Source organism: Ursus americanus, chromosome X (assembly GCF_024610735.1).
Source record: "Ursus americanus isolate L20-20 chromosome X, mUrsAme1.1.p, whole genome shotgun sequence".
Taxonomy (NCBI): Eukaryota; Metazoa; Chordata; class Mammalia; order Carnivora; family Ursidae; genus Ursus; species Ursus americanus.
Window position 1 is genome coordinate 29,756,930 of NC_142164.1, and position 71,410 is coordinate 29,828,339.

The 71,410-nt window shown below is 45.2% G+C and overlaps 2 protein-coding genes and 1 pseudogene across 2 annotated transcripts; 2 read left to right on the plus strand and 1 right to left on the minus strand.

The window, feature by feature from the left end:
- The first annotated feature begins 10,637 nt into the window (after positions 1-10,637).
- On the plus strand, positions 10,638-21,070 carry LOC123785103 (A-kinase anchor protein 17B-like). The gene is made up of 4 exons (XM_045786789.2): positions 10,638-11,601; positions 13,039-13,166; positions 14,666-14,933; positions 16,524-21,070. The coding sequence occupies exons 1-4, from the start codon at positions 10,759-10,761 to the stop codon at positions 18,165-18,167; spliced, it is 2,883 nt and encodes a 960-aa protein (XP_045642745.2). The 5' UTR covers positions 10,638-10,758; the 3' UTR covers positions 18,168-21,070.
- A 3,217-nt stretch (positions 21,071-24,287) lies between these two features.
- PGRMC1 (progesterone receptor membrane component 1) lies at positions 24,288-31,451 on the minus strand. Its single transcript, XM_045786777.2, has 3 exons — positions 31,032-31,451; positions 27,462-27,617; positions 24,288-24,483 (listed from the first exon to the last, which is right to left on the minus strand). The coding sequence occupies exons 1-3, from the start codon at positions 31,357-31,359 to the stop codon at positions 24,380-24,382; spliced, it is 588 nt and encodes a 195-aa protein (XP_045642733.1). The 5' UTR covers positions 31,360-31,451; the 3' UTR covers positions 24,288-24,379.
- Positions 31,452-37,262: 5,811 nt separating this feature from the next.
- Positions 37,263-37,619, plus strand: LOC123793470 (nuclear cap-binding protein subunit 2 pseudogene; annotated as a pseudogene).
- Positions 37,620-71,410: the final 33,791 nt, after the last annotated feature.

Consider the following 71,410-nt stretch of genomic DNA (forward strand, 5'->3'; position numbering starts at 1 on the left):
AAATGCTTTTAAGGTTGTAAAGTTATACTTCTGATCTAAAAGCCCCGAGACATAGCAGAGGACTCTCTCTAAGTATCTTCTGAAATGAAAGAAGGTATCGGAGAGGCTTTTGATGCAGACCTGGCAGAATTTCTGGAATTTTCACTGCTGGTCAAAAGAGCCGTTTTACACTTGTGAGAACATCTCAAGACTGGTTTGTTTTCTCTGTTCTCTTATCCCACTGCTATTTGGTCAGCTTCGCCACGATGTATAGAGACAAGGAAGGTAAGGCGGACAGAAGACTAGAGAAAGCAGTCTTTTTCTCTGCGAATCTGCTAGAAACGTTCTGGCTTTGGGAGCAGGCTGAGTGAAATGCCTGTGTACACAAGAGACCGCTGGAATGCACGCTTGTAAACATTATTGAATGACTATCATTTCTGAAGGTTGGAGGCGCTCTCGTTTGCCTCTACAAAGGTGTTCAGAATAAATTTTCTCAGAAGTGTTGCTTTTAATCACAAGACTAGAAGAAAGATGTGGGCATATGGGGGGGGCGCCTGGGGAGGTCATGGTGGAACATAAGAGAACATGAGAAGAGTTAAAATTTTTATTAAAATTCAGCTTTTTATAATTTATGGAAGCATAATTATGGCATTCCTTGCCATCCGGGCCTGGTTGAGGTGAGGATCTCAAACCTTTGTCGAGTAAGGTGATCTGTGCCGCTGACAGTGATGGGTGAAAATGACGGGAAAATTGTCAGTGAATTCTACCACCACTGTCAATTGAAGCACAGATATAAGAAAAGGGAATTCAAAGGGCAAATTAGGTTGTGCTGGAGAATCAATTTCGTCATGGCCTAATAACTTGATCTCAGTGATGCCGTCTATTTCAGTGTAGTTTTATTCCTATGTGTAAATATGCATAAAGTATATAACTGTATCTACTAAATAATATATCATTTAGAACAGATTGTTTTTTGAATGTTAGGTTGGTTTAAACAGGGGTAAAAACAGGGATTATATGGGGGAAAGCATAAACCTTTTTGGATCTCGTTTTCAAGAGCAAAGTAGGGCCCTAGAGAGCTTTTTAAAAGATTTTTAAATTTAAATTCAATTTAGTTAACGTATAGTGTATTATTAGTTTCAGGGCTAGAATTTAGTGATTCGTCAGTTGCATATCACACCCAGTGCTCATCCCATCACGTGCCCTCCTTAATACCCATCACCCAGTCACCCCATCCCCCCACCACCCACGGGCCCTATACAGCTTTAACTAGAGTCAAGGATTGGCACATTTAAACTTGGAGTTGAGAAACTATCCTGACTTAGAAGAAAGCACCTGTTAGTTGAGTACTAGAGGTAACTATGAGTATTTTCCAGAAACATCTGTGTGCTTTTGCTATAGAATAAATCAGTTGTAACTTACACGTTCTGCGGGCAGATGAGTGGTTGCTGGGGGCGGGGCAAGGATTACGAAGGGGCACGAGGGAACTTTCAGGGACGGTGAGCATTTTCACTGTCTTGATTGTGGTGATGGTTTCGTAGGTTTGTGTCCGAAAGTCAAAAGTCATCAAAATGTTTTGATACACGTGTAGTTTGCTATGTTATGAAATGTGGCTGAGGGCTTCCTCATTATCTGAAGTTCTCATCTCTCAGGCTTCGGTCATGACCCACACAGACTTCGGTTATGGGTGCGGGTAGATGCCTGAGGGCCTTTCCAGGGAGGGCGGACAGAGGGGTGTCTCTGACTGGGGAAGGGAGGTGCTAGTCTATGACTGTTTTGATCCTTTCTGGGCAACTTTAGATCAGCAGTTGTGAACTGCTTCCTTTTAATCGTTTATCACCATGCGAATTTCCTCTTTTTCATAAACAATTTTAATACAGGGGTGCCTGGCTGGCTCATTCCGTAAAATGTGTGACTCTTAATCTCAGGGTCGTGAGTTCAAGCCCCACGTGGGATGGGGAGCCTACTTAAAATAAAAAACTAAAAACAAAACACAAAACAATTTAAATACAAAATTAACACATACTTATTGTAAATATTCCAAAATCAAAGCTATAAGAGTACAAAGTAAAAAGGGCAAGCCCGTTCCTCTCTTATACTTTCAGTTGATTTCCCAGGGGAAATGGTGTTCACAATTTGATGTTCATCTTTGCAGACGTTATATGTAGAGGGGCATGTGTGTGCACGTGCGTACCCATGTATGTGTACTTATATTTTATTACTTTATTATATTACTTTTACAAAAACAAGATCACATTGTACATTATTATCCTGCAACTTGGGCTTTTTAAAAAAACGATTTTATTTATTTATTTGAGAGAAACTGAGCACGAGCAGGGGAAGGGGCAGAGGCAGAGGGAGAAGCAGGCTCCCCTCTGAGCAGGGAGCCCGATGTGGGACTTGATCCCAGGACCCCAGGATCATGAACTGAGCCAAAGGCAGACGCTTCGCCGACTGAGCCACCCAGGTGCCCAGTCTTGTAACTTGCTTTTCATTTTTCCCTATAATAAATATCACCGGCGTCCTTCCACCCTCCCTCCCTTTTTTCCTTTCTTCTTTCTTGCCTCTTCCTCTCTCTTCTCCTCCTTCCTCCTCTCTCTGTCCCTGCTACCTGTCTTCATGGTAGTAATCCTCCTCTTCTCCCTTTGTTTTTTGTTAGTGGCTGAGGTCTCCTTAAGGAAAAAGCATCACAACAGGAATTACTGTACACCTATAAGCCAGGCACTATCTCTAGTTAATTTTTAGTGATCTGGCAGAACTTGCCAGTGACATTGCTGTAGCATTGAAGCCATGACGTACGTAAAAAGCCTACTTCTTGGTACAGACTAAGTCCTATATATAAATATAAATATAAATATTTTAGAGAGGGAGGGTGGTGCAGAGGGAGAGGGAGAGAGAGAATCTCAAGCAGACACCACACCCAGCGTGTATCCCAATACGGGGCTCAATACGGGGCTCGATCTCACGACCCTGAAATCATGACCTGAGCACTGAAATCAAGAGTCGGACACTTAACTGACTGTGCCACCTGGGCACACACCCCCATATATATTATACAAGTCTTTAATTGAAGTGTAATTAACAGACAGTGCTATATTAGCTCAGGGTATACAACATACTGATTTACCAATTCTATACGTTACTCAGTGCTCACCACAATAAGTGTTGTCACCAAAGAACACTATTACCATCTTATTGACCATATTCCCTGTGCTTCAGTATTTTTATTTTAGTATTTTTTATCCTTTTTTATGGAAGCATAATTAACATAGAGTGTTATATTAGTTTCAGGTATACAATATAATGATTCAACAATTCTTTTTTTTTTTAAGATTTTATTTATTTATTTGACAGAGATAGAGACAGCCAGTGAGAGAGGGAACACAAGCAGGGGGAGTGGGAGAGGAAGAAGCAGGCTCACAGCGGAGGAGCCCGATGTGGGGCTCGATGTGGGGCTCGATCCCACAACGCCGGGATCACGCCCTGAGCCGAAGGCAGACGCTTAACCGCTGTGCCACCCAGGCGCCCCTGATTCAACAATTCTATACATGACTCAGCGCTCATCACCGTGGGGATACTCTCAGTCCCCTTCATCTATTTCACCACCCCCCCCAGCAACCACCAGTTTGTTCTCTGAATTTGAGTCTGTTTTTTGTGTTTGTCTCCTTTTTCCTTTATTTGCTTTGTTCCTTAAATTCCACGTATTTCCATCCTGAAATGTTATCCTAGGGCAATAGTTCAACAGAAGTTTGACTCTAGATTCACAAAGATACATATTAATGATAATAATAGCCCATATTTATTACGTGCTTACCATGTGCCAGGCACCAGTTTAAGCACGTTAGAATTATTTACTCATTTAGTCTTTGCATCAGTTAAATTACATGCTGTGATGACATTTACACTAAAATGAGCAAACCAAAGTATAGAGGACTTACACAGTTTGCCCAAAATTACAGAGCTAGTAAGTGATAAGAGTCGGGATTTAAACCCAGGCAGTGCGGTTCTGGAACCCACAATCTTATCCCTATACTGTATACTGTCTCTACGATAAAGGCATCATCCACAATAGAAACAAAGTGAAAATAACCCAGACCCTCCACTAGAGGAATGGTTCTATAAATTATGGTAAGAGGCTTCATAAACAAAGCATTTCTAAAACAATCCAGCATGAGTTTAAGGTTATTCAAATTCTTGGCATCATCCCCCGAAATTCTGATTTTGGCCTAAGATGAGACCTTGGAATATGTATTTAAGACAAGCCCATCCGGATGTAGGTGATTCACACGACTATACTTTGAGAAACACAGCAACAGACCGTAAAGTGCTCGAGGTCAGGGAATCCAGACATACCTTCTTAGAATGCCAGCACCGAAGGACAGCACATAGAGCAGAAGAAGTGCTCACCTGTCTCTTGAGCTGAACACCTCTCAGAGTCTCTTCTTCCTCTACTCTCTAAATGAGGGTGTTCCCCAGGGTTGTGTCCTTAGCCATCTTCTTTCTGGATTTCTCTTTACACATATGTAGCAAGTTATAATTTCCAAATCACTTACTCATACATTATATCCCTTGATCCTTAAAACCTCAACTGACCCTATAACATGCTCCTTATATTTCCCCCTTTCTCTCTTTCTTTTTTTTCTTTTTCTTTTCTTTTCTTTTTTTTTTTAGTGAGCTCTATGCCCAATGTGGGGCTCGAACTCACAACTTCGAGACCAAGAGTCCCATGCTCTACTGACTGAGCCAGCCAGGCACCCCTGCTCATTTCTTAAAATCATAATCCACACAGTATCTCTGCTTCTCTACTTATTTTTAACTCTTCAACTTACTATAATTTGGGTTTTGCCCTCAACATCTTCTATGCTGCAAAATTCAGTGGATACTTCTTGGGGTGCCTGGCTGGCTCAGTTGGGAGAGCATGTGGCTCTTGATCTCAGGGTTGTGAGTTTGAGCCCCATGTTGGGTGTAGGGATTACTTAAAAATAAAATCTAAAAAAAAATTGGTGGCTGTTTTTCTATTCTCATCTTACTTGACCCCTTAGGAATAGTCAATATCACTGACTAACCCTCTTTCTTCACTCCTACATGCCTGGCTGCTCCTTCTGTCTTGCTGAGCTCTCCTCCTCTAGGTGACTGCCAAATGTTGACTTTCCATGGGGATTGGTTCTTTGTTTTCTCATCCCAAGAAGAGCTCATCTACACCTGTCATTTTAAACATGATTTATTTGCTGAAGACATATTACATATAGGAAAAAAAACCCAAAGGCACAACCAAAGTTAAGAGAAAACCAAAGGCAAAAACCAAGGCACAACAAATAGTTGAGGGAAAGGTAGATGAACAGGAACCCACAAAGAAGACGAGGAGGATCAACTGGAAAAGTGAGAGGAAGGCCAGAAGAGTGTGTTGGCCTGGAAGCCAAGGGGAAAGCAAGCTTCAGAAAGGAACAAGTGTCAGCTCCTATCTGTATTCACTGATGCACAGCAGGAAGACTGTAAAGAGCCGCTGAAACTTTATAAAGAAGGAAGTCATTGGCTAGTCAAAGAGATATGCAGTATAGTGGATCAATAATACAAAGAGAAACAGAGATGAGAAATCATATGGTCCCTGAGACCGATGAAAAAGTAGCAGCTTCAGTCCCTTAGCAGCTTTAAGAAGAAAAGTGAACTTGGCAACAGTACAAAAAACTCCAGTGCCTTGGTGGACCATAAGTTCATTATGAACTGACATGTGTCTCAATATTTTTTAAAAATAAGATTGGAAAATTAGCTCGTTATTCTGGAAGAGTATTTTAAGATAAAATATTCATAAACATTTAATTTTAAAGCCTGTGAACAACAGGGGAAGAAATGAGAACAACTGTTTCATTTGTTGTTGTTATTGTTTTGGGGAAACAGGAATTTGCATTGGGGATTTTACTTTATTTTTTTTAAATGTATGTATGTATGTATATAATCTCTACACCCAACCTGGGGCTTGAACCTATCACCCCAAGATCAAGAGTTGCATGTTCCTCTGCCTTGAGCCAGCCAGGCTCCCCTGTGTTGGGGATTTTAATGGAGGCCGGGTTTTTGATTTTTAAGAACAATCGGGTCCTCTTGGGAAAGTCAGAAAATAACTCAGATGCTTCCTAATCCAGGTATAGAATCCTACCCCTGGAGAAACAGCTGAGAAGAGATCCTCTAGAGCAGAGAGGTCAAGGACTGGCAAGCCAGTGAGTCACGCAGATATGTTTATTTGCACTCTGCAGTGCTTTTAAGTTGTTTAAATTGATTGCCAACATCTGAAAATCAGATTTCACATAAGGACCTAGACTTTTGGTCTGTTTGGAGTAATAGGCGTATCTGGCCGTCCCAGGCCCTTCTTCCGTCATTGCAGCGGGAGCTGAGGAGTGACTGCCCCTTTAGATCATCCGGTTCCTCGGTCTCTGCTCAGTATTCTTTGCTCACTGAGACCATCTTGCAGTTTGCTGTAGTTATCTGAGTTTTGTCCTCGGCTATAGAATTTACTGCCTATTTTTGCTTCACTGTGAGATGGAAGTGATAGGCAGTTTTTTGAAAACTGTAAAAATTCAGTACATCAAGCACCATAAAATAGTATTTGACTCATTTCTCTCCAAATTTGGTAAGAGCCTTTTTGACACTTCAGGAAAATGGAGAGATCTGGCTAAAATATAGACACTCGTTTTCTTATGTAGAAATCACCCTTGTGAGAGATATGGGGCATATAGTGAATCTCAAAAAGTTGATGATTTTTAGTAGTCTTTGTGAATTTAATTTTAAGTAGAAGAAATTTTGAAATAAGATCCATTTATAATTTTAAACGAGTGACTAAAAATGCATCTATCGAAAGTTTGATTAAATTAGTAGTAACATTTTTATTAAGACTACTTTACAAAAAGTTATAACTCAATTTCTGGACTTTATTCCTGTGCATACATGGCTTGGACACAACTGTATCCAAATGACACTGTAAAAAAGCAGCTTTGAGCATTTTTTTAAAAAAGTAGGCTCCATGCCCAACGTGGGGCTTGAACTCACAACCCTGAGATCAAGAGTCATACACACTACCTAGTAAGCCAGCCAGGCGCCCTATATTTTTTCTTCTTTTTGATTATTTCTTTAGGATAAGTTTCTAGAGAAGGTTACTTGATCAAAGGAGATGAGCCTTTTTATGATTCTTGCTTTGGTTTGCTAAATTATTCTAGAAAAAAATGATGTACATTATTTCTGGGAAGATATGAAGGTACCTGTGTTTTTTCTTCCCAAAACTCTCCCAGGAATTGGTTTTTATCATTTTTATTCTTTTGTGTAAAAACTATTAAATGGAATTGTAGATCTTGAAACTAATTAAGAGCTAGAAGTTTGTATCAGTTAGCTATCGTCATGTAACAAACCATCCCCAACCTTAGTGGCTTAAACAACGGCAGTTTATTTTTTCTCTCAAGTCTGTAGGTTGGCAGGACTGTTGTGCTTGCTCACAGGTCCGGGGCCAGTTGGTGGGTTAGCCGGGGACTGGCTGGTTTAGGATGGCTCACCTACCACAAGGGGGCTCTTTTTCATGTGGTCTGGCAGCCTCCAGCACGCTAACTCGGGCGTGTCCTCATGGCACGGTTCCAGGAGAGTAAAGGCCATTGAGACCTAGGCCTAGAACTGGCACTCTGTCACTTTTGCCACACTCTAGTGGCTGGCCGGGAAAAAAGGCCAGTTCACATTCAAAAATGGGGGGGAAACAGACTGTATCTCTTGAGAGCGATGACTCAAAGTCACATTGCAGAGTGTGGCTATGGCGCTGGGTGGAGACCTGGGATTATTTTTGCAGCTGTTGTACCATGGCATTCAAATGAATGTTGTCCTTCAAAGTTGTCATCTTTCAAAGCTCTATACTCATTCCCACGATGTACAAACAAATGAAAAAAGAAAGAATTAGAGCTCTTATTGGAATCTCCTTTTAAGGAGGAGGTGGTTATAAGCCAATTAAGAAAATCAGTTTTTTAAAGATTTTATTTATTTATTTGAGAGAGAGTGAGAGAAAGCACAAGAGGGGGAAGGTCAGAGGGAGAAGGAGACTTCCTGCTAAGCGGGGAGCCTGATGCTAGACTTGATCCTGAGACCCCAGGATCATAACCTGAGCTCAAGGCAGACGCTTAACCGACTGAGCCACCCAGGCGCCCAAGAAAATCAGTTTGTTTTTCATAGTCACCCATTTTATGCAACATTCTTGATTCTAGGTAATTTTTGATAATTTCTAAATATCAAATCCATGAGAAAAGAATTTCAAAACTGACCTCCATCGAGACTACTTTAAAGAATGTAACCCAGACTTTGAAATCAATCCAAAAGGAAGTATTCTAAAATGTTTAACACAAAGGCAGTATCACTGGAATAAGTGGGAAGAGCATGACAAACTTGATTACTTTGAAGTGATTACTTTGTGTGTATTTCTTTCTGGAATGTTTTTTAAGAGCTGTTGCTTTAAGAGCACCTGGGTGGCTCAATCGGTTAAGCGGTTAAGCGTCTGCCTTGGGCTCAGATCATGATCCCGGGGTCCCAGGATCAAGTCCTCCAGCAGGAAGTCGGCTTCTCCCTCTGACCCTCCCCCATCTTGTGCTCTCTCTCTCTCAAATAAATAAATAAAATCTTTTGAAATAAAGAGCTGTTGCTTTAAATTAGGTTGTATAAACAAATGCCTACTGCCTGTAGATAAATTTTGGAGTTCACTGTATCTTAGTTGAATATCAAATTAATTTTTCTCCTAAAGGAGCTTAGTGTTGACTCTTACTTAGGTTGCAAATTGCAGCAAACGAACTGGATTTTCTTCTTCATTTTGCTATTTAGATACTGTTTTTGGAGAAAGAGAACATGCTTGTTTTCATAACATCCCAGTTCAGTGTTGCTATTAGAAGAATTCTTAGTACCTTAGCCTCTTAGATATAGCCTTTGGAGGCCTTTTAAAAAAACAGCTTATGCAAACTCAAGGAAATTGATTTAGATTGTCCTTTATGGACAGTTATTTTGTAAATGGGTATTATATGCAACTGATGAATCACTAAATTCTACCCCTGAAACTAATAATGCACTATATATCAACTAAATTGAGTTTCGATAAAAAATAAAGAATTATGTACCTATAAAGTTAACCAAGATTTAATAGTAAATTTTGTGTTAGAATTTCCATCAGCTAGCTATATATGTTTGAGTCTAAACCTTCCTGAAGTTGACATTAGTGAGAAACTCAGGTTATGTGGACTCTGAATATATACACTTCAGAAAGAACTCCTTTATTGGGAAGTGCTCTTTGAAGTCAGCAAATAGGAGCAGAAATCCTTCATTCCCAGTATTAGCGATCTTATTCACCTTGGGGCAGCTTAAAAGAATTTGTTACTATGAAATGCCAGCAAGCACTCATGTTTGGGGGGTTTTCCAGTCCCAGAGTAGAGGGCAAATTCATCTGGTTACTCATTAGAGGAAGTTATCTCCTCTGTACTTGAACTTAGAGTTCAGTTTAGTTCATGGCAATAGACTAGAGGCATCCGAGCAAGTATGTCCACGTACGATGTAGTATGCTAATAAGTCAGGGGCGTGCTCATGAATGTGCTACGGGTATTTCACCCTTGTCCTACTTCTGTAGCACCCCAAGCCAGTTTTTATGGGATTCTGCCTTTGAGATCAATCACTCAAGAGATTGGAGATTTGGAATCTTGGGGGTCTCAATGTGGGCAGGTCATTTCATTTTCCTGAGTCCGTCTGAATTTCCCCATCTGTAAAACAGGCGTGAGAATGCCTGCTCACAGGTCGCTTCATGAATCAGATGAGATAAAGTAAGACTATTGCCACTAATAAATAATCATCATGGCTTGTGTTTATTGAGAACTTCCTGTGTGCCAGGCACGATCCTAAGGATTTCACACGTACTTGCCCATTGAATCCTCTTGGAAATCCTAGAATCTCTATTTTTCAGTGAAAGAAGCTGAAACACAGTATAGCTGACCCTTGAACAGCATGGGTTTGAACTGCATGGGTCTACTTATATGTGGCTTTTTTCCCCAATAAATACAGCACTGTAAGTATATTTTCCCTTACGATTTTTTAAAAAAAGTAATCTCTTCCCCCCAATGTGGGGTTTGAACTCATGACACCGAGATCAAGAGTCACGTGCTCCACGGACAGAGCCAGCCGGATGCCCCCATTTTTTTCCCTTCCTTATGATTGTCTTTTTCTTTCTTTTTTTTTTTTTTTGAAGATTTTATTTATTTATTTGACAGAGAGAGACAGCCAGCAAGAGAAGGAACACAAGCTGGGGGAGTGGGAGAGGAAGAAGCAGGCTCCCAGCAGAGCAGGGAGCCCGATGCGGGGCTCGATCCCAGGACCCTGAGATCATGCCCTGGGCCGAAGGCAGCCACTTAAGGACTGAGCCACCCAGGCGCCCCTCCTTATGATTTTCTTAATAACATTTTCTTTTCTCTAGCTTACTTCATTGTAAGAATATGGCATATCACATATATAACATACACATTGTTACTCGATTGTTTCTGTTATCGATAAGGCTTCCAGGCCACAGTAAGCTATCAGGAGTTGCGTTTTGGGGGAGTCACAAGTTCTACGCGGATTTTCGACTGCACAGGGGTGGGGGGGTTTGCACCCCTTGCTCCCATACTGTTAAAGAGTCCACTGTATATGGAAACTCTTTGAAAGCTCTGAAACACATTAAACAGATGTAAGCTATCGTCTCAATTCTCCCCAAAGTACACTTTGCCTGAAATATTGAGCCGAAGTCCGGGAATGTTAGCACTATTCAAAATCCAAATCCGTATTTTGCTCCATCTGTATGAAAATGCTCTCTTTCACCCTCTAAGGTTTCCAGGGGCTACCATGACGGTCACCGTGGTGTATGATAACTCTGAGGCAACGGAGCTCTGTGCCGCTCAGCACCTCTACCTCAAGCCCATAGCAAAACTGATGATCAATGTCTTGCTCCCAGAGAGCTCAGAACCGATGAGGCCCTTCTCCAACTGGGAAGTGCTTGACCAGCTGAAGAGCCTGATTTGCCCTGACCAGTTCACCACCGTTCGGCTCTCCAAGAGCACGAAGGACTTCATCCGATTCGAGGGCGAGGCTGAAACGCGCAGTTTGGTTCAGATCTTGAAGGCCAAGTTACATGGGAAGATCATCAAGCTAAATGGTTTGAAGACAGACTTAAAAGTCGTGGCTACAGATGCCCAGGGAGAGTGGGAACGTTTCCCCAGGGAAAAGGAGGCCTCAGGGAGCGATGGGGCCGAAGAGCAGGACCAGGATAAGAGCCCAGATTCTATCTATTTCGAAGGCTTGCCTTGCAAATGGTTTGCGCCCAAAGGTTCCAGCGGGGAGAAGCCCTGTGAAGAGATCCTTCGGGTGGTCTTTGAAAGCTTTGGGAAGATCAAGAATGTGGACATCCCTATGCTGGACCCCTACAGAGAAGTGATGACTGGTGGAAACTTCGGGGGTTTTAGCTTTGGCTTGCAGACCTTCGAGGCTTTTATACAGTACCAGGAGTCAACTGACTTTGAGAAAGCCATGGAGTCCCTTCGAGGGATGAAGCTGATGCTGAAAGGAGATGATGGGAAAGCTCTGGCCTGTAACATCAAGGTAAGAAGGAGCCAGAATTTCTTTCATTTCCCACCGTTCAGGTGGTCCTGAGCAAAAGCTGGAAGGAAGCATCTAGAATAAATTTCCTTAGACCCCCATTAGGCTCTGATCAATAGCTGATGTAGAGATTTGTGTTGTCACTCATAAACGGATGTTTAGGAAGAAAACTAATCCTGATGTGGACATTCTTCTGCCAGCCGTGGTTTGGAAGGGATGGTTCTTATAAATCTGGGGTTCAGCCCCGACTTCTTGAGGGCACTGAAGAATTCTTCTGGCCCTTATGGAACTATCTCACATGCTTGTTCCATTACACGAGTTGCTGAGAGAAAGGATCCATGCAGTTTGAAAGCACAGGAGAGCAGTTTGCTCCCTGTTATTCTTGGGGGCAACAACCTACATTTTCAGGATGTCTGTCAGGTAAATTGCTGGAACATACTCTCAACAAACTGGGATCCTTTCCTTCCAAGATCATGCTGCCTATCCAGCCATGCCACCTCATCGATGTCTCAATACTTGGCCATCTCCTTTTTGACCTCTTAATCCAGCAGAGGAAAAGATGCTACTAAACACTCCTTATTCTCTCAGTTAGCCTTGAGCATGCATTTGGACTTTCAGCTTAAGTAGCTTCCTATGTATGAGTGTGTGTGTGTGTGTGTGTGTGTGTGTGTGTGTGTGAAGCTACTTACATTAAAATACATCTTTTAAAATTATGAGCTATTAAGCCAGACAAAAGATAAAACACATACTATAATGGCCACCCATGTACCCGTTGCCCATCGTAAAAAAAGAACACATCACCCATGAGATGAGACGCCATCCCCCTCCCTCCCCTCAAAGGTGGCCACAATCGCGAATTTGGTGTTTAGCATTCTTGTGTACATTTAAAGGGCTGTTTTTGCCTCCTTTTCATTTTCAAGCAAATTAGTAGTGCCTTGATTGGACTTTTGCTTTATTCGGGGGATTTGCAAAGTAGCTTAATAATCACTACAGTCCAATCTTGTATCCCATTAGGTCAGTTCTCTTGCATCTGTGCTTCCCCAATCCTTCCTCCACCCCCTACACATTATTATTATTATTATTTGCCTATTTTTGTCTCTGGCAACTCAAATACCTGAACTCAGTTGATCTTTATAACAAGCCAGAGGTAATAAACTCACATCCCTCAGAGCCTGTGCCCATAATGACACTGTAATGCCATCTAAGGCCATATGAGAGCTCCTCAAGGGTTCTCCCAAAGGCAGTTCTAGAACCCAAGGGGCTGTTGGGCAGGTGATCAAGGAACAGGGGAACAGTATGGGGACGGGAATGCGGAGAGGACATCTTGAATTTATCGAATTTTGAATTGTTCTGTACATACTGGTTTCATCTCATGGGCCTGGGACACACCCAGCCGGCTGGCAGACTTTTCTAATGAAACTCTGAATTGTCTGTGGGCAGGTTATGTTTGATACAACCAAGCATTTCAGCGAAGGGGCTATAAGGAGGAGAAATCAAGAAAGGCTAAAGTTACAAGAGCTGGAGGAAGAAAGGAAAAAAGTAAAGAGAGACGAGGAAGAGGCTGCAAGGTGAGGAGACCAACGTTAACAAGGAGGGAGTTTTCACTTTTGAGGTGTGGGTTTACCCCTTCCGGGTGAATGGCCACACTCGATAGGTCACATTGAGGTGGGGGCGGCAGGAATTGGTACAGATCAGAGAACTCTGCAGAAGCCTACAGTCTTCCAGCTGTGCTGTTACGAAACCAAAATGGCCAGACTATTGAAAATGAGAAACTTAAAAAGAAAGTTCTCAGGGAGAACAAGTAATGAGCTAGATTAAGATATTTGGGAAGATATGATTAAAAAAAAAAAAGGATCCCGGCTTTTACAGTGAAAATCCTAGCCCACCAAATTAAAAAGTTGACCAGTTTACCCCCAATTTACCAAAGTATACCTTGCCTACTAATTTAAGATTAAAAAAACCAAATTCTTCTTAGGTTTGGGAGAGATTTTCTTCCATGAAATGGTCAACAGTCAAACCAACCCCTCGACAGGAAGGCATGGATTTCTTGGCCTTCTATTTCTTGTTGGCTTAAGTTCTTTTGGTGAATTTGAGGAACCTCCATGTTTATTTCTTTGAGCTTATCCTTGTTTTCTAATTTAGGGACTTGAGCCTAGAAAGGGCTATTGGATTGCCAAAGGTTTGCCAAGAGATACAAACGGGCTCTCAAAACCAGTTTTGCCTCTTGGCCCCTCCCCTCACGTGTTTATTCTTTCAGTCTTTCTTGTAAATTACAGTCATTCAAAAAAAGGAGACAGAGAGTCCCCTTCCATGTGCCTTTCCGTTTTTTGGCTGGCGGGGTGATAGCAGTTGCTTGAGATCATGTCTGTGAAACTCGGCCGGAGTTTGAGCCCAGCCAGGGCAACTATTCCCCCAAATTTCCAGACTAAACATGCAGTTGAGATAATCTTCCAGCTTTTGGCTAAGTCCTCACTCAGGTAATTGTCCCTTCTTTCCCCTTCCCCATGGTTCCATAAGGGCCCAAGCAAAACAGTTCAGTTTTTTGGAAAACAGCAGTAAACCAAGGCCATATTCTTCTAAGCCAGGATGTTTTATGATAGTGTTCTGTGTTAAGTGATAGGTACCAAGGATGAGTTCTCAGCCACAAGAGTTTCTGAGTGCCTTGACTTCCCTTATAAGCCTCCGTGAAGCCAGCTCCATGGAAAGTTTTGATCTCAAGAGAAATGAAATCACCACTGTGATGGCTAGCTCCCCAACCTGGACTGCTTGTGGTTTGAGAAAGTAGGGACTTCTAGAAGCCCCTTCTTTGAATTCTGTAGCCTTCTTTCTGTATACCCTCTCCTGTACATGCTTCTGACCAGCTCAGTTTTGTGTCCTTCCCCTTTGACTGATGCGCCAATGGTGTCTTATTCCCTCAGTTGTCTATGTCAAACCCTGGGGTTAGCACTGCGTGATTCTGGGAAACCGAAATGATCCATCCTCCCCCCAGCAGTGGGGAAGGAGCTGGAAGGAGAGCCAATGCCTTAATCCATGCCTTCTGAATGATTGAATCTTAATCGTTGTCCAGAAAAAGAAAAGAGGAGGAGAGGAGAGCCCAGGAAAAGAGGAAGAAGGCCAGGGTCAGGAGACGAGGCCCAAAGGAGAGAGACAGACGCCGGCGCAGGAAACCGAAGGCCCGAGCCCCCGCTGACGGCGCCAGGGAGCCCGACTCTTCGGAGGAGTGGGAGGACAGGAAGTACCTGCTGGCCCAGAGGCGGGTGGAGGCACTGCGGTTGCTACGGGTCCTCTTGAGGAAAACTGCAGTAAGGCTCTTTCTCAATCCGTCTTCGCTTTTGGTAGGTACTTGGTCCTTCGGAGCCGCACTTTGACACTGACGCGGTGGCCCATTTAAAATCAATTCCGTGGAAGACTCTTTGTCTTCCTCGGGGTTTGTTTTCAATAGGCCGATCTCCAGTAACCCCAACTGTGGATTTTCACAAGGGAGGGCGCCCAAGGGCTCCGACACCGTTGTGTCTCACCCCTGCGGTCTGCCACACCCACACTTTGTGTTCTCCAACTCCGGGACTGTGCGACCCAGAGCAGGATAGCTGGTGAATCTCCTCGAGGCTCCTAATGCCAGGGGGAGGGGATGGAAGGCATGGATGTTAGGCCGGTAGTAGCGTTCCAGTAACTTCACTTGTCCATTCACCTGCAGTGGGTTTGGATGGGAAGGAAGAGCCTTGGACAGAGACCTTTGCGTAGCGAGCTCCTGTTAGTCTAGTCTTAAACTCTTTGCTAGGGAATTTCTGACAGCAGAGCAATTTGTTTTGTTTGGAGTTTCCATTTTGGAGTTTCACAATTTTTTTTGTTTTTTGTTTTTTTGCCCCACTTTACTGACCTCCTAAAAAAAAAAACCAACAGACTCTGCAGATGGCCCGGAGTTAAGGCCAGAAAGGTTCCCAGATTGTTTATTTAAAAACGCATCTTCAGTGTTTTTAAATATGCGGAGTGAATGGCATCAGGGTCAGATACTCTGATGGATATTTGGATTCCCAGCCTTTCTCTCTTTAGTGTGGACAACCAACCTTGAAAATCCGGATCAGAAAAATCTCACATTTACATTTATAATAAGTCTCGCTGAATCTCTTAATTTACTGTAATGACCTCCAGGGGTGATTCCTTTCTAAGAATTTGTCTCTCTAAATGTATGTGGTGCCTAACTCTTGGCCCCATGGGTGGGGCCTCACACTGATGACGCAGTCCCCAGGTTCTAATCCCAGGTAATGGGTAGGCACTGTCCCGAGGTGTGGCTCGTGTCAGCGAGAGCACAGTGCGATCTCTCCCAGCAGGGTGGGGTCCGTGGGCAGCACCTTTCACCTGCCCTGTGGTTGTGCAGAGCCGACAGCACAGACAGACCCATTGCCACGGCCACACTTTCTACCTGCCGCCTTGCTTCTGACTGAAGCAGGCGAGGGGGGACAGCTCGGGGACATCTTCACCAGCAACCCATGGGAGGAGGCGGGATGACAAACAGAGAGACAGGTTCTCTTTTAAGCCAGTTGATTCCCTTTTAGAACACATTTCACCCATGAGTGTTTTCCTATTCTAGGATCTTCTGGGAAGGCTGTAGAGCATTTCTTATTCCTCTTACTACCCCCAGCCCCTAGCCTAAGACTTGGAACTGTAAGTCCTCACCAGTTTGTGAACAAATAAAAAAAAAATGGTTTCGTATGCTTTGAAGGTATGTGAATCATGGCGCACGGCTCACATTCGCCCAAGACATGGAATCCCGTGCCTCCTCTTTCCTCCGTTCCATATTGTTCTGAATTTGAATCTACCTTACATGTTAGAAACCTCTTCAGAACCACACCAGAAAGCCCAGTTTTCTTTGAGATTTTTACACTGTGAATTTTTTCATGTGAGACTTTTAACCTTTTTCTTTAAAGGGACCCACACAGTTTAACCCACAGGGGGTAGATGATGCAAGCCCCAAAGTGAATCAGGCTCCAAGGAACACGTTGGAAAGTCTGAAGAAAGAAGAGTTAAACACTCAGTATCTTCAACATCAGGAGGGAATGCCAAAATATCAGGTTGCCAAGTCAGACAATAAACGAAAACAAAAAATGAAGAAAAGAACTAGGGCTCACTTACGTAAATCTTCCCACCACCTTGGGAGAAAAAAAATAAGATATTCAGCTAGAAAAGAGAGAACTGGAAAATTATTGACTGAGGGATACAATCACAGTTTGGTCTCTGACCAGAATTCTTTGCTGAAGGCAATGATTCAAGATCAGTCTCGTGAGAAAGAAGACCACTCCAGTTCTAATAAATCCAATTCTTCCCGATTATCTGAACCAGACCATGGCAGGAAACAGAAGATCTATGAAACAGATGAATTTATTGATTACCTGTTAAACTATTATCAAACTCCGAAGTATGCCCGTATCTGCCTAGAACCAAGCCACATAGCAAGCCCAAGTCAGTGGCAGAGGGCTGTCCGTGCTAAGGGAAATGGATTTCAAATCAATTTGAGAAAACGTAAGCATCACTCCACCGGTCTGAGCCAAATGCAAAGCCCGGCAACAAGAGAACGGGTTCCAGAAGATGACTACCCGTCAGAGATTTGTACTCAGGATCCCGAACATAAACCCCAAAAGAGAGGAAAAGTGGATTACGCCAAAGAACGTACCGAGGAGTTAAAAAGTCATTGCACGGACCCAGCCAGTGAAGCTGACAATCACCTGTCCCCAGCTGATGGAAAGAGCCATCTGTTGGAAAAGACGCAAGCCTACCAGGTCAAAGATTCCAAATCCACAAGTCAAAGCCAAGTTTCCTCACCCAGTAGGTCCGCAGACTTAGATTTGGAGTTGACAGATTTCTTAGAGGAGATCAGTAGTGATTCCGAATGCTTCAGTGAAACCCTTAGCATAAACAAAGAAGAGAAAGAGAGGTCTGTGGCCACATATGAGAGCTCCCCAGAAAAAAGATCTCTTGATGATGACGAGATCACCACTAGCGACCGAGAAATTAGGTCAAGTCCGCAGACCTTGTATTCAAAGTGGAACCGTGATGGGGAAGACAGCTTCTCTAAACCCAAGCTGAGGACACCAGGCGAGAGGGCCAAGTATGAACTGAGATGTTCATGGCTCAAGGGCGAAAACAGCTCCATTAGAGGTGAGAAGAGCACCAGCAAAAGGAGGGCAGCGCTGGCCCCCAAATACTTGTTCGACGACGGCTACTACCACGAGTCCGGTCCTAGCAGTCTGTTAGGTCACATCGCAAGGAAGAAAAGGAGGTTCGGCGATAGCCCATGTGGCCAGCAAGCGAACTACAGGCCTGCTCATGTGCCAACAGCACCATCAAAAAGTGCTCATGTTTTCTATTTGGGGGATTTGCCCCAAAGAAGAGAGGCTCCATGGAAGTCGGAATATAACCAGGAGGCCAGAAGGTTTAAAAGACACGAGCATTCTAGAGATTCTGTGCTGAATTCTGGTAATTATTATATTAGACATAACAGTCAGGAGCATCTGGACTGTGGAAGCTATTTTGGAAATGGCTACGCTAGTCCCCTATATTTTCAGATGTTTTGAAGGTCTCTTAGATCAGAAACACCCTCATTCTTAGCAAAAAATGTGCAGGAAGAACATATAAAACCAAATATAGCTATGTAGTTAGCAACTACAGAGCAAGAGAGCGGCACTGAAAAGCTTGAACAAGGTCAAATGCAAAACCTTGTTTGTCTCGCCAAAGTATAAAGCATAAATGACTGCAGGTGTGTCGGCAAACTTTGGAAATAAGAGACATCTGGATTCCAAAGGCTGGTGGAACACCGTGCCTGTACGACTTGATCCAAGGACAGACTTTTCTACAGTTCGGCTGAAACCTGGTGCCAGCGAGGAAGCAAAGGAACACTGGGAGGCGTTGACAGCCCTCTGCATGGCTCTCTAGCTGTTAGAATATCAGCATTTGGTGTCAGTTATCTTCAAAGTGGACAACAGTGAGTGAAATAGGCTCTTTTTACACGTGCTTGGAGTTGGTCAGGAACGCCAGGTGCAGCCACAAAACTTTCCTGACTTTTATCTAGAAATAACTACAGGTAGAAGACGAGATTACAGCTCGGACACACCATAGACTTCTTCGTGACATTGGAAGGGTTTGTGACCACCCACCAGAAGGAAATTAATCCATTAATATGTTCATAGTACTCAAAAGAGTTGTCCTTTGAGAAACAAAACTTGAAAGAATCAACGAAAAGGGGCTCGGATTGTCCTTTGAGGCTTAAATGGTTGGTGGACCATTCGCAGAGCTGTTTTTGGAAGAACCCCATGTCATTCCATCCTAGGAAAGCAAGAAAATTGAAGTAAAATAACCAGTGGGATTTGCAAAAGGCAATATGGAAAGATCCCGGGGCACCACTAACAGCACTTGGGAAGATAGGACATGGCAGTATTCCATTTCAGGTTATGTAATCCTTTCACTCAGGGTTGGGTGACATCAGTTTGTAAAAAGCCACTGACTATTCCCAAACTGACTTTTATAAAACATTAACAAGTGCCTCCTCAATCCTCAATAATGCCATGGAGTTAGGAGGAGTCAAGGGCAAAGCCCTAGTTTTCTGGCTGGGGAAAAATGGTATGTGTGCAGGATTTGTAAACTCTTAACAGAAGCAATTTATCTTTTTACCTACTGGTTTTGGACTTCTTGAATATGTTTTTAAATGGAGATATTTTATAGATTCGTAAAGACATCTTAATGCAGTGCATGTTCTATTGAAAGCTCGGCTGATTCATTCTGCCTTATATAGGATTTAGGACCTCAGGGGCAGTAGATGACCTTTTTTTTTTTTTTCCCCAACAAAGCTATACCTGCCTCGGCAGTGGAAGACATCAATGAGATCAGACTGGCTGCAGCAGGAAAAAGGAGATTTCCCTTCACGGAAGTAGCGGAAGGCAATATTTTCATAGGGCACAATTCATTTCAGTCTTAACTTGCCATTCTGTAGAAAAGTACCAGCCGGTAGGGCCAAGGGTAGGATGCCAGTCAGTGTGGTTGCCCTGAATGACGAGGCACGTACTGTGCTCAGAACCAGCCCCTTGAGCAGCCTGATATCTGAAGCGGCTACACGATCTTCTAATTCACCTAAAGTAAGAACCGCACATTGTTTCATTGATCTCTTCTAATCACATTTAATAGACATATGCTAGTTCATGCAAAAGCTCAAAAATGAATGTAACATAGCAGGTCATGCTTGGTATTAGTGAGACGATAACCAACGAATGATTTGTGGGCTCTCTTGTATTCAGTTCCACTTTCAAGCTAGTGACTCTGCCATCGAAACTAGGTTTGGCTTGTCACATCTGAAAAATCGCTCATGGGGTGAGTGCCTTTTCTCCTCTGAGGACTAGCGAGGACTATTAATGTTCAAAGTACTGTTGTCCAGAGTAGCCTTTTAAAGTGCTAAGAGCTTGTATTTTGTCAGACAACTTTTGGTAACTAGGTATTTTTCTCCTCCTGTGAGACCCTGCCTCCTTATTTTTGTCCATGTTTCATGCCATTGAAACAAAGAACATTATGGGTTTGTAATGGAAAGCAGTTACGCTTGTTTTGAAAACAAATCTTCATTTCTTCTGCCATTAGATAATTTTTCTTTGCAGAGATTTTTAGGCATGAAAACAATTTGCTGCTCAGTAACCAGACATAAACAATAAATTGCAAAATACAGCATGTGCAATTTTCGGGGGTATAATAGAACTGGTGCTAAGTCACTTCTATCTAATATTCTGTCTGGTTTCGTTTGTTTGCTAAATACCATCCTGGGGCCTAGAAGTAAGTAAAAATACTGGTTTCATGTTTACTTTCTGTACAACCTTGAATTTTTATATGTCTTGTGGTAATGCGTTTTAGACTTGAATAAACCTTTTTTTGGTGTGTGTGTGTGTAGGCCTTAAATGAGGAAGAGAACAATTTATCCTGTGCTTTTCAGTGGAATGAATGGCTCAGTAAGGAATGAAATAGAACCGAAAATATTGTGATCACTTTCTATTAATTAACATTGTTCTTCTTCGTCGTGCTGTTATTTAAGTGGTGCAAAAGTATTTTCTCATATCTTTTTTCTATGACCTATTAAGTAAGTAAGGGCCTGAACTTAAAACTCTGTCTTTTTAAATAGGTGTTTTCATGTGTTTCCCTTGTATGTGCTGCTGATAGCGCTTTAAGAAAACTAAAAATCCGTCAATGTCTTTTTGTTCAATTTGTTTGAATTTCTCAGGTAGAAAGCCACATAACCTGGTAATTTTGAAAGTAAGAACCAAATAAATGTATTTTTATTCGTTGCCAGACTGTTTAAAATGTTTTAAATAAATGCTAATAATTCCACTGGGGGGGGATGAGTTTCTACTTGTAGTAAGCTGCTTTGCACTCCTGTTGCCCACCCTTTGTGTCATTTGCATTGTTAGAGAAATAGTACATATTTAATTTTCAGATACATTAAAAATAAAATGGTCATGGTGACTAGAGTCTGTTCATTTACCACGCGCACTGGCTAGGATGTCACACATCTCCAGCATTTTCTGTGAAATTATACACACCCATCCGGTTTTGATATTGCTTCTACGCAACTTTTCCCTGCACGATGCTGATGTTTGGGCACGGACTATGTCAGAGCTCACGCAACTGAAGGTCACAGTATTATCTTCATTTTGGATAAACTGAAATAACAGTATTCGACCGAAGACGACCCTCCCTTCCTCAAAGGTTTTGTCGATAACCTTAGAATGTGGCGAAAGGGACCCGTGGCCTTTCCCCTCACCCCTTCGGCACCTGGTGGCAGTGTTCGAGTTCTACAACCTCTTGACATCAGTGAGGGTGTGGGCCGGGCGGTTCTACTCGGAGGGACGAGGGGCTTCACTAGTCAGTCTTTGATCAGTCGGGAGTCACCTGCATTTTGATGGGAAGCATAGAGCAAACCGCCCGCGAGTGTTCTGTAACAAAGACCATACCTTAGTACCCATCTGGGTACTTTACAGCTGAAAAGGTCCTTGTTGGGGTGGGGGTGGGGTTGTCAAAGAGCGCTCTCCGCAACAGCAAGGGCAGTCTGGATGCTTGTTCCAGATCTTGGATTAGCCTCTTGGGCGCTCTGAGGTAAGGTGACTGTGTCATCATGCAAAGCCAGAGATCTGGAGGGGTATGGAAGCCACGGAAAGAACACTTAGGACCCAGAGGTGCTAGTCCTGAGAACACAGTGCCTCTGCGGGGGAGCTGGATAAAAGCAGGGGAACAAACCCGTGCGGTTCACCTGACACCGCCCCCACTGGCTGCGTGCCTGTAACCACCACGCCCCCATCTTAAATGGCGCCTTTTATGTAATGTGGTTTCTGAATGTGCGAGCTGGATTTGAGAAGTTTTTAGACCAAAGTCCTCCCTTATTGTAATATCCTTTTACGTGTAATCAATACAATGTTGATTTCATTCTGAATGGCGGGGAACCAGGCTCTGGACGGTTTCCTCTTGGCATCAGACAAACCCGTTTAACTCAGAAAAAGGAGTAGCCTAATCTTTGCATCTGAATGAGATTTCAGGCTGCAAGGTGGCCCAACTTCTCTCTCCCACCCCCTCCCCAAAGTACACGGTGTAACAGGGCGCTTGGCACGAAATGGGCAACTCGAATATTAGTTGAATGAAACCTAGTGTGGGGGACAGGGCTCATTTAAAGACCACAGAAACAGGCGATGGTTTGGGAACATAAAAAGCACAAAGCTTCGAGCCCTCTCCGGCTCGGAGTACATCCCTTTTAAGAAAACTCTGCCGATTTGAACGTTAAAATGGCAAAACACCAGTATTCGGAGAAAGAAGTTGTGTCGAACCGCATATGCAAGTCTGATCTTTTGACAGGAGGTGAATTAACTTGGCTAGCATGTAAGATTCCCAATGCTTTCCTGATCAGCTGGCATCTGAAAACAGAACCAACCCTGCTGAGACACTTTTAATGTCCTTAGTAAAGTTAGCCCTTAATAACCTTGCTACGGACCTCAAGGCAGAGGTGCCTTTGAGTTTAGAAAGTTCTGATTTAAAGAGGCAGAATTTGACAAGTCACAAAAAATAAATTCACTAACTTCTTAAAAATGTCAGTTTGTACATTTTCATTAGGGCAGTTTAGCTAATCTCAATTCAGTTTTTTTTTTTCAAATTAATTAACTAATTTGAGAGTGGGGGGGTGGGAGGGGCAGAGGGAGACTCAGCCTCCTGGTCAAGCAGGGAGCCTGGAGCCAGGCTTGATTCCAGGACCCTGAGATCATGACCTGAGCTGAAGGCAGGGCCTAAGCGACTGAGCCATCCAGGTGCCCCTCAATTCACTGTTTCTTAACAGGACAAGCTGGTATTTGGTTTGTGGTGTGAGGCCTCTGAAGTGTTGCCCCTTGGTTTCTTTTGGAATACACACATACACACACACACACACACACACACACACACACACACACACACACACACAAAGGGAAACTGAATGTTAAGCTAAAGTAAAATGATCCAATCTGGTTTCTTAGATTAAGGTTTAAAAACCCACCACGCTATACTGGGTAAAACCATTTTTATTAACTGACCAAAGCACTTCATTTTGTTTTCTGATTTGAGGTAAAACCATTAAACACGGTTCACAAGAAAATACAAGGACTATTCAACTACAATTACAAGAGTTTGAAACCTCACTAGTTGTTCATATAATACTTTTACGAATTCATACGACTGTACAGTCTACTTAAGCGAAGTTTATTGTTAACCAAAAGACCAATATCAAAGACCTAGACGCTTGGCCTACTACGCTTGCAGTGGCTATGGTTTCGTAACAACAGAAGAGTAACTGTTACCTTAAGGAATACACTTTAAAAACCACTTGACTAGTGATGTGTACTTTCTTCATTCCTCAGGGGTGTGTGTGCGTGAAGGCTCTCCGGAGAGCGGAGGCCTGCTCCTGTTCCGCGTGCCCCCCCCACAGCGAACTGTGTGAAATCACTGTGGTCCCACCGTGAACGTGGGGATGGGGGAGATAGTTCTATGTTTTAATCATATATTTAGGTTTTTCAGCAAGCCAGTGGATTTCTTCCGAAGTTTTTTTTTTTTGAGTGTTCAGATCCTGTTTTAAGCCTTAGTGTACCTTGCTGTGTTGGCGGGGGCATCTGAGTGTCCAGAGGACGAAAGAATGATGCAGTCTACAAACACAGTGAATGTATTTTTCCCGACCAAGCCCAGCTGTGAGACTTTTTCTTTTTTTAAACTGGGCAGCTCTCTTTCATCAATACCAAAGGCGGCTTTGGAACACTGCAGATTCGCTTTAGAGGTAGATAAAACAGAAATCATGCAGTTAAGTCAATTGAGAAATAAGGGAGTTGCTACCTTGGGGACATGGGGGCTAGAAGCTGATCCTTTGTTCTCGGGGCTAGAAGGACTTCTGCACAGTTCACGTTTTTTTTTTTACCTGTTTGGGGGAAACACCCACATCTTACCTGTCTCGCTCTGGAAACAACGAATTTAAAGGCAGCCTGCACTAACTACAGACAGAAGGGGAGAGTCCTAACATTTGGATTACAGCACTGCGGTTCACGGTCCGGATCCGTGGCACACAAACACGCCATGCACTTGAAGACAGGAGAGTTCATTGGCTCCGTGTCACTAGTGACGTTAATTACAAAAACTTAACAGCAAGTTCGAAACTGCTCTAAATATTGAAATCACCATGTTTTAAAGACAGACTGGAATGTTACAAATGATTCTGCAAAATACAAAAATAGATATGCTTCCACTGGATGCTTTAATCATTTTTCCGAGCGTTCTCATCTTTTGGTTCTTCCTCATCAGAGTACACGGTGGGCTCCTCCCCCTCCTTCAGCAGTTTGCCCACATGATGATACTTGACTGGAGGGAGAGAAGAAGACACAGATGAGCGCGCTCATGCTTCACAGAGGACCCCCACCTGTCACCTGACAGCGTTCGGCGGAGGCCTACGCAGTGTGCTGGGCTTCCCGAAAGTCGTCAGCCGCCCAGGACTCGCCCCGCGGTCCTCGCCCACAGGGATTTAAGAGTTTTGTTCGCAAGAAATACAAAACAGGTAGCGATGTCGGGCACGGAGTGTGCAAGGGAAGGTCAAAGTGAGTCGTGCCTGGGTGCGGGAGGGGGTGAGACGAGCAGGGGCTCGTGAGGAGTTCGTCACAAGGATTTCTTTTTTTTTTTTTTAAGATTTTTATTTATTCATTTGACAGAGACAGAGACAGCCAGCGAGAGAGGGAACACAAGCAGGGGGAGTGGGAGAGGAAGAAGCAGGCTCCCAGCGGAGGAGCCCGATGTGGGACTCGATCCCGGAACGCAGGGATCACGCCCTGAGCAGAAGGCAGACGCTTAAGGACTGAGCCACCCAGGCGCCCCTGTCACAAGGATTTCTGAACACCTGATGAAGAAGGCTATGCTTTGGGAAACGGTGTGGAAGGATTTGAGGCGAGAGGGGTTTCCAGAAAATGACGGCGGCTGTGTACCAAGGCACGCAGGTGAGATGGAACAGATGTGGGGAGCAACAGAGAGACCCAGCTGACAGCGACGGAGTGGGAGTGAGGTTAAGCGAAGCGGTGTGGCCAAGATACTGTGAAGGCTGTGGAAAGCCAGCCTGAAGCGTCTGGACTTAATCCTGTAGGTGGCAAAGGTTTGTGACAAAGGCAACCAGTGCTCTGGCACACGTGGGGTGGTGGTGGCATACCGGGTGGATTACAGCAAGGACACCGGGAGAGGGCTGCCCAGGAGGCCAGCGGGCATGTCTGTGTGAAGGAACAAGAGCCAGGGGTAGGATGTCCATGGGAACGGAAAGGCCAGGGTATGAGCTACTTTAAAGGAAGACTGGAAACATGGGTTAATGAAGTTAAAACTGGAGCTCCCATGGACCGAACTGGCGATCTCATGGGAGATGTTGGAGAAAACAGATTTAAGAGTGCAAACGAGGAACCCAGCCATCAGAAAGAATGAAATCTTGCCACTTGCAGCAACATGGATGGATCTAGAGGGTATTATGCTAAGTGAAATAAGTCAGTCGGAGAAAGACAAATACCATACGATCTCATATGTGGAATTTAAGAAACAAAACAGAGGAACATAGGGGAAGGGCGGGAAAAATAAAAGAAGACGAAAACAGGGAGGCAAACCGTAAGAGACTCTTAACTGTAGAGAACAAATTGAGGGTCGCTGGAGGGGGGTGCAGGGACGGGGTCACTGCGTGACAGGCATGAAAGAGGACACGTGACAGAACGAGCACTGGGTGTGATATGCACCTGCTGAGGCACTAAACTCTACCTCTGAAACTAATCATACCGTATAGATTAACTATAAATTTAAAACACTTTTGAAAAAAGACATGAGAAGGGATAGAGTCGGCAGACCACCATCCCGCTGGCCGCACTCTTGCGGCCCAGCTAACACAGGGTTAATCCTATGGGTGTCAGAGGCCGAGAGAGCCTCCTCTTTCTGCATGTGGGTGGGAATTAGAGGAGTAACCAACCTGTCTAACCAGATAGCCAGACATGCTTTTGTGTGCAATGATCGCTGGGAACAATGGGAACTTCCGTATTTGAACACGTTATAAAGGTCCCTCGGTGTGCTCAGGACCGCAGAACAAACAGGCGCTGGGTGGCGCCCGGGTAACCTGCTTTAAGGGGCACCCCCCCTCCCCGTCTTGAGTGGAGCTCAAGTGTCACCACAGAATTTGGGGCTGGTCTTAGTTTAAGGGGGGAACGTTTTTACACAGTTTTTGCCACCTTGGGGCAGGCAAGCCCTAGAAGACAGAGCTCTGTAAGTCCGAAATTACAACTCACTGGGTCCACATAGAAGAATCTATGTTGACAAAGGCATCCTTAGGACACCAAAAAAATCAGGGCCGATGTGAGATAGCTGAATTATGTTCTGAAAATACAAAGACCTGCCTCTAGACTTCAAAGTATACTTCGATCTGCTTAGGACCTGCAGGTGGGGCCACGGCTGGCTAATAATTAACCCAGAACTCTGAAGTCAGCGTTATTTTCAAAGAAAATGGTTGCGTTTAGCCAAAAGAGTCAGTAATATTTAACTGGCTATAGAGAACAGCAAATAGACAGGATACATTTTAAAATAAAAAAATCTTTAAGCACGGGCCATGGTCTTTATATATGGTTGCAAAGCTGGGAAGGGTTAGTCAAATTCTTAGCAGTGCAACGTTGCTAAAGTGATCATTAGATACTCGGGTTTGACAAAAGCCAATTCCTCAATTCTGGAAATCTGAACTTAACCTCCCCCCATGCTTACTCCCCCCTCCTCCCAAAGACCTCAGCCTTATAGCATAAGCCAGGAAACAAACAGCTCCTTTTTTTCTCTCTTTTTAAAAATGCAGACACCATTGTTGCTGGGCAGATTATAAGCATCATTTGTAGATGAGGCCTATAGTTAGGCTCAATTAGATTCAAAGAGAAGCTGTTTTGTAGAACACAAGTCTCCCATTCTTCAACAGAAATGTGGGCTGCTTTTAAACAGCAAGACTGACTAGTGAGGACTTCTGAAAGTCCCTCTCTCTGTAGCCTACAGATCCTTTCCCCTACACACCAAGCACCAAATCCTAGTGTGGAATCTATGCGAACCTGTCAAAGATTTAAATAACAGAAACCCATGTTTCCATAGAGAACTAGCTAAAAATTGGATGCCATCAGAGCAAGTGACTCAGCATTGCTGCAATTACTTCAAGCCATGAACTTGATCCGTCCAAGATTCAGGAGCCTATCAAAATGCTCCCCAGTTTCTGGCTGCTTAGTAATAACCATTGTACTGCTGCAAACCCCATTACTGGTAGAAATTTGACCCAGACACAATTTTTAAAAAATGCTTACAAGTGAACTGAGAGTCCCAGTCACTCAGGGTCTCCTGCTGGGCAGGAGTGAGGTCAGAAAGGTCATCGTACTCGTCCTTCAGTGCTTCCTTATCCAGGCAGAATGTGGCAAGGCCCCGGGATGCATCTCTTCCAGCAAAGACCCCGTATGGCCCCTCTTAAAAAACAAACAAAGCCAAAGACCAATTCTTTATTAGACAGTCAATTTCTCTGTGGTTTCTTCATAAGGAAGAAAATGGCTTCCTTACCCATCACCAAAGACAGCCCCCCTTTTGCAGTATCAAATTCCATTTGGAAACCAGAAGTGATGTTGATACTTTCATCATTCTGTGGTGGATCCCGAAGGACCCGCTGTCATCGAACTTTTACGAATCAATATGCTATACATTATCATCCATTTCCTGTGACTCTCAAATAGCTAATAAAAAAAGCCACGAATGATTATCTCCTGGGGCGGGATGGGTGGTGGTGGTGGGAAATCATCCAAGACAATACTGAATCCAAGGGTCAGAATTCAACTTCAGGACGTGGAACGCACAGCGTGTCTCTGTTCTAGGCACTTGGGGGTATACCAGTGAAAGCTATGGCTCCTTAAGGGAGTAAGTACTGAGGCATAAATGAAAATATTTCCTTATGAAATGTATCTGATACGTTTTAATGAGTCAAAAGGATCTTACGGTGATCTCTCGTTGTGAGACTGTACTAAACGTGTGGCATCTGCAGCAGAAATCATTGGTTAAGACTATCAGTGGTCCAGAAATCTAGCCACATGTTACATAATCTACTGTTAGTAAAGAGGAGGCGGCAGAGGAGATCAGCTCCTTCAACTCTGGTGAGCTCGGAGACTCAAAATACTGAGACGTTCATGGAATAAAAAAAAAAGACTGAATCAATATCCCCAAATAATTATATAAAACATCAGAATGCTATTATATATAATATTATACTGAACTTTTGTCTAAGAGTGGTGAATTATTCTGTAGGTACTTAAAGCAGATGTTTAGGCTTATTTAAGTATTGCACAAATAAAGGAAAAGAAGCCAGTGTACTTTAAACTATGTGTGGCTTCCCCAGGTAGACTGGATAGCAACTCTGACATTAGAGTTTGTAGGTAACCACTATGCCAAGTATGAGAAGAGATCAAGTTTCAATATGGCCTGGTCACCGGAAACCTCAATCCCTAGGAATTTTTTTTTTTTTTACAATTAGACAAAATTTATGATCAACTTTTAAAAGCAAATAAGGTTCTAAAGAAAACCGGTTGTTTGCGATCTTCATTATGTTATCATGCCTACTAACGAAGGTTAAAAAAAAAAGCCCATTACACCATTTTCACAAACGTGTGTGTGTGTGTGTGTGTGTGTGTGTTTGTGTATACTTCTAGGGGACATGGTAGCATCTGGTACTTGAAAATAGGCCAATTGTTCTGGTTTGGACCTCGCTACTTCAGAGATTATGGTCACAGAATACTTAAAAATGGTTCACGGGGAGCATTAAAAGTCTTTGGAGAATATAGATTATTCACCAGAATGTATCTTCCCTAGAATGTAAGCTCCATGAGCAGAGATGTGTGTCTGTCTTGCTCACAGCTGTATTTCCCAGTACCCACAGAAGCGCTGTGCGTGGAATAATGGGCACTGGAATGAGTAATTTTTAAGACTCCTCAATAACGGGAACGAACACATGATGTCACATATTCCTGGGCTCTCGGGATGATACCGCAGGGTAGAGCCTGAGGAGATCTCACAGTGGGCCACCCTTAGCATTTTTCAGAGGGACAACTAAGGCCCAGAGAGAACAATGCTTTGCACCAGGTCACACAGCTAGTCAGTAATCCAACCAAGATTAGAACTCAGGTGGCCTGACTCCCAGTTTTGTGTTTCTGTGTACAGGCCTGCATTCCTCTCAATGACTTTGCAAATTACAATCCTATGATGTTGCCCCATGGACCCGTTGGACTCCTTGATGGTGTAGCTCCGGAGGCACAGCTATTTACATGATTATGTAAAGTCGAAGTGACAGGGGAAGTGACAACAAAGGTGTGGTTCTCAAAATTCTTTGGACAGTTACATGGCCTACAGAAAGTAGGTCTTCTAAATCAGCCACCAGGAAAAACCGCTAAGGGGACCAGTTCCTGACGAACCTTAACCCATCTGATTTTGATTAGTTGGGCTGGGCCAGTAAAACAAAGCAGGAGTGGAGACGACGGAGATCTCCGCCTTCTATCCTCTTCCCTCTCTCCAGACTAGTGAGGAAGAGGGCCCTCAATGTGGACACACTCCCTGAGCTCCCTGTTTTTAGAAGCCCATATGAGAGGAGCTAAAATCTCTTCCTCCCCCTCTCCAGAATATTCTACAGGGCACGATTTTCTAAACCTGGAGGCCTCTCAAATGCGCCTGGGGGAGCCGCTTAAAATGCAGATTGCTGGACCTTCCCCCCCAGAGCCTCCTCCACAGTGGCTGCGATTAAGCCGGGAATCGGTGTTTTTCCTCAAGCGCATCAGGTGATTCTGATCCGCAACCGGGCTTAGAAAGCCTCATCCCTAAGGCCCTCCAAGCCTGCCCCCCTCCAACGGCTCAGCAGTCATCCACCCTCATTTCCCCTCTGGTTGGCTTTTCCTGAAATCCCCACACCCAGCAGCCCTCACAGCCCTACCCCTTTTGTTTCCCAGGATCCTCCCACTTCTCCCTCCCTCCATTTTTAATTTTTTTTTTTTTTTGGCTTCTAGTCTTTTCTCTCCCGCTATAGACTAAAATGCTGTATTACCTTCTCATCTCGCCACGTTCCCATTGTCCGTTACGCTCAGCCTCCTTCCGCCCCCCATCAGCTCCCTCCCATCCCCCCCCAGCCTCTTCGTTCACCTTCCAGCTTTTCGGTGGGCCACACACAGCACGCGCACACACATACCAAACACATGCCACAAACATACCTGACACATGCCACATTCCGGGTGCGCGCGCGCATGCACGCTCGCGCCTGGCAAGCCACAGCCACGGACTACGCACTCACACATCACCCGCCCGCCCGCACTCGGCGGTTACCTGCCGCTCATCCCACCTCCGCTCTGCTGCCCCCACACCTTCACGGTCACCGCGGCCGCTCCCGGCCGCCGCTGCCTTCGCGTCTTCTCCCAGGCTGGACCTCCCCCCTCCGCTGTCCCCCCCCCGCTTCCCTCGAGACACCCACTTTTCCCTTCTCCAGCCCGACACCGCCCCTCCTTCCAGGAACCCCCAAACCCCATGCCCTCGAAGCCCCCTTAACACTGCGCGCGGCCGTGCCCCCCCTTCCAGGCCGGTGAGCTCGCCCACCCCCCCAGACCCCCCGGCCCGGGCGCTCCAGCCTTCTCCCCGCACCCCCACCCCTATCCCGGTGCTGGCGGCGTCCCCCACCGGCCGCAGCCTTTCTAGAGCGCCCCTCGCCCGCTGCAGCCGGGGAGCCGCCCTGCCACGACCGCCGGGGAGCCGCCATTCCTCCCCTCCGGGGCGCTCCGCTCCCCCCTCGCCTCCCCCGGACCCAGCCCCGGGCCGGGCCCCTTCTTTTGTCTCCGCGTCCCCTGGGCGGCCGCCGTTACCGGGCCCGTAGAACTTGCGGCCTTTGGTCACGTCGAAGACCTTGCCGTTGATGGCCATGAGTATGCGCGGGTCCTGGACGCCGTCGAAGCGCCGCAGCTCGGCAGGGGTGAAGTCGCGCCGCTTAAGGCGGGGCAGCGGGGGCGGCTCGTCGTCGTCGCTATCGCCGCTGGCCGCCGGCTGGTCCCCGCGCACGATCTTGTACAGCAGGAAGACGCAGAGGCCGAGCAGCAGCAGGTTGAGCGGCGACGTGAAAATCTCGTGCAGCAGCCCGCCACCCTCCAGCTCGCTCGGGTCGGCGGCAGTCGCCGCCACATCCTCGGCAGCCATGATCTCTGGAGCAAAGGTTGGGCCGGGCTAGGGAGGGCTCCGGAACTGGCTGCTTTCTCCTCCCTCTCAGCGAGCTAGTGGCGCGCGGGGCTCCGCGGACACCGACTAGCCGGCGGAGGAGGCGGGGCGGGGCGGGGCCGAGGAGGGAGGAGCCTCCCGGCCCCGCCTCCTCCGCGGCTGCCCGGGCGCCGGGCCCCGCGCCGTGTCCAGCTCCGGCCCCCCACCTGGCCTCCGGACGGTCGCTCCCCTCCCCTCCCCTCCCCTCCCCTCCCCCCGGCCGGATCCCGCCTCCCCTGCGGCGGTGGGAGCGGCCCCCCCACGACCCTACCTGCGAGGCCGCGGCCCCAGCCTCCCGCCATCCCCGCGGCAGCCTCTAGCTGAGTGCGACGCGGCGCGCAGCCCTCCTCCGCACCGTCGCCGGCTCCTTGCACCCCGACCCGCTCCGAGATCCCCGGCTTTGCAGAGCTCTGGCCGAGGCCCGCTCGGCCACCTGATGCGCGCCACACACGACTCCATTTCTCTTGCTTCAGCTTCTCCCTCGCCTTCCATTCTGAAGCGTCACCTTTCCCCGCCCATCCCCCTGGGACCGCGAGGCTCTCTTGGGGGACAGGAAGGAAACTCACTCCTCGAGCTCCTCTTTCCACCTTGGAGGCCCAGACTACCCATTTCCACCTTGGGAACTCCCTTTTACTCTCCTTAACGACCCTTCTCCAATCCTCCCCGCCAGAGGCTGTGTGGCTCCAGTCAGTGCACAGGCCCCTGCCTGACAACTCTCCCAATATCTGGGGGGAGACGGATCGGTTCGCCCGATTAAATCGGGTTCATTCTCGGAAATCTAAACCCTTTCGCAATCGCAGATTTGCTCAGTCCCAACGCATCAGCAAGCAACCTTCTGTTGTTGTGCCTTTTTTTTTTCTTGGCTCAGAATAATGACCCAAGTGTCTTTGTTGGCAGCGTTCTTTTATTTGAAGTCTGTCGAGCTGCCCTTGGCAGTCTCAATAACCCTGTGCTGTATCCCAGACGGAAGCGTGAGTTTGGGAAAATCCTAAATTTGGTCCCTTCCTTTCCTGGGTATTTCCACCGGCTATTGGGCTATTGATGGGCTAAGGACTAACCGTCTGCACCGGAGCAGGCCTTACAGAGGAAGGGCCGTCTCTATCCTTTAGAATCCTAATCCGGCCGCCCTCTTCATTGTCACTGGGCGGGGGGCGGAGCGGAGCGGAAGAAAGGATGGAGAGAACGGGGAAAATAATTAAAACCAAGCCCTGCGCACATCTGCAGCCCAGAGCAGTACTTTTCCATCAAGAGTTCTGTTCGCTTGCACATAATTTACTCCCCCTCTCAACACGCAAGAGATTTGAGAGAATTGGCGTCTTACCTCAGAATTCTAGAAATTTCTGGCACCAACTGCTTCCATCCCTGCCCTCACCCCATCTTCTTAAATCATTTAAAAGTGCGTATGAGCGGAATAGTCCTTAAATTGGGCCCACACTTTTTTTCCCCACAGAGCTAAATTTGGGGTTAGCTGAAATGGCCCTTCCAGATCTTTTGTCAAACGTCTTCCATATAATCAAGGGAAAACAGGCTTAAACTGAGGCCCCAAGACCATAGTTAGACTCTAATTTTAATCTTTTGTTTTAAAAGTCTATGGCCAAGATATTTTTAAAAACCAACAGACTTGTGAAATAGATTTTCATTTACATGTCATGACAGAGAAAAGATTAATATCTTGTAAGAGCTCATTTTAATTGATAAGAAAATCCAGAAGATGCTAGTCAGTAAATGGGCAAAGATGGAAATAGTCCGCAGAAAAGGGGATACCAATGGTGAGTAAGCATATGAAAAATGTTCAGTCTTGCTGGCAATGGAAAATGGAGATACCGCTGTCACCTACCACCTTCCTGTCAGAAAGATACAACGAAAAAAAGGATGATCTACAAGGCTGGCTCGAGAGTGATGGGAGTACACTGTTGGAAGTAGAAATTGATATAATCTTTTGTCATTCATAAAAATACTTTCTATCCATTAATCCACTTCTAGAAATCTACTCTTTGGTTCAGTACTTTGACCTCTCGGAATCCATGCCAAGGAAACACTTAGAAATGCAAACAAAGATTTCATTACTAAAATGTTTATCAGAAAACCTTTTTTTTTTTTTAAGTATAAGCTCTATGCCCAATGTGGGGTTCGAACTCATAACCTCGAGATCAAGAGTTGCATGCTCTACCCACTGAGCCAGCCAGGCGCCCCAGAAAATCACTTTTAGTATGAGAAAACTGGAAACAATCTAAATGTTAAGCTAAAGAAATAGCTAATTAATCCACTTGAAATGTGACAAAACCACAAAATATTATTATGACATGCATGACATGGGAAAATGCTTATGTCTTAATCTTAAGAGAGAAAAACAGGATACAAAACTATGCAGTATGGAAACAACTATGTAAAAAAAAAATGCATTGAAAGGAAGCCTTAAAGGAAACATGCTAAAATGCTAACTGTTGTGATTGTTAGTTTCTTTGTACTTTTCTACATTTACCACAATGAGCACATGTTACTTTTAGCCTCAGGAGGAAAAAAAAATGATTTATTATTACTTTTGTGAAAAAAATGTAGAACGGCAATACGCGCTCATTGTAACAAACTTAAACAATATGTAAGTGCATAAAAGAAAAAATGATATTCATTCTCTCTCTCCCAGCTCCCCAGGCAATCTTTAAATGAGGCCCACACATTAGCAGTTTGGTTTATATACTTGCGGTTATGTGACACACACACACACACACACACACACACACACACACACACAGATTTTGTTTTACAAAACTGGGGAAAGTTAAAAATCATAAATGGTTTACCAGGGTTTTTTTCTAATAAAGAGAGAGACAAAGTAATAAATAAGAATAAGTCATTAGCTCCCACTCAGATAACCCTTGTTGACATTTTTTAAAAGTCATACTTGTTTAAGGTCATAAAATTCAAACTATGGAAAGACACAAAAGGTAAATTAAAGCCCTTCTCTTCAGCCCTGATTCTCTCTCCTCAAAGATAAGTACTATTGAAAGTGGGGGAAATATCAGAAACAGAAAGACAATACTGTATATCTCATATACGTGGAATCTAAAAACAGACACTTAACTCAAAAAAAAAAAAAAACAGTGGAATGGTGGTGACCCAGGGCTGGGGGTGGGGGAAGGGTAGAGATGTTGTTTAAGGGTACATACTTGTGACTAGTAGATAAATAAGTCCTGAAGAGCTAAGGTACAGTACAGTGATTATAGACAACAAAACTGTATCTTAAACATTAAACTTGCTAAGAGACTAGCTCTTAATTGCGCCCACCACTAGAAGAAATGATAATTACGTGATGAGACAGAGGTGTTAGCTAATGCTACAACAGCAATTGTATTACAAATAAATGTATCAAATCAGTGTGTTGTACACCTGAAACTTACACAATGCTGTACATGATCTCACTTACGCCATATTTTATCTTTTTTTTTTTTTTTGTATTTGGGAGAATGGGGGTGGAGAGCAGACAGAGAGGGAGAGAGAGAATCTCAAACAGACTCCCCGCTGAGCCTAGAGCCTGATGTGGGGCTACAATCCCATAACCCTGAGATCATGATCTGAGCTGAAATCAAGAGTCACTTAATCCACTGAGCCACCCAGGCACCCCTATATTTTATCGTAATAAAAAGTGGGGGAAATGCCTTTATGGAGGGCTGTGGGTTTATAATTTTCATTTATCACAGTACAGTGTCCTTCCTGTTACATCTCTGTATTCCCCGGGATAATAGATTGAGGGAAGTCTTGCCTCACACAGAGGGTAGAAAAGTGCAACTTAAAACTTCAAGCAGAGATACAACTTGATAATATAAATGCTCTCAAAGCAGATTTGTTATTAAGGTGGGCTCTTAAGAAACATTGGGATGTTGAGATTGTCGAGGAAAAGCATCACAGCCTGCCATTCTGGCTTATAGTTGCTGGAAAGGTCTTGTCCAGAGTTCTCAAATTCTGTGGAAATCAGAAGGGAGCTCTTGACTAACAAGCCTTCTCCAGAACATGAGAGTTGCATTATATGTGCTCTTTGGCTTCAGATCAATTTCTAAAGCTTGTACTTGACCCGAGGACTACTTATTTCCCAAGATATATATTAAGTCTGTTGATGTTGCCAAACTTCCTGCCTCCTTTAAATTATTTTCAAAAGTTTTCAAAAGCTTTTAAAGAAAAATAGGACAATTGGCTGATTAGCTAGAAAATGTGTGGGAAGTAATTCAACTTCACTAGTAATCAAATCCAGAAGAACATAAATAACAACATACCACTTTTCATCACTCAGATTATTGGAGCATTCTCTTTTGCCTTTTGTTTCTTGAAGCTTTTTAAGAATGGTAATACTTGGTGTTGGCAAGCATACAGCCAAGGCAAGCACTCTGACACAATGCTGGCAAGAGTGAAATTGCTAGAATGAAAGAGTCATTTTGTTCACCGGTGTATTTCAAGCCCCTAGACCATGACTGCCTCAAGAAAGTAGCAGGCACTCAATATTGTTGAACTAAATTATATTTTAAGTGAATATAGACTTTCTAGAAAGCCCTTTTGGCAATATGCAACAAGAGCCTCAAATTATTCCTAACCTATGACCAAGGAATTTAACCTCTAGAACTTTTTCTTAGGGAAGTGCTCAGAGATGCAAACAGAGATTTGTATAGAAAAATCACAGGGGTGTCTGGGTGGCTCAGTCGGTTAAGCATCTGCCTTCGGCTCAGGTCATGGTCTCCGGGTCCTGGGATAGAGCCCTGCGTTGGGCTCCTTGCTCAGCTGGGGAGTCTGCCTCTCTCTCTCCTCCCTGCTCATGCTCTCTCTCGATCTCTCTCTCTCAAATAAATAAAATCTTAAAAAAAAAAACAGAAAAGAAAAATCGCAAAGCATGATAGATGGTAGCAAAAACTGGAAACCACCTAAGTGTTCAAAGAGGCTCACCATCTCACTCAGAGTAAAAACCCAAAGTCCTTGGGGCGCCTGGGTGGCGTAGCCGTTAAGCGTCTGCCTTCGGCTCAGGGCCTGATCCCAGGGTCCTGGGATCGAGCCCCACATCGGGCTCCTCCGCTATGAGCCTGCTTCTTCCTCTCCCACTCCCCCTGCTTGTGTTCCCTCTCTCGCTGGCTGTCTCTGTCAAATAAATAAAATCTTTAAAAAACAACAACAACAAACCCAAAGTCCTTACAGCAGCTTGCAAGGCCCCACAGGATTCACACCACCCACCCTACCCTTACCTTTAGGACGTTAGCACCTCATTTCCCAATTCCTTCCCTGGTTACTCAATTTCCAGCCCCAGTCATGTTCTTGCTGGCCCTGGAACAACCAGGCATGTTTCCAGTTCAGGGACTCTGTACTTGTGATTCCTTTTGCTGGAATGTTCTTGCCCTAATATCCTCACGGATCATTCCTTCACTGCTTTCAAATTTTTAAACATCTCCCCCCCCACCTCTCCATCCCCCTTCTTGGCTTTATTTTTCTCCATCGCATTTACTGCTTCCTAATATACAATACCCTTTATTCACTTTTTGGTTATCTCCTTCAACTTGAATGTGAGCCACACAAGAAGAGAAATTTTATTTCCTTCCCTACCGTATCCCTTGTACTTAGAATAGTGGCTGATGCATAGCAGGTGCTCAATAAATATTTGTGGACTTGAATTGATTTGAATATGGAAACCCACTGCGTGAAACATACATGGGCAGACAAGACATGAAGGAAATATACATAATAGTTAATGACAACTGCGCTTCTGCCACCGCCGTGGGCGCCTTGTGGTTTCCGGGGTGGCGGTGTCCCCGTCCACCTGTCTGCACTATGCCCAGCGACCTTCCGAAGGTGCACTGCGCAGTGACTCCAACATGGAGCTGAGCCAGTACCGGGACCCACCCTTCCGGGGTGACAATGAAGAACAGGAAAAATTACTAAAAAAGAGCTGTAGGTTCGATGCCGGAAACCTTCCCTTTTACACCACTGAAGGACACATCTATGAATTCTTCAGCAAAAGTGGCGGCATAAAGAAAATCGTGACGGGCCCGGATAAGATGAAGAGAACAGCATGTGGGTTCTGCTTTGTGGAGTCCCATTCAAGAGCAGGTGCAGAAAATGCTGTGGGGTACAGACATGGAACTCGTCTGGGTGACCGGATCATTTGCACAGACTGGGATCCAGGCTTTAAGGAGGACAAGCGGTATGGCCATGGGCGATCTGGGGACTAGGTAGGAGATGAGTATCAGCAGGACAATGATGCAGGGGGCGGGGGGGGGGGGGTGGAGGCTATGCAAAACTGGCCCCAAACCAGTGATTGGCAAGAGCCCCATCATGAAAACTCACTCCTGCGGCCTGTTGAATTTGTCGGGCATTACCCAGGTTCTGCAAAGCTGCCCACTTTTACCATGCTTTTTAATTTTTTTCAAGAAATCTCTGCACTCAAGGTGGGGCTTGAACTCACGACCCCAAGATCAAGAGTTCCTAGCTCCATGGGCTAAGCCAGCCAGGCACCCCCACCATGCTTTGGTCGAGGTCTCTACTGAGCTGGAAGCCTTTTCATGGTTTTCCTATTAAGGGACAGAATCCAAAAGAAAGCCTTTAATTCTACAGTCTTAGAATCTTGGCCACGTGTCAGGTTACCAGAACGATTTTATGTTACCAGGTTGCGTTCCGTGGTAACAGATTTGATCTCTAATGTTGATCTATCAGCCCCAAAACACCACACTTCTTCTAGGAAAATGGAAAAATTAAAAAAAAAAATTGATAGTAGATTCATGGTCTACATTGGGGCCTGGAGTTACTATTTAAACATTTGTAAGTTTACAGAAGATACAATGTAATAAATGGGGTTTTGCTATGTTGTACAGCTTTGCTCTAAATTGGTAGCTGTTTGACAGCTGACTTTGCTTTCTGTGTTAAGTTCTCATCTCTAAAGGCAAACTTGGGAGTCAAGGGAACTTCCTAACTTGTTGGTGCAAAAGTAAGCCTCAGACTGTCCCGGGGAGACTGCCGGCTTATGTGTTTCATGTATTAGGACTTGAAAAGTATTGACTGTATGCATTTTTCAAAAGATGTGTTTTAATTAAAGCTACCAAAAAGGGGTTTATGCATCAGACTGATGCGTTTCCAGAGTGATCTTAGGAATGGACTGGGTTTCATTGAGGTTGAAGATCAAGAGAACACTTAACCAGAAGAATCAGAATTGCTTCCCTCAGGAAATGCGTTTCGGCCAATTCTCATATTGAAGCCTGTCTTGTCCGCCCCCGCCCCGCATTGTGCTTACCGAGTTCTAGAGCCTTGATAGTGAGCGGATGACCTCTACAGAGAAGGGGGTCTACAAAACTTATTTTGCCTTTGTAAGGCACGAGGCGATTTCTCTAATATACGTGAACTCTTGCTCATTTAAACTGGTAGCCTAATAGAATTCTCCCTGACACAAGTGACATTTTTTTCATCTAGTAGCAGAGCATCTCCTAACTTCCACGGTGGAAGCTGGGGCTGAGGTATGTATCTCCATGTGAGCCCCTTACGCATTACGGCAAGTACAGGCTCTCTCGTTGAGTTCAAGCTGATTATTCGGATTTTGAAGAGCTGTGTCTAGTTGGCTTGGGACCCCTCCTCTACTTCTCCCATTCCCTCCACAGCGAATTTTTGCCCCAAGCCCTTTCTTGGGAGGAGTGGGGAGATGGTGTGTCATCCAAGGAGGGGGGATACAGGGGAAAGAGCAAACTTGCAGAAGGGACCTTGCATTCAGATGGGGGTTGTGTCTTAAAGGGTGATTCATGGACCAGCAGGGTACGCATCACCTGGGAGCTTGTTAGAAATGTCCCATCTTTGGGGCGCCTGGGGGGCTCAGTCAGGGAAGCATCTGCCTTCCGCGCAGGTCATGATCCTGGGGTCCTGGGATCAAGCCCTGCATCGTTGGGCTCCCTGCTCAGCTGGGGGGGGAGGCTGTTCACCTTCTCCCTCTGCCCTTTCCCCACCCCCGTACCCCCCGCACCCCTGCTCGTGCTCCCTCACTCTCCCTTGTGCTCTCTCTCAAATAAATGAATAAAATCTTAAAAAAAAAAAAAAGGAAGAAAGAAAGAAATGCCCCATCTCTGGCGGTGGCCCAGAACTACTGAATCCGAGTTTCCAATTTTAACAAGACGCCCACATGAGTCACGTGTGCTTTAACGTTTAAAAAGCACAGGCATTGGGGCGCCTGGGTAGCGCAGTCGTTAAGCGTCTGCCTTTGGCTCAGGGCGTGATCCCGGCGTTCCGGGATCGGGATCGAGTCCCACATTGGGCTCCTCCGCTGGGAGCTTGCGTCTTCCTCTCCCTCTCCCCTGCTGTGTTCCCTCTCTTGCTGGCTGTCTCTGTCACATAAATAAATAAAATCTTTAAAAATAAATAAATAAATAAATAAATAAATAAATAAATAAATAAATAAAATAATAAAAAGCACAGGCATTAGGAATATCTTGGTGGAGACATCCAGCAATGAGTCCAGTTGGATATTTGGGCTTGGAGCTCAGGCTAGAGGTCTGCAATGGAGAGATAAAGAGAGGAGAAACCAGCCGGTGAGGGGATCACCAGGGAGACTGGAGAGCAGAGGTCTCGCCAAGGCTCATTGTACACTGTGCTAAACCCAGGTTGAAACCTGTTGGCCCTGGTGATTAGAGCTGTCTCGGATGCACGTTTATTTGACCTTCACCTTATGTTAATTTTTAAAATACTAAATGGAAACATTTAAAAATATTAAATATAAACACCAAAAGATTTTTACGTAAACCCGTATTTCCGACTTCTTGTGAAGAGTGAGACGGTCGGAGCTGACTGGCAGCTTGCCTGCACTTTTCCTTTCTGTATTGCCCCCCCACGCTGAGACCAAATACCAGTTGTCTTTTATCATAGTTGCTGTGTTTCTATTAATAGTGAAGAAGAGAATCAAATGTTTTTGTACTCATGACTCTATCAAAAACGAAGAGAAGAGGGTTGTTTCCTTTTTTTAAAAAAGATTTTATTTATTTGTCAGAGAGAAAGAGAGAGCACAAGCAGGGGGTGGGGGGGGAGGTGCAGAGGGAGAGGGAGAAGCAGACTCCCCGCTGAGCAGGGAGCCCCACGGAGTTGGGGGGGGTCATCCCAGGACCCTGGGATCAGGACCTGAGCTGAAGGCAGCCACTTAACCTACTGAGCCACCCAGGTGCCCTGAGGGTTACTGTTTCTTAAAAAAAGCGGGGGGGGGGTAGGGAAGGCGTATTTCTTTGTGAATTGCAGCCATACTCCCCTGTCATGCACCCACCACCCTCCCATTACGCATCCATATTACTTGCCGGGCATCTATAGGGGGTTAGCCGGTTGTGGAGAGAAAAAGAGGGCCAGGATCGAATGTGGGGGAAGATTACCACCGTAAGGATAGGTAGAGAAAGAGGAACCCACGAAAGAGATTGAGAAGAACAACTGGGAGAATGCGGTCCCACCGAAGCAAGAAGAGGAGAGGTTCACAACGTTGAGCACTGCTGAGCCAGCAAGGAAGCAGACTAAGGAGTAAATTGGCCAAGGCCATTAACAAACCCCAGGTCACCTCAGCCAGAGTCCTTTTAGTGTTGCTTCAGGAGGGAGGAAGCCCGGTTCCAGTGGCCTCAGGGGTGGGTGGGCTATGAGGGTCGGGGAGATCTCACTCTCAAATAATACGCTTTAGAAGCTTGCCTGCAGGGAGCGGGATGGAAGACGGGGGAAGTTGGATTTCTTGGTTTGATTTGTTTTCCCTAAAGCGTAATAGACTTAGGCCAGCAGCGCCCATGGCCAGCCGATGCGCAGAGGCTGAAAATACAGGAGGGGGGATATTCACCAATTGTGGGGCAGGAAGTGAGACAGGAGACCTTGAAATCAAAAGGACAGGCACAGGGATGTGCCTTGTCCTTTAAGAGGGGAGGGAGAGATGTGGGGACCTCAAGGTTGAGGGAATTTACACCTGATAGCCTCAGTGTTTTCCATGAAGTAGGAGGGCAAGGTCAGTTGGTGGGGGAGTCGAGGAGGGAGGGGGAGGGGAAGAGCAGGGACTTGAGTGCTGGCCAAGGTTAATATTTTCTCCATTCCCTCCATAGGGGCTTTTAGAGACAGGAAGAAACAGGAGAAATACAGGCATTATGTTGCCTAGGAAACTCAGTGGCTTGCTAAAGCAACAGTAGGGTTGTTTTTAATCCTATTAACCCATTCTTACCCGTTGTCACATAAAAGAGGACCTGTGAATAGGGTCGGAAACAGAATTCTGTGTCACAGGGCACACAGAGGCATCCTTGTTTAGCATAGGGAAAATATGGGGCCGTGAGTAGCCCTGGGACAAGAGACTTAAATAAAATGGGAGCAATCATCAAACAAGTGGCAGGTGTAGAGTACCAAAGATAAATTTTTCCCTATCTCCTTTTGCTTGTGTGTAAACACACACACACACACACACACACGCACACACACTCCATACCTCAGCAGGTATGTATGTGTGATCCCACTATTCCACCTGGAAATATCTAGGGTTAAAATTCGGAAATTATTCCTTCTTTTATTTGTGTGCAGGGCAGGATAATCTCATTAACTGTGGCTTTGCTAAATAAAATTGATTTTTCTCTCCGCTGCTCAATCTTGCCACAAAGGGGGGCCAGGGCTGGTGACAAGGCAGTCTGTACTTCAATTGCCTGAGGAGAGTGAAGAGGGCTTGGTTTCCATAGAGCCCAGGTTAGGGAGAGCCTGCGGCTGGGTTGTCTGAGAGTGGTGGCCTTTTGGGGTGGAAGGAGTGGTGTGTGGGCCAGCCCTGGCGAGTGCTGGATCCCCCAATTCTGAGCACATATTAGAGAGGGGGGCAGAGTCCCAGAGTGTCTGGGATCTACGCCCTTCCGCCCTCTAGAAGCCCAGAACAGGAGATGTACACATTTTACTGAGGGAGCCTTTTCCTCCAGACTCAGTTGTCCCCCTCAAGTTCATCATTCTTGGTGACTTTAACATCCACATGGACGACCCATCCCATACCCTGGCCTCCTACCTCCTTGATGGTCTTCAACTCCAACCAGGTTTTCTGTCTACCCTCCACTGGCCACCCTCCCTCTTGGTCACAACACTAGAACTTTTCAAAACCTAACCCTGGTGAAACCCAACTGTCCCCCTATTTCCTAACTACACATAAACCACCGACAATGGTAGCAGGAAGCACAGTACCCTACTGGCTGGTCTCACTTGAAAAAAAAAATTTGTTTTTGGAAAAGAAGTAAAGCTTTTTTTCATGGATTCCATGCTCATTTATACAGGAAATCCAATGGATTCTACAAAGAAGCTACTAGAACTAATGAATGAGTTTAGCAAGGTTGAAGGATATAAGGTAGACACAGAAGTATCAATTTTAGTTCTAGATAATAGCAATGAACAATCAAAATTGAAATGAAAAAGATGCCATTTCTAGTAGCATCAAGAAGATTTAGATTTAGGGACAAAAAGGTGTACATGATACACGATTCCATTGATATAAATCTCCAAAAAATGCAATCTAATCTATGGTGACAGAAAACCCATCAGTGGTGACCTGGGAACAGGGGAAGGGGAAGGACGCACCTGAAACTTTTTGAGCATAATTCACTAATGGACAATGCTGTCCAACAATGATACCACACTGTCACAGTGCTCCCTCCCTCCCTCTCTCACGCGTTATCGTACCACCCCCCTGCTTTGCAGACCTCCAGTATTGCCTCTCTGCTTTCATTCACAACCGATGACCTTGCACTTTATTTCATTAGGAAAATAGAAGCAATTAGGTGGAAACACCCTTATCTTCCCGCCACCAAACCCACCACCCTCTGTGTGTGTCTGTGTTCTCTGTTTTCCTTCTTGCTGCAATGCAGAGAACTTCCTTCCTCCTGTCAATGGCGTCCTCCTTGGGCTCTGCATCCATTTGCCTGGTGTACCGTCAAGACCTTGGCGCCCAGTTATCTGTCCTCTCTCCTGCATATTAATATCATCCTGTCTGCTTGATCATACCAGTGTGCAGTAGACATGCTCTAGTGTTTCTCCTCTTTTAATGTGACCCACCCCCCTTGGCCCCAGCTCTTCCTTCTAGCTGCTGCTCCTTTTATCTGCTTCCTTTATCTCCATACGTCTCAGAAGGCTTGTCTATCTGCCCGTACTGTCTCTGCATCCTTGACTCCCTCTCTACTTGCTCCGTGGGCCTTTGCCCCGCCTCCCTTCCCCTGCCGCCATCACTCCTTCAGGAACATTTTTGTCTATGTTCCCAATCCCAGGGACATTTTTGTAACCCTGTCTTTGTTTCTCAACAGCATTTGAGCAGTTCATCAGTGCACCTTGAGTTAATTTCCTTACGGGGTTTCTGGGATACATATTCCAGTGGTTTTTTTTTTTTTTCCCTTTTCTCACGGGCTACTCCTTCTCAGCTTGGTTTCCCATTCTTACCTCTTTTTAAAAAATATTTAATTTATTTATTTGAGAGCGAGAGTGAGGAGCACAAGCGGGGGGGGGGAGGGGCAGAGGGAGAAGGAGAAGCAGACTCCCCGCTGAGCAGGGAGCCCTCGATGTGGGGCTTGATCCCAGGACCCTGAGATCAGGACCTGAGCTGAAGGCAGACACTTCACTGACTGAGCCACCCAGGCACCCCATTATTACCTCTTTTATCAGACTTTTAAGTGTTGGGGGGCCCCGAGCATGTCCCGGGCCAGCATCTGTTCTCACTCTCTAGCTAAGTGAGTTCATCTGTTCTTATGGCTTAAAATGTTATTCATATGCTTATGACTCATATATTTAAACTACTTACCCTTGACCTACGCCTTGATTTCAGACTCCTGTGTATGATTAGACACACCCGATGTCAAAAGGCGTTAGCATTTTGTGTCTCCCAAACAGACCTTTTTATTTCATCCCTGTATTAGTGTTCAGTGGTAAGAAACAGAAATTGTTTAGTACTTTTGAAAAAGGAACTTAATACCAGGAATTAAGTGTTGACAAAATCACTGGGAGAACTGGAGGAGCAAGACTTCAAGAATGACTCCCAGGGCTCTACCACTAAATAGGTCCATCAGGGGTGCCGTGACCTCTGCCCCAGTTAGGGAAGTGGGCCATCTGGAAGCTTCTATCAGGATGGTCAAGAACATATCACCATAGCTGCAATCCCGGGAGGCTGAGATAGAGGAACGTGGAGTTGGGTGGCCACCATTACTGCAACTGTCTCTTGACCACCACTTCTCTCTCTCTCCTCAAATGCGCGTGTGCAACACACACACACACACACACACACACACACACACACACACACCAGCTAATACATAACACTTTGTATGCTCAAGGCACTATTCTACGTTCTGTTGGTATATTATCCCCATTTTACAGGCAAGTAAACTGAGATTGAGGTTCAGTAAGTTGCCAAAGATGATACAGGTAGTGAGTTGTACATGCGGTTATCTGGCCTGCTTTTCTCTGCGAACATTTCCTTTGTCAGTTTCTTTTGCACGCAAAACATATTCTCAAGATCTTTGTGCCCACGGCTGTTTATCCCCCATGTTAATACCATCCTCTCTACTTGAGCAATTTTAGCTATATCTAAAATTCTTCATAAATATCATTTTAAAGACTGCATAATACCATCATGTGCATTAACCAACCATAACTTAATTGTTCCCTTGTTTGCATATTTAAGCTTATTTCCATTTTTTTTAACGAATGATAACTGCAACGAGTGTTATGTATACAAGTTATTGCTTATTTCTGATTATTTCCTTAGGACAAACTCCTTAAAATTCAACTCCTAGGTCAAAGGCTATAATGATTTCTAAAAATAGAATTATTGGGTCAGAGGTTGTGAATATTTTAAAAAAATTTTTAAATTTTAATTCAATTAATTAACGTATGATGAATTATTGGATTCAGAGGTACAGGTCTATGATTCAACAGTCTTATGTAATACCCAGTCCTCATTCCATCACATGCCCTCCTTAATGTCCATCACCCAGTTACCCCATCTCTCCACCCCCCTCCCCTCCAGCAGCCCTCAGTTTGTTTCCTATGATTGAGAGTCTCTTATGGTTTGTCTCCCTCTCTGGTTTCATCTTGTTTTATTTTTTCCTCTCTTCCCCATGATTGATCCTCTTTTGTTTTGTTTCTTAAAGTTTTGTTTCTTAATTCCACATATCAGTGAGATTATATAATTGTCTTTCTCTGATTGACTTATTTCGCTCAGCATAATACCCTCTAGTTCCATCCACGTCATTGCAAACAGAGGTTGTGAATATTTTTAATGCATTTGGTGTGATGGTTGATTTTTATGGGTGAATCTGACAGGGCCACGAGGTGTCCAGAATTTTTTCTCTTTTTTAATTAAATGTTTTATTTTAATTCCAGTACAGTTAACATACAGCATCATAGGGGTGCCTGGGTGGCTCAGTTGTTAAGCGTCTGCCTTCAGCTCAGGGCATGATCCCAGAGTCCTGGGATCGAGCCCCACATCAGGCTCCTCCACTGGGAGCCTGCTTCTTCCTCTCCCACTCCCCCTGCTTGTGTTCCCTCTCTCGCTGGCTGTCTCTCTCTCTGTCAAATAAAGAAATAAAATCTTAAAAAAAAACCAAAAAACCCCCACAAAAAACATACAGCTTTATATTAATTTCAGGTGTACAATGTAGTGATTCAACAATTCTTTTTTTTTTTTTAAGATTTTTTACTTATTTGACAGAGAGAGAGAGCGCACAAGCAGGGGGCATGGCAGGAAGAGGGAGAGGGAGAATCAGGGTCCCCGCTGAGCAGAGAGCCCGATGTGGGGCTCCATCCCAAGACCCTGGGATCATGACCTGAGCCGAAGGTAGATGCTTAACCGACTGAGTCACCCAGGCGCCCCAAGATGAGTGTACTCTCAATCCCCAGCACCTGTTTCTTCCATCCCCCACCCCCCTCCCCTCTGGTGACCATCTGTTTGTTCTCTAGAGTTAAGAGTCTGTTTCTCAGTTTGTCTCTCTTTTTCCCCCCTTTGCTTGTTTGTTTTGTTTCTTAAATTCCACATATGAGTGACATCATATGGTATTTGTCTTTCTCTGACTTATTTCGCTTAGCGTAATACCCTCTAGCTCCATCCATGACAAGATTTCGTTCCTTTTTATGGCTGCACACTATTCTATTGTATATGTATGTACACCTCATCTTCTTTATCCATTCCTCTATGGATGGACACTTGAGTTGCTTCCATAATTTAGCTATTGTAGATAATGCTGCAGTAAATATAGGGGTGCTCGTATCCGTTTGAATTAGTGTTTTGTATTTTGGGGGTAAACACCCAGTAATGCCATTACTGGATCATAGAGTAGCTCTATTTTTAACTTTTTGAGGACTCTCCGTACTGTTTTCCACAGTCGCTGCCCAGCTTGCATTCCCGTGAGGTACCCAGATGAAACATTATTTCTGGGTGTGTCTGTGAGGGTGTTTCTAGATGAGATCAGTATTTGAATCCGTGGCACGGGTCTCTTCCTGCCCTTGGACTGGGATTTACACCGTCAGTGCTCTGGGTTCTCAAGCCTTTGGACTCCGCCTGGGATTACACTTCTGGGTCTCCTGGGTTTCCAGCTTGCAGATGGCAGACTGTGGGTCTTCAGCCTCCATAATTGTGTGAGCCAATTCCTATAATAAATCTCCTTTTATATAGTTCTCCTACTGGTTCTGTTTCCCTGGAGACCCCTGACTAATACACTTTAACTAGTAAAACCGGCTGTGTGTGAGAATTCTTGTCTCCCTGTGCCTTCCTCACCTATACCAGGCATGATAGTCTTTTCAAGTTTTTGCTTTAAGTATGCTCCATGCAATGTTCACATTCTTATACTAAAAGAAAAAACATTCAGGAGCACCTGGCTGGCTCAGTCAATAGAGCACGTGACTCTTGATCTCCGGGTTGTGAGTTCGAGCCCCATGTTGGGTGTAGAGATGACTTAAAAATAAAATCTTTAAAAAAAAACCATTCATTTCCTCCCTGAAATTTGCACTTAACTGGGTGTCCTGTATTTTATCTGGTAGCCCTCCCTGAGGTGGATATCTGAACCTTCTTTTTTTTTTTTTAAAGATTTAAAAAAATTTTTACGTAATCTCTACACCCAACGTGGGGTTCGAACTTACAACCCCGACCTCTACCGACTGAGCCAGCCAGATGCTCTGAAACGTTCTTTTTTGAGGCAATCCTTCACTGTGAGTCAGGAAGGCAAGGCCTCACCTCCTACCATGAAACACCAAGGGAAGTGCATAGTGTGTCTTCACACGCCCTGGGCAGTTAGGCACCACTAGGGGACCCGGGGTCTCACCAAAGACTTTGGATCTTGAGAGACTTACACAGCAAGTGGCCGGGTTTGAATTCATTCACGGAGCCTGCATCTAGCAGAGGCCCTAGCAGCCAGTGGAGTCCAGAGGCAGCAGTGATTTCTGGTGGTGATGTCTAGAAAGGTTAGACGGAGCCTCTGCCAGTAGTGACATACTAACCAGGCCAGTCCTATGGCAGGACCTTCACTGGGCACCCACTCCTGCTCAGCTTCACTTGCTTCCTAGCCCTTTCCCTAGGCTGGTTCACCTGCCTTCTGGTTGATTCTGTGAAATGCTCAAAAATCTGCTTAATTCAGCCCGAGTCCGTTTCTGTTGTTTATAATCAAGAACATTGACTGTTGTATAAATATGAGCCCAGAGAGACCAGAGAAAAGTTGAAATCATGATAAGATATTTCCAAAAAAAATTTTGTATCCCTAAAAATGGTTCTTATTACTTTCTAAAAGATATTCTCCCGAGGCGCCCGGCTGGCTCAGTCGGTGAGGCACGCATCTCTTGATCTCCAGGTCGTGAGTTCAAGCCCCACGTTGGGCATAGAGCTTACTTTAAAAACAATAAGTAAAATATTGTCACAACTTAAAAACAATAAATAAAATATTGTCACAACTTATATATATATATAAAAGAGGGACACCGGGGTGTCTCAGTCAGTTAAGTCTCTGACTCTTGATTTCAGCTCAGGTCTTGATCTCAGGGTTGTGAGTTCAAGCCCTGGGTTGGGCTCCACGCTGGGCAAGGAGCCTACTTAAAAAAAAAAGTGGGGGGCGCCTGAGTGGCTCAGTCGTTAAACGTCTGCCTTTGGCTCAGGGCGTGATCCCGGCGTTCTGGGATCCAGCCCCACATCCCTCCGCTGGGAGCCTGCTTCTTCCTCTCCCACTCCCCCTGCTTGTGTTCCCTCTCTCCCTGGCTGTCTCTCTCTCTGTCAAATAAATAAATAAAAAATCTTAAAAAAAAAAAGGTATACTCCCAACAAAATGATTGTCGCTTGAAGGATAGATTTGGAATTTCCCCAAACAAGCACTAGATGGTGCTATGAGGTAACATAGTCCTGGTGGCACGTGCCCCAATAACCAGGTTGAAGACTCTCCACCCCCAAGGGCACCAGCAACAGGAAGAGCTAATGTTAATTGAGTGCCTAATATGTACTGGAAACTTCTGTTTTATAGCACAAACTCATTCCTACCAACCAATGAAGCAGGTACTTTGATTACCCATATTTTGCAGAAGAAGGAACGAAGGCATGTTCAGGTTAGGTAACCCATCTAAGATCAGAAAAATTAGTTAGTGATGAGGATAAGATTTGAACTCAAGAAGTCTGGCCCCAGAGCCTGTCAACTTACATCATACGCTTTACTACCTTCATAATTCTGCTATAGCTGCCATTGACCAATCGCTTACTTTGAGCCAGGTTCCGGGCCAGGCATTTTGCATAATGAGATCATCATCGCCATTTTACAGATGAGGGAACTGAGGCCCAGAGAGGCTAAGTCACTCGTTCGTGTTCCACAGACAGGGACAAGTCCAGGAGCATTTGTAAATGTAATTCCATCATGTTACCAAAGAAGTAAATTAAATAAAAATAATACTTGCCACTTGAGGGAGTCACTCCACTTTGAAGAGAGGGAAAAATAGACTTTGAAACTAGTTGGCATGGTAAGCCGTTCCTTTTCCGTTCAGCTTTTCAGGCAAGGGTGGCCAAAACACCCTCGCTCTACAAGCTAGAGATGGCATGACATCTAAGGGCGTAACTGGAGCCTGGTTCATTTCAGCTCTTGCATTGCTCATTATGAGGGTGTTGTCTGATGATCCAAGCACTTGGTGAATTACGCTGCCCCCAAATGGTGTAACTTAGGTGGGCTCCAGGAAGGAGCCAACCTTCCTGACAAAATGAGGGTCGTATTTATCTGGAAGAGTAACCAATATAATGAGCTAAGAACCTAATAGCTCAATTGTGGAAGGAGCCGAGATGCCCTTCAACAGATGACTGGATAAAGAAGATGTGGTCCATCTATACAATGGAATATTACTCAGCCATCAGAAAGAACGAGTTCTCAACATTTGCAGCAACATGGACGGCACTGGAGGAGATTATGCTAAGTGAAATAAGTCAAGCAGAGAAAGACAACTATCATATGGTTTCACTCATTTATGGAACATAAGAAATAGGAAGATCGGTAGGAGAAGGAAGGGAAGAATGAAGGGGGTAAAGAGAAGTGGGAATGAACCATGAGAAACTGTGGACTCTGGGAAACAAACTGAGGGCTTCAGAGGGGAGGGGGGTGGGGGAATGGGATAGGCCGGTGATGGGTATTAAGGAAGGCATGTATTGCATGGAGCACTGGGTGTTATATGCAAATAATGAATCATGGAACACTACATCAAAAACTACAGATATACGGTATGGTGACAAACATAACATAATAAAAATTATTATATATAAAAAAAGAACCTTTGAATCAGAGAAGTAATGCTATCAAAATATATTACAAAACCACAGCATTTAAAACAGCATGATAGTTCCAGAACAAGATAAAACCTAGAGAAATAGGGGGGCACCTGGGTGGCTCAGTCGTTGAGCGTCTGCCTTCGGCTCAGGGCGTGATCCCGGCATTCTGGGATCGAGTCCCACATCAGGCTTCTGCGCTAGGAGCCTGCTTCTTCCTCTCCCACTCCCCCTGCTTGTGTTCTCTCTCTCCCTGGCTGTCTCTCTCTCTCTGTCAAATAAATAAATAAAATCTTCAAAAAAAAAAAAAAACAAAACCTAGAGAAATAGGCCCGTAGGACTGAGTTTCTCAGAAATGCCCATGCTGCCTCTCAGCCCCTCTTGGCACCGGTCTTTGGTCCTACCTTGGGAGCGGGAGCCTGGGTGTTTGGGGACATCTTGCTCAGTCATATGATTCTTTCCCATGGGCTTGATTTTGCACTGAGCCATTGGACAAAATTCTGTGCTGTCCCAGGGAATAAAGCTGTTCCTCACCAAGGCACGGAGCTCTGTGCCTGGACCCGTTCACATCCACACAGCAGGGCCTGGCTTGTACCCCCTGGAGCCTGAAACTTTTCAGTGCTCTCAGGAGGCAGCATCAGAGAAAGACATCCTGAATTTAAGAGGCTTGACACCCTTCTCCAGGGAAGCCCTGCAGACCTGAGCCAAAGGGCTGGTGTGCACTTGTTTACTGTGTAAGCAAGAGGAGAAGAATGTCTGATGTATAGTGGACCTTGTACAGAACAAATACTTGTTTTGAGAAACAGAAGATAGTGTAGTAGTGATGCAAGATGAGACAAATCAATGAAACAGAATAGGCAGCCTAGAAAATAAACAAAATAAAAATATGTGCATATGTACATATGTATATATAAATACACAGGAATTTTTAAGGTAAAGGAAAGATCACAAATCCGTGGGAAAGGGAAAGGTTATTGAATAAACAGTGGTAGAATGATTTGCGATTTGGGAAAAATAATCACATCCTCACTGAACTAAATTTTGTGTGTATAAAAAACAAAATTGTAAAAGGAGAAAAATGAGATTATCCATCTGATTCCTGGATGGGGAAGTGCTTTCTAGGCAGACATGTTAGAAGAGATCATTAAGGGAGAAATTGATTAGTATGTTTACATAAAAGCGAAGCCTTCTGGACATTAAGAAACAGCATGAACAAAAGGCAAGCCCCCTACCCCTGAAAATTCTTGCAATAACTATTGAAGACAATTGATAAAGAGATGATGTACCTCAATAGGAAAGACACTGGGGCGCCTGGCTGGTTCAGTCGGAAGAGCGTGCAATTCTTGATCTTGGATCGTGAGTTTGAGCCCCATGTTGGGTGTAAAGATTACTTAAATAAATACACTTAAAATTTTTTAAAAAATAGTAAAGACACTAAACGAGCAAAAGACAAATGGACAAAGAACTGAATGGATGAATCACATATGAAGAAATACAAATGTGTAATGGAATAGTATCAAACTTTGACATCACTCGAAATTGCAAAATGACAGCTGAAACTAAGGCAGCCTCTTTCACCCATCAAATCAGCAAAGATGTTCTAAAAATCATAAGTCCCAACATTATAAAGCACTCTCATGTGCTGATGAGTGAAACAAATTGGTCTGGCCTTTCTGGATAGCAATTTGGCCCAGATGCTTCAAGAGCTGTCTTTTGTCCTGGGAATTCCATGTCTAGGAATTTATTTTAAGGAAATAGTACTACAGACAGCGATTTTTGTACAAAGACATTCGTTTCAGCCCTGGGAATAACCTGAGGAGAACCATTAGGAGTGTGGTTAAATAAATCATGGGACGGCCATGCAATAGAATATTGTGCAGCTATCAAAAATGATATTTACAAAAGACTTAAAGCCGCAGGGAAACGTACAATAATAAACCAGATAATCCAGATGAAATGGACACATTCCCAGAAACACACATATTACCAAATTGACTCAAGAAGAAACAGAAAAGTTGAACAGACCGATACCAAGTCAAGAGATATTAATCAATAATTAAAAACCTCCCCTTGTCACTCAGGCTACTCCTACTCTAGGTCTGCATTTTTTATAAAGAAAAGTCAGTTTTCAGTGAAACAAAAAACTATATAGATAGTTTGAGGTTCAGCTTCTGGACCAAGGAAACACTGGAAGTAGAAAAGATTTGTCTTCACTTCCCTCTTTATATGCTGTTTTTTTTTTAAAGATTTTATTTATTTATTTGACAGAAACACAGCCAGGGAGAGAGGGAACACAAGCAGGAGGAGCAGGAGAGGAAGAAGCAGGCTCTGGGATCACGCCCTGAGCCGAAGGCAGATGCTTGATTTCAGCTCAGGTCATGATCTTGGGGTCGTGGGATCGAGCCCCACGTCAGGCTCCATGCTCAGCGGGGAATCTACTTGAGATTCTCTCTCTCCCTCTCTGTCCCTGCCCCCGTATGCCTGCTTGCTCTCTCTCTCTCTCAAATAAATAAATAAATCTTAAAAAAAGAACTGGGTGCAGTGAGAGAGAATACTGAAGTCAGGAGAAGCAGCTTCCCTGCGTAACCCAGCTGTCCCTGACTTCTCCCTAATTCAAGCCCCTAAGGTTTGATTGTGTGAACCACTCCGACACTCACATATGTACTTGGCATCCTTCATACGCCAGCTCTTGTGCGATTGTATACTAAGTACCACTGACTGAGCAATTACTGAGCTGTGCACTTTACATATATGTTCACACTTAATCCTTTAAATGATTCTATGAGAGAAGTACCATTATTATTCCCATTTTATAGAGGACATGACCGAGTCACAGAGTGAGTCAGTTACTTTCCCAAGGTCATTCATTTAGTGAGGGGCAAACCTGGGTCTCAAACTCAAGCTGCTTGGTTCCTGAGTTCACCCACTTAACCACAACCGTCTACTGTGCTCTGTGAGACGTGCACACGCTTGTGTGCTGTGTGTGTGTTTGGGGAGGGGACAAAGTTCAAGAGATGGGCCTAGCTGGGGAGTTGGCCATGTCGCACTGATCCTTCTTGGTGCACAGGGTAAAGGGAAAGAAATCCAATCTGCTGGAAGTGGGGGAGCAGGGTGCCTGGGCAGTGGGGTTCACAAGACCCAGCGACAGTATTTGAGCTATATCTCGTCTGAATTTGGAATTTGTGGAGAAGGGGAAGAGAATGAGAAGCCTCGAGAACAGTCTGCCCAAAGGTACGGAAGTAGAAAGAACACGATGTGTTTGAGGAATGGACAGTCTGCACTTGACCCTGCTTGGGGCCAAGGCCTGGTCAGGAAATGTGGGAGGCTGGGTGGTGTTGACTTGTCTTCTTCCTTCCATTTTTGAAAATAAATGTCCTCTCTCCCAGGGAAGAGCCTTCCATTTCTTCATTTTGCAAAGCAAAATTCTTCCTTTCACAATGCAAAGCCTGGCGTCGGGGAGACGTGGACACAGGAGGTCACATGCCACCCTTCTGCTTTCCAGAAGGTGAAACATGGTCATTGTAGGAAGCACAATAAAACTGTTAAAAGCACATTCAATCTCTTACCAAAACTGGGAGAGACAAGTATAGTTTTCTTTGTTCTGGTATAGTATAAAAATGGGAAATTTGTCTTCAAGCTAGAAGATGAAAACATCACTAGCAAACCATCTCTGATCTTCTTCAGCTCTTGCAAATCCTTTCAGTGACTTTATCCTAGATAATTGACAGAATTTTTATTAACCGAACTGCTGTAGATGTTAGGGAAGGTGCTGTCCCACACCTCTACTGCTTGGTATCACCCATAGTTCCTGGAAGAGTGTTGAGCGCCGGTGAGGTGCCTCAGTTTCCCCATCTGCAGAACAAGCATAGTGATAGCCGCTACCTCATAGCATTGTCGGGAGAATAAATTGAGCTATTGGATGGAAATAAAGTTCTCAGCAGAGCCTGGTACACGGTAAGCCCCATCCCTCCTTCATGTAAACCCAATTATTGAGATCTATTGATTGTGTGTGGGCTTTTTGTTTTGTTTGGTTTGGTTTTGTAATGGTAAACTGGGAAAAGAGCTATTTGATGGGGGCAAAGGAGTCTCTCTGTTCCCGACACTCCTAGACGGAGACAACTTCTAAGGTCCATCCTCCTGAAGTTATTTCAACCATTATTGAACTTCAGAAAAGCTCCTAACCCGTCACCAAAATAACCCCCATTTCCCTTGGCTTGCTTCTTGATCCGGGGCAAACATAAATACCCTTCAAATCACTGGCTTCTTTCTCCGTGGAAATCAGCCTATATAAACTTGAAACTGAACCAGCCACACCTTCTTGCTTCCTGCCCCGTTTTTCTTGGCCTCTGGAAGCATCCCACTGATTCTCAATACTGGTCTCAGCATTAACCCCCTCCTGGCTGCTCTAAGCTGATACACCTCATTAGCTATAGTCCTATAAAGCATAAAATGGCCAAGCTGGAAAGACCCTTAGATAACAATTCGTCACACTCCTCTCCCTCATTTTACAAAGGAAATGTACCAGAAAGGGGGGAGGGGCGTGATTTTACCAAGGCCACACATTGACTTTGTGACAGCGCCATGCCTAGGGCCCCGAGGCTGTGCACATACAGCCCTGCGTTGGTACTTTGGGCTCTTGGGGCAGACCCCAGCATTGACAGCAGTGTCAAAGTGATTGGCCAGTCACATCTCCTGTCTATAAATTAAAATCAAGTCATGAGAGTGGCCAACCGTGACCATGAACTATCCCACAGAGACGTTTCAGGGCTCTCCACCTGACCCAGCAGCAGAGCTAGCCTGGGACAAAAGGAGGGTGAATTTGGGCATGTGTTCATCACACCTTTCCCTTCTCTCTGGAGTATTTGGCACCCATAAGCACAGCTTTGGAGAGTGATGAAGCAGCCAGGGGGAGAAGATAGCCTGAGGAGCCATCTTGCTCTTCTTATGGTGCCTCGTGCATGGTGGGCACTCAATAAACATTTGTTGAACTGAGTTTCATATAGTTCTAAGGGGAAGTATTCATTGCAGTGTGGATGAGGATGTGTGTGGGACCGTGCATTGAAAACACCCACAACAGCACATTCAAAATGAGGAGGGGAATCAAATGTCAGCCAGATGTTGAGGGAAGACACATTCATGCCTAGACTCCCGGAGAAAGGGATGAGCACAGTTCATTCTGATGTCAAGATTCCTCCACAGTACTGCCAAGGCCAATGAAAGCATAGGTTGTCTGAAACATAAGCACTAATCACTTTCATGGGGATTGTTGGACTTTTGGTTTTGTTTGGGTGGGTTTTGTATAGGCCTTTTTTTTTTTAACCCAGTAGTCTCATCATCAGAGAAAACAGCCCTCCACCGACTTACCTTTACCTCATCCCTGGGGTTTCTGAGTTTTAGCAAAGGACAATTTAGGTAACATAAACGCAATTGCGGAGTATTAATAGTCATACCAACTCTTATGAGCAATAAGTGAAGGAGATTAAGACGTACAGTCTTCCAATTATAAAATAAACAAGTCATGGAGATGAAAACTGCAGTACAGGGAATATAGTCAATAATATTGTGGTAATGTGCTATGGTGACTGTGGGGACTACACTAGCGTGGTGAGCATGTAGTAACGTATAGAATTGTGGAATCACTATGTCATACACCAGAAACTAATATAACACTGTATGTCAACTCTACTTCAGTAATACATTTTTAAAAATTGCAATGTGTCGGTGAAAATGCAGGTACCCCTCAGTGTGTAAACATATTTGTGGGTTTCACATGAGACATGAATGCAGAAATCTACTTGATCATTTTCTTAAATAACAGCTTTATTGAGATGGAATTCACAAACCATAAAGTTCATTCCTTTGAAGTGTATCATTCAGTGGTGTTTTAGAATATTCACAGAGTTATTCGGCTAGCAGCACTATCTAATTCTGGAACATTCCATCACTCCAGAGGGAAATCCTGTACCCGTAGCAGTCACCCTTCCCTTTCTCCTCCTCCCCTCCCCACCCCGCCCCTGGCAACCACTAATCTGCTTTCCATTTCTATGGACTTGACTATTCTGGACATTTCATACGAATGGAATCAGACAGTACATGGCCCCTCTGATTTCTATGTCATACCCCAGTAATGAACCCTTTATATTAGCCTCTGAGCACTTTTGTCTACATCATCTCAGCAACAAGCACAGGCTAAGATGCTACTCGGGTCATGACAGGGGAGTTAGGAATGTACCCAGAGTAATGAAGACCTGAAAAGTTGTTATCCTGAGGGTCATCTCTCCCCCAGTCCAGGGAGACATGGGATGGTGGAATCCTGGTATTGACCCCAGAGCAGGTGCTTACTGGGCAGTATGGTGTAGCCGAGACCTTCCAAATCTAACCCCACAGCCCCTCAGGGTGCAGCCCTGAGTCTGTCCCTCACCTGGCTCACACTATTAGGCAAATTGAGCTGCCCAGAACCTCTGTTACGGGGCAGTACAAAGGAACACAACCCCAAGATACAGGTCGATGGCCAAAGCATCCCGTCCATCCTCATTGGCATAACAATCCAGACAGTCCCTAATCTCAAGTCAAGATCTAAAGCCACATTCTGCTTCTCCCTCTCTCCTTTTAGGTAGATTTTTTGGTCGTTGTTGAAAACATGGGAGGCTCAGAAAACCAGGGAACTGGCCCCTTGCGATCTGCCCTATCTCAGTATTCCCTAGGGGTAAGAATGCAACCTTTTCAGTGGCGTTTGTTCCATTTATAGGAAGCAGAATCAAGCTCCCTACTTGAGTAGGCTGTTTGGCTTCCCTTAGGTGTCTTGCTGTCCCAAGGACACAGCTGACATGCGCCACTATTTCCCCTCTGAGCTGAGCCCCACTTGCTCGTTCTCTTATAGGCAGCGTCATAGCCCCAGTTCCCCTGGCTAGAAGCCCAATGGTCACCTGAAGCTCATCCCTTTCCTCTGCACCCACCAAGGCACCCGTTCTCAGAACCTGGTCCCTCGATGCTGTCCTTGCTGTTCTCTGTGTCTCTAGTCTTGTCTCTTTCCACATCAGCCTCCACACCTCTGCTCCTGTATGAATCCTGTCAAACATTACATTCAGCATGTCATGATCATGCCCACAAACTGTCAAAGATCCCCCTTCCTGCTCCCCCCATTTCCTACCCTAGCGGTCAACTGGGAAGCTCAACCCCATGGATTCAGTATCAGCCTCCACGAGTGGGTAATGCCCCCGTCTGGTCTCTCTCTCCGCCTCCTCCCTGCTCACACTTCTTAGAGCTCATGAACTTGCCACTACTACTAGCTTCCACCATACACGCACCTACACATCCCCCCACCCCTCCACCCCAATACACTCACTCCCCAACACTCCCCACCCCACTCACACACACTCACACAATCTCACAATAGCCCCACTCACACACACACCACCACTCACACACACACTCTCACAGCACCCCCTCACACACCCCCCCACACACTCCCTCCCCACTCACTCACACAGATACACTCACTCACATACACACACACACACCTACACACACTCACCCCCCACCATAAGCCCAAGTTTTATGTAGTTTCCCCTACGAGAAAGTATGACCAACCACTTCCGGGTATCCATTGTACGCCGGGTGCCGCCTCTTCACCATCTTGCTTATTCCCAGCACAGGCCTCTGGTAGCAGATGCTTATCTTCCTATTACAGAGGAAGCGACCGGCCTTGGAGGGGTGGAGGAAACTGATGGGGCACCACAGCTGGCATTGGAGCCTAGATCTACGGACTCCGGTGACATTTAATCACCAGCTCACTGAAGACTGACAGTACTGAGGCCACACGTCCCCCAGCATTCGAGGCCTTCCATAAGCCAGCCCCTGAATCCCCAGGGCAACCGCATCTGCTCTAGCCATTTATTTCGGATGGGTAGTCTCGGGTCCCCAGCTAACAAAGAAGTTCCCTCAGGGCAGTGACAAAGGCTCTACTCATCTTGGGGTCCCTCACCGGGCCCAGAGCAGGGTGCAAAGTATTAGCTCTTGTGGAATACTATCCAATTGCTTAAAATGCAGTCCAGGCAATGTTAAGTCTCATAGAGCAACTCTTCGAGAAGACTCGTTCCATGATTTCTGATTACAAGCGAAGATCAAGCACTTCTGTGGAAAGAAAAAAAAAAAGCCCCAATTAAAACTTGGAGAGGAAGTAATAAAGAATGAAACCAAGTGTCAGTGGAAGGGCAGAGAAGAAACTGCTTCTTAGTGCCTGTCTCCAGTGAGAGAGCCTGAGGGGGACCAGAGGTGGGAAGGAGGCTTTTCCCTAACTGCCTTTTTGTACACGGGGAGTTTTGAGCCATGGAAATACCCGGGCAATTTCAAAAGTAAATGAAGAGGAAACATTTTTTAAAACAAAACCCTGCTCAGCTGAGTGAGATGGAGGATGGTATGGTTTTCAGCTCTTGTCCTGAGATGGCTTCATTGACTGCTCTGCGAAATGGAGCCCATTGAGCCTCATCTGGCTCCAGGGTCTGAGGCCAGTACCCTAAGGTGCAAGGTGTGCATCCCTAACTTTGCAGGGCACCACAGTATCCAACTGCTTCCCCTGGTTTGACCACGGTCTTGGCTCATCCTTCGGAGCCATCGGAGCACGGAAGTCAGCATGTGGTAGAAATACACATACATGGGCAGGAATCAGATTCATATCCGGTGAATCTGCAGGAAGATGGATTCCTCTCTTACCTCCAGGGGTCATTACTAGCCCTGGGAGCTAGAGCTGCCTGGGTACAACTGTTAAAATTTGTCTGGGCTGGAGCAGGAGAAGCCTCATGTCTGGGACAGTAGTTACGGGTGATGTGGACACAGTAAAGGGAAGAGATCAATGCAGACGAGGCTCTCTGTGTCACTTAGCTACTGTCCTGGGAATGTTCCAGAGAAAATACTCATCAGGCTGGCAGAGGAGGTAGAGCAGGAGAGCCAAGTCAAATTTTGTATTCCCCTGGCCTGATGAAGCAATCAAAGGATGTTCTCGGTTGAGAAAGACTGAGATAGATCAGTTAACGATTATAAAGTAAGTGACATCATAAAATGATGCAACATGCATTTTGATCTCAGGGCCCACTCTGTGGCACCCACGGGGTAAATAGAAGCTACTTGAACAGGGATTCATCAAACCCTCTTTTTCTCCCCTTGCCCCCCAAGCCCTATATACTTGTACATTTTCTAAGTTCCCACAGTGTTGCAACCAAGTTCAAGTCTGCAACACCCTTTCACCTTCGTACTTACTCCTTATATCTGATTTTGCACAAATCTGAAGTCAGAAAAGAGAGCCTGGTCATCACAGTCTGTCTCTGGACATCGTGATACCCAGAAGATGAGTGATGTTCGTGTCCTGGAAACAGCCCAACTGCCTAGGGACTGGAAGCATGAAGCAATGAGATCCAGTGTGGGCTGAAGGACATGAGACTAAGGGACAGTCATCTTTGGGGATCAAGGTCTAGGTGAGTAGCTAGTGCTATGGCTTTACTGTCTCTGCCTGTTGTCTTTTTTAAAAAAATTGTGGCACCTGGGTGGCTAAGCTTCCAAGTCTTGATTTTGGCTCAGGTCATGATCTTGGGGTCATGGGATCCAGCCCCACATCCGGCTCTATGCTGGGTGTGAAGTCTGCTTGAGATTCTCTCTCTCCCTTTCCCCCCTCGCCCTTGCTCTCTCTCTCCCTCTCTAAATAAATAAAATCTTTCAAAAATTGTGGTTAAATACATTTACCATAAAATGTATCACCTTAACTATTTTAAAGTTCAGTGGTGTTAAATACATTGACATCGTTGCGCGATCATCCCCACCATCCACCCACAGAACCCTTTTCATCTCTTAAAACTGAAACTCCATACCCATTCAACAATTACTTCCCATTCTCCCCTCCCCGCAGGCCCTGGCCACCACCATTCTACTTTCTGACTTTATGAATGTGATTACTCTAAGTACCTCATATAAATGGAATCATGAAGTCTTTGTCTTTTTTATGACTGGCTTATTTCACTTAGCATGATGTCCTTCGTCCATGTCGTAGCATAGCGCAGAATTTCTTTTTCAGTCTGAATAACATTCCATTGTGTGGACACACTGCATTTTTCTTATTCACTCACCCATCAATGGTCACTTGGGGTGCTTTCACATTTTAGTTATTATGAGAAATGCTCCTATGAACATGGGTGTACAAATATCTCTTCAAGACCCTGCTTTTGATTCGTTTGGGTCTATACTAGAAGTAGAATTGCTGGATCTTATGGTAGTTCTATTTTTAATTTTGGGGGGGCACTGCCATACTGTTGGCCACCGCGGCCACACCATTTCATGTTCCCACCAACCATGCACAAGGGTTGCAGTTTCTCCACATCCTTGCCAAAATTTGTTTTCTGGCTTTTGTTTTGTTTTTTGGTAGTAGTTATCCTAATGGATGTGAGGTGGTACCTCATTGTGGTTTTGATTTTCATTTTTCTCATGATGCGTGATGTTGAGCATCTTTTCATGTACTTTTTGGTCATTTGTATGTCTTCTTTGGAGAAATGGCTAGTCAAGTCCTTTGCCCCCTTTTTAAAGTAGGCTCCTTAACCCATGGGGGGGCTCAAACTCACAACCCCGAGATCCAGAGTTGCGCATTCCACCAACTGAGCCAGGCAGGTGCCCCTTGCCATTTTTGAATGGCTTTGCTGCTTTTGAGTTTTAGGAGTTCTCTATATATTCTGGATATTAATCTCTTACCAGATACATGATTTGCAAATATTTTCTCCCATTTTGGGGGCTTCCTTTTTACTCTGCTGATCATGTCTTTTGATGTACAATATTTAAAAATTTTCATGAAATCCAATTTACTCATTTTTTGTTGTTGTTACTACTGTGTTTGGTGTCATATCCAAGAAGTCATTGCCAAATCCAATGTCATAAAGCTTTTGTCCTGTGTTTTCTTCTAAGAGTTTTATTTTAGGTCTTACATTTAGGTCCTTGATCTGCTTTGAATTAATTTTTGTATATGCTATTAGGTAAGGGTCCAACCTCATTCTTTTGCATGTGGGTAACCAGTTTCCCAGCACCATTTGTTGAAAAAGTCAATTCTTTCCCCTATTGAATGGTTTTGGCACCCTTACCAAAAATAATTTGACCTCGTATGTAAGGGTTTATTTCTGAACTTTCTCTTCTATTCCATTGGTTTACATATCTGTCTTTAGGCCAGTGCCATGCTGTTTTAATGACCATAGCTTTGTAATAAGTTTTGAAATCAAGAACTGTGTCTTCCAGTTTTTGTTTTTCTTTTCCAAGATTGTTTTGGCTATTCGGGGTCCCTTAAGATTCTGCTTATTGTCTTTTGCCATTGGATATAACAATAAGAAATCTTGGCCACTCAAGAAGATGGAAGGGATGCTTTGGGGGGACAAAGGAGGCTTTCTGCCATCTGAAGGGGAAGAAGGACATATAGGTTGCCACTTTCTTTAAAACAGAATTTCTTAGGATAGGGCACAAGGAATACTCCTCAGGGAGTTGCAAACACCCCAAAACTGAGGGCATAACTGTGACCCCATCCTAAGGGCATTTTTTAAAAACTGGGATAAAGTCCAAAACTTTATCAAATTCTCAAAAGACTCTGGGACCCCTTGATAGTTAAGAACCACTACCTTTGACTGCTTTCTCTTCTGGTGTCCCCCTCCTCTTCCTGTACTTGGCCCCTTTGGGAGTCCAAATCTGTGCTCCAGTCGTTCTTTGGGAGTATGGGAGAGGAGGACTGGGGAAATCTGGCTAAAACTTGGGGTTCTCCACGTACCTCCCAATACCTTACACCTTCATCCACACCTCACTGTTCCTGGAGAAAACTGCAACAGGGAGTGTGGGACTGGGGGCTGTGGGGCTCATGCTTGGACAAGAGGTAAGGGCAGTGTGCTCCTTGGGGCTGGAGCAAAGAAAATGCTAGGACAAAATTGTAGCCCTTACCAGTGCAGTCCCAATCAAAATTCTCTTGCAGGCCAGCCAATCTCAACATCCCGCTCTGAGGGCGGAAAATAATTAATCAGCTAAATGTATCTGATCTCTAGTGCTTTGTCCCAGGGAACATGGAACTTTAGGTCAGTGAAAACCCTCATATTCTGCACCTGAGTGGGAAAGACTTGGGTCAGGGAGTCCTTTTGTCTGGTGCCTTTTATTTATTTTATTTTATTTTTAAAAAAATTTTTAAAAGATTTATTTATTTATTTGCGAGAGAGAGAGAGAGAGCAAGTGCACGTGCAAGGGCGGGGAGGAGCAGAGGGAGAAAATCTTCAAGCAGGCTCCCCACTGAACGTGGAGCCCCACACGGGGATCTATGTCATGACCCATGAGATCATGACCTGAGTCAAAACCATGAGTGGGATGCTTAACCAACTGAACCACCCAGGCATCCCACCTGTTGCCCTTTAAATCAGGTTTTCACCATTCCCTTTTTAGTCCCCAGAGCAGTGGGTTTCATGTGAGGGCTGCACTTATTTTCCCCAAATCTGGTTAAAAATGTGGGTGTCTGAGACAAAATCAGCAAGGGTGGAGAAGAACTCAATAACATTACCCACCAACTAGATCTAACTGACAATTTCTAGAACACTCCATCCACTCCAGCCAAATACACATTTTTTTCAAGTGTACAAAGAACATTCAACAAAAGGGGCCATATCCTGGGTTATAAAACAAACCTCAATAAATTTAAAAGCATTGAAATCATACAGAATATGTTCTCTGACTACAATGGAATCAAACTAGAAATCAATAACAGAAGGATATGAGGGAAATCTCTAAATACTTGAAAACTCAACAACAGATTTCTAAACAATCCACGAGTCAAAGAGGAAGATTCAAGGGAAGTGAGAAAATATGTTGAACTGAATGAAAATGAAGGTACAACATATCAAAATTTGTGGGGTGCAGCTGAAGCAGTGCTGAGTGGGAAACTGAGAGCATTAAATGCTTATGTAAGAAAAGAAGGAAGGTCTCAAATCAATAATCTCATCTTTCACCTCAAGAAACTACAAAAAGAAGAGCAAAATAAACCTAAAGCAAGCAGAAACCAGGAAATACTAAAGACCAGAAATCAATGCAATTGAAAACAGAAAAAGAAAAGAAAAAGAAAAAAGGCAATGAAATCCAAAATCTTGGGGCTCCTGGGTGGCGCAGTCATTAAGCGTCTGCCTTCGGCTCAGGGCGTGATCCCGGCATTCTGGGATCGAGCCCCACATCAGGCTTCTGCGCTAGGAGCCTGCTTCTTCCTCTCCCACTCCCCCTGCTTGTGTTCCCTCTCTCGCTGGCTGTCTCCCTCTGTCACATAAATAAATAAATAAAATCTTTAAAAAAAATGAAATCCAAAATCAGTTTCTTTGAAAAGATCAATGAAAATGATAGACCTCTAGGAAGATTGACAAAGAAAAAGAAAGAAGACACAAATTACTAATATCTGGAATGAAATCAGGGATATCAATACAGACACTGCAGACATCAAAGGAAAAATTAGGGAACACGTCCAGCAACTCTGCACAGAAATTTGACAATTCAGATGAAATGTTCCTTGAAATTCCTTGAAAATCACAGACTATTAAAACTCAGCCAAGAAGAACTGGATAACCTGAATAGTTCTATAATTATAAAGAGATTGAATGAGTAATTCAAAACACTCTCCGAGGAAAAGAACAGGTCCAGATGGCTTCATTGGTGAATTCTAGCGAACATTCAAAAGAATAACACCAGTTCTACATAATTTCTTTCAGAAAATAGAAGAGGAAGGAGTGCTTCTCAACTTATTGTATGAGGCCAACATCAGCCTGACACCAAAACCAGACAAAGATGGTCCAAACATCAGTAAGTACAGACCAATATCCCTCATGAATATAGATTCAGAAATCCTCGACAATGTATTGGCAAATAGAATTCAGCAACATATAAAAAGAATAATATGCCACAACCAAGTGGGGTTATCCTATAATTTAATGTCAGGCAGATTCTATCTTTGAACATCAGGGGCGTCTGGGTGGCTCAGTCATTAAGCATCTGACTCTTGGTTTCAGCTCAGGTCATAATCTCAGGGTCATGAGATTGAGCCCTGTGTAGGGCTCCATACTGAGCATGGAGCCTGCTTGAGTTTCTCTCTCTCCCTCTGCCCCTTCCCCAACTCACACACACTCTCTCTCTCTCTAAAAAAAAAAAAAGAAAGAAAGAAAGAAAGAAAAAGAAAGACAATCAATGTAATCCACCATATTAAAAGTCTAAAGAAGAAAATAGAGATGGCTGGGCCCCAAGTGAATCAGCATCTTTGGGAACAGAAGCAGGAAATCATCCTTCCCTGCCCTCCAGTGTTTCTGCGGATGTTTCAAGATCTACAACCCTTCAGGATAAAGAATGCCTTTCTTAGCTTGGCATGCAGGGCCCTTCATTAGTAGGTCCTTGCTTACCACTCTGTTCTCATCTTTTCTCTCTTCACTGTTAAAGCTGGGGAAATGGTCAACAACTTGGAGTTACCACTATCTTCCAAATGCAGACCATGCTACCCCATCCCTCTGTTCCGGTCTCCTCTCTGGCCTTAGCCTAGCCCAGCCTAGCCTAGCCTAGCCTTTGCCTTGCAAATTCCCATTCTTTTTTCATAACTTATCTCACATGTCACCTTCTCTGGGACCCCTTCTCTGACCTCCCAGGCTGGGGCAGGTGCCCTTCTTGGGGATCCCACGGTCTCCTTGGGCTTTCCTCTCTCAGACCCTTGGTCAAACTGCTTTGGGATTGTCTGTTACTTGTCCACCTTAACTATCTCTCTCTCTTTTTAAAGAAGTTTTTATTAATTTATTTGAGAGAGAGCACACATGAGAGAGCACCAGCAGGGGGAGTGGAAGAGGTAGAGGTAGAGGGAGAAGCAGACCCCCCGCTGAGCAGGGAGCCCAATGTGGGGCTTGATCCCAGAACCCCAGGATCATGACCTGAGCCGAAGGTAGATGCTTCACCTACAGAGCCACCCAGTGCCCGTTAGCCATCTCTTTAACCCAGGGTAGGGCCAGCACAGAGTAGGTGCCCAGCACTTAGCACTTAGTGGGGAGGCAAGAGGTCCCTCAGACAACTGTCGGGCAAAGGGAACTAAGCAATGGGAACCTCTGGAAATTCCTCCAAGGCCAAGGGCCTAATGACAGATAGACACCTGGAAACCCTCCTCCATTTCAGGGGGCTGGCTGATTACGAGTTTGTTCTGAGCCTCATCCCAGTTGTGCCTTAGTTTTGTGTGGTCCTTTCGCCTGGGTGGAGGCAGCAATAAGCCTCGGGCAAGGCTCCAGATGACCGTCCACTATCTGTTTTAAGTGAATGGGGAGGTGAGGCTAAAGAGGTAAGTGCAAGCCGGGTAGCAAAACTGTGATCTTAGAACAGTGATTCTCAACCAGAGGATTTCGCAGCTCGGGGCCATTCGCCAAAGTCTGGGATCATTTCGATCTTTACATGGGGCTTGTGGGTAGGTGTGCTACTGGCCGCTGGTGGGAAGGGGGCAAGGATATGGGGAACCATCCTGTAATGCACAGGACAGTCTCCCTCCACCCCCAGACAACTATCCAGCCCCCATGTCAATAATTCTAGGTTGAGAAACCCCGGATTAGAGAGGCATGAGACATGGGGCTCAGAACTGCCCAGAATGTGAAAGAGATATCAAATTACTTGTCTGCCAAAATGGCCTGAATAACCAAATGGACTCATGTGCCTTTGCCCCAGGAAGGAACTGGACAACCCTGAGGGTATGCAATGGGTAGTTGGTCTCAGAGTTTCTGAATAATTAGTAGGTAAAGACCCCCTAGGAGAGTCCCATTCACAGACTCTTTACAAAGAAGGTCTTTTCAAGTAAAACAGTAACTCCAACTAAGGCAGAACAGGATAAAACTAAGTGGAGGTTCCCTTGACTTTTTAAAAATACTTTTAATTTAAAAATTTTTTAAGTAATCTTTCCACCCAACATGGGGCTCAATTTCATGAACCCAAGATCAAGAGTCACCTGCTCTGTCGAATGAGCCAGGTACCCCTGCCCTTGACTTTTGTTAATGAATAGATAAGGTAAAGTAATTAGCACATAATTAACATGCAAATGATGCTGCTTCTGAAGCCATTTTTATTCCGATGATTAATTTTCATAGCTTACTCCTTTTTTTATAGTTAGGGCAAGGGTAAAGTTCTGCGACCTATACTCCTAATGTGAATTATGGCTCTTTCAATTAATGAGATTTTGTTTGGTTTTTCAGATGTCCAACCAAGATCCCATTTTAATGTTAAGTGAAGAGTTTAAAACTAAGACCAGATCATGTAGGCAAAAATTATATGTCTATGAGATATATTTACATCTACATTGGCGCATATACATATGTATATATATATAATTTAAATATATATATTTAAATATTTTATTTATTAGGGAGAGAGAGCACAAGTGGGGTGAGGGGCAGAGGGAGAAACAGAGTTCCTGCTGAGCAGGGAGCCGGATGCGGGGCTCCATCCCAGGACCCTGGGATCATGGCCCGAGTCGAAGGCAGACGCTTAACAGACTGAGCCACCCAGGCGCACCTCCACTGATATATTTTTAATTAGTGAGTGCATGTGCACTGACACACACACACACACACACACACACACACCCCACACATACTCTCAATGCTCTCCAGCAGTGGGGGATAATGCACACTACGGGAACCTTGGCCATCTCAAGAAGAGGGTGCTAGAAAGCACTCATAGGAGTCGGGCTTGGGTTCTGTGACTTCGGGAGGGTCTAAGGAAGCCACGGCTTGCTCTAGATCGAATCCTACTAGGAAGCAGGGCCATGCTGTAACTGGCTATTTCAAAAAAATCTCATCTTGAAGAAGGGCAGACAAGAGCTAGAACAGGTAAAGGAGCAGCGGACCCCGTATCTGCCAGGAGAGGGGGATGTTTGGTCATTTCTGTGGTTTGGACACCAGTCATGTTTTGTCTGCGTTCAGACATGATTAAGGAGTGGTCTCGCTTTGGCCGTGGTCCATCACACGGTGGCCTTGTTTGATGTTGCTGTTTGTGGAATTGTTTCTGTTGGACAGGACACCGAGGCCTTGCTGTGAGTGCAGGGCCAGCGGCCCGCCACGCCAGGGCCTAACTGACATGGCCAGGCCAGCTCCTGGATGGCAGGAGATGCTCTTCTCTTTCTCAGTATATTACAGCGTATTCTAGTCTATATATTACATTAATCATATATCACACACACACATATATACGTATACTTATCCACAGTCCCTTACCGGACTCAACTACGACTAACTTAGTGTTCTTCCCAGCAGTCATTTCGTCAGGGCCCTGCTTTTCATTTATTGGTTTTCTTTGCATAAAGACCTTAAGCCTCCTATCTGGTTACTTCAGAGAACACTGAGCTTGCCCTCTGGAACATTCACAAAGTCAGGGCCTTCAGGATCACACCACCAGCATCCTTCTTAGCTCTGCCCGCATCCCATGGGCTTCTTTCTCCCTCCCAACTTGCCCACCTGGCTTTAGCTCACGTGCATCAAGAGTTGCTTCCTACTTGAGATTCACTGTGAGAACACCACAGCATGTGGTCCTTCTGGGGTGAGGGGCAGGGGGCGGGGGGGGTGGATTGCGTTTTGGCCGCTGAGGGGACCCAGCTGGTCCCTACCCCACACAGGAGAAAGGAAGCCCTACCCTAAAGGAAGGATGGCAGTTCCCGTTTAGCAAATGAGGGGAGGGGTAGGCACCCCGAAATGGTACCATTCAGATTTTAGGCCACTTAGGTTTCTGGTTGAACGTTGGGGGATACCCAGGTTGATGGAGCAGGACATGTCAAACCAAACTTGTGACCAAATTGGGGTCCCCATCATCCCCTGACTCGTTAGTGGGTCTCCATCTTACAGACTGTCACCAGGGAAATGGAGGCCAACAGCTATGGGTCAGTGTGTGCTGATTGGCTCCCGAGGGTGGAGGCAGCGTCTGGAGAACAGTCCTTTGGACAATTCCTCTAGAAGCCTTCCCTGACCTCTCCATTGGAGGAGGTCTGCCCCATTACAGTCTCTTTCAAGGCAGTCCTTTAGGGCCAGACAAGACCTGGGTTCCTAACCTGGTTGTACCAAGCCTCTTGGCCTCACTGAAGCTGTTTCTACGCCTTTAAAGAGAGGTTAAAAATAGCACCCTTTTCGTGAGATTTGTTGTGAAAGTGAGAGAAAATGTATGGATGGCTGCTGGCACATAGTAGGTACTTAAAACTTGGTAGCTCCCCTTGTCGTCACCATCGTCATCATCAGCAACAGCCTGCTTGCTCCGCTCTGCTCAACTGAGCTGTCAGCACCGAATAAGAGGGGCGAGGAGTGTGCCCTGAACCAGATGAGTTTCCACAAAGGCCCTGAAAGGAGGACTTCTCTCCCTTCTTACCCATATGCTCTGTTCCCTTCCTCCCTCAGCCGAGAGCTGCCCTAGTCTCCTCTCATCAAAATCCACTCTGAGCCACAATTAAGGTTGTAACAGGGAGTCTGGTCTAAAGCTGAAAGAATGAAACTCTAAGGGGGAAGTAAGTACCAACCAGTGGATGGGAAAGATCTGGATGGGAAAGACTCATGTTAGTGCCCCCCGGATCCCAGCCTACTCTACACACACACACAAAAGTGAGTTTTGGTCAGGAAGAGTTCTTCAAGAAGAAACTTGGCAATGGGACTTCCAAGATTCCCTGCTAAGATTTCCCTGACCTTCGCTCCTCAAACTTTCCTTAAAGAGTTAACAACCCGTAAATAAATTCATAAATGCAGGCTAGTCTTTCAAAGACCTTTAGGGGGATCCCTTCTGTAATCTCAACTTCTAATTCACCTAATTTGTATTTTTGATTTAAAAAAAAAAAAAGCCCTTGTGGATTCCTTTATCTGCTCTGTCCTGCTTCTGTCCCCTCTATTCAACACAGCGTAAGTCTCCCCGCCCACCCCGACTCAGAATGTCACCATAGCCACAGGCCTTGTTGTTTCCCCCACAGGCCTGAGCTAGAGTTCCTTGAAAACCGTGGGGGGGGGGGCAACATCTGGTTTTAATAGTAGCTACGTTTCATCAAATGTTTTCTACACGCCACACACTGTGTTTTGTCTCTTTTTTCCCGCCTAGTTTAAAAACATTTTTGAAAAAGTCTGGACAGGAAGTTGAGAAGATAGCATAGAAAGCGCTCACGTATTCTTTGCCTAGTTTGCCCCAGTGGCTAGATCTTATGTTACTGTAATACAGTATCAAACCGGGAGATCGGCCCCGGGACACTGAGTGTTTGTAGTTCTATGTCATTTTACCGCGTGTGTAACCACCACCACCGCGACCAAGATGCAGACTTTCTGTGGTCACACTCGCCCGCCATCCCTCACCCCTGGAAACTACGAAATCTGTTCTCCATTCTCTGTCGTTCTGTCACTTCCACAATGTTATATAAATGGAATCGTACAGTAGGTAGGCTTTAGAGGTTGGCTTTCCCCCCACAGCATGATGCCCTTGATGGCCACCCAAGTCATTGCGTGTATTCATAATTTGATTTGTTTTCTTATTTATGAGTGGTCCTTTGGTATCTTGTTTGAGAACTCTCTCAAGCCCTTGGTTCTGGAGATTTTCTCTTATGTGTTCTCACCTGCCACTCTGGACAATGGGAACAAACCCTCCCTTCCCCGAAGCTCCGCAGCCAATCCACCAAAATGTCCTATTGATCCCACTTCCTAAATGTGTCCAGACTCTTCCACTGGCCTCCATCTGCCCCCCTCCACACAGATCAAGGTTTCTGTCTTCATCTCCCATGTGAATGACTGTCTCCCCATTTGCACGCTTGCCTGCCCCCCCAAAGCCAGTGCCAACCTGATTCTGTCCCCGGCGGAAGCCCTTCGGTGGCTCCTCAAAGTTCTTAGGCTGCAACCTGTATGCCTCCCGGGGCCATGAGGTCCCGCCTGTCTGGTCCCTCCTTGCTTATCTCCCAGAACTCACACAAATTCTTTAAAGAGAGAGTGGGAGACAGCAGGAGTGGTCTGGAGGGGCAGAGGGAGAGGGAGAAGCAGACTCCCCGCTGAGCAGGGAGCCTGAGGCGGGGCTTGATCCCAGGACCCTGAGATCATGACTTGAGCCGAAGGCAGACCCTTCACCGAATGAGCCACCCAGGCGCCCCCCAGAACTCATATGGAGCCTCTCTCTCCTGACTTCGCTCAGCCTCCAGCCCTGGCCTGCTTTGTGTTCATTGAAAGGACCCCACCACGTGGCCTCCGGGCTCCCCCTTGCCATGTCCTCTGTAAGACAGCTCTTCCTCCTCTCCTGCCTCTCGGCCCGGCCAAATCCTGTTCATCCTTGGAGTTGCACCTCCTCAGGAAAGTCTTCCCTGAGCCCTGCCTTGAACGAGGGACTTCCTCTTGGTCTCTTTCACAGTATTTAGCAGAACTGTAATTGATGCATTATTCATGAAATGAATTCATCCCTGTCGCGTCCATTGGTCGGACTGGAAGCTCCCCGAGAGCCCGGGGCTGTCTGGTTGACCCTTGGATCGCCAGCCTCCAGAGGAGTGTACGATCTCCATGGCCATGGCCATGGCCGTGGCCATGGCCGTGGCTGAGCAACGGCTCCTTGTTGAGTCCGTGAATGCGGGGAAGTAGAACCGACCGGCCCTGAGTTGCTGTGACTTTAAAAGACAGGGAGGGCCTTTCGGAGCTCTTTGGGGGAGGAGATTACTGAGGGACACTCGGCTCCACGCCCCTGGCCGGCTGTTCAAGGGACCCCACCGCAGCCTCGCCTGCCTCTTTCCTCCCTCTTCAAACCTTCCTCTACGGGTGAGAGGCCCTGCGAAGGGAGAAGGTTTTTATGAGGTGCTAGGGACCCATTTTTGAGTCTTATATGTCTGCAAACTGTTGGCAGTTTCTACAGGACACTGCGATTTCAGGTTTGGCAGCCCTGACTGGAAAGCATCTGCAGATCTTGAAGAAGGAGGGTGTGGCCTCATGATAATGAGAGGCCTCTTTCAACTACCCTATCTAAAGGGGCCTCCCACCCCCTCGGACCCCCTCAGGCTGTAAGCTCCAGAAGGCACAGAGCCTGCCCTGCCCACCACTGTCCCTCCAGTGCCCAACGCAGAACGGGTACTTCATGAATATTATGAAGTGAGGGAATGGTTAATGAGTGAATGAATGAATGAACAAATGAATGGTTAGGCAGGCTGCCAGAAACATCCCTCGAGTTGCCCGGAAGCCAAGACTGGCTGGCCTGAGCATGCATACCTCCTGTCTCGAGCCTTCC

Bases quoted from the DNA above. Each gene is read 5' to 3' on its own strand.
- LOC123785103 (XM_045786789.2), top strand. From the start codon at position 10,759: ATGTTAGCACTATTCAAAATCCAAATCCGTATTTTGCTCCATCTGTAT. The intron at 11,602-13,038 runs GTAAGAAGGAGC...GTCTGTGGGCAG, and splicing joins CTCTGGCCTGTAACATCAAG to GTTATGTTTGATACAACCAA. The intron at 14,934-16,523 runs GTAGGTACTTGG...TTTTCTTTAAAG, and splicing joins TCAATCCGTCTTCGCTTTTG to GGACCCACACAGTTTAACCC.
- PGRMC1 (XM_045786777.2), bottom strand. From the start codon at position 31,359: ATGGCTGCCGAGGATGTGGCGGCGACTGCCGCCGACCCGAGCGAGCTG. The intron at 27,618-31,031 runs GTAACGGCGGCC...TTGTTTTTTAAG, and splicing joins CCGCAAGTTCTACGGGCCCG to AGGGGCCATACGGGGTCTTT. The intron at 24,484-27,461 runs GTAAGCATTTTT...CTCTCCCTCCAG, and splicing joins CTGGGACTCTCAGTTCACTT to TCAAGTATCATCATGTGGGC.